The 72,089-nt window shown below is 37.9% G+C and overlaps 1 protein-coding gene across 5 annotated transcripts; it reads right to left on the reverse strand.

The window, feature by feature from the left end:
- Positions 1–5,663: 5,663 nt before the first annotated feature.
- Positions 5,664–58,690, reverse strand: LOC118026324 (COBW domain-containing protein 3). 5 transcript variants are annotated; one of them, XR_004683530.1, is made up of 15 exons: positions 58,436–58,690; positions 54,225–54,311; positions 52,177–52,273; positions 50,977–51,068; positions 34,539–34,598; positions 33,118–33,155; positions 28,301–28,347; positions 26,053–26,139; positions 23,659–23,703; positions 18,266–18,322; positions 14,455–14,506; positions 9,165–9,233; positions 9,002–9,067; positions 6,351–6,506; positions 5,664–5,981 (listed from the first exon to the last, which is right to left on the reverse strand). XR_004683530.1 is itself a non-coding variant. In XM_035029101.1 (15 exons), exons 1-15 carry the CDS (start codon positions 58,587–58,589, stop codon positions 5,875–5,877), a joined length of 1,188 nt encoding a protein of 395 aa, XP_034884992.1. In that variant the 5' UTR covers positions 58,590–58,688; the 3' UTR covers positions 5,664–5,874. The 5 variants fall into 5 exon arrangements, 4 of the variants coding, with proteins under 4 accessions (XP_034884992.1, XP_034884996.1, XP_034884994.1 ...); XM_035029101.1 differs by having other exon boundaries at positions 6,351–6,480; positions 58,436–58,688; XM_035029105.1 differs by having other exon boundaries at positions 6,351–6,480; positions 58,316–58,618.
- Between the last annotated feature and the right edge of the window lie 13,399 nt (positions 58,691–72,089).

Below are 72,089 nucleotides of genomic sequence, written 5' to 3' on the forward strand. Positions count from 1 at the left end.
GGATGGCACCCTAGAATAGAGAAAGGACACTAGGTAAAAACTGAGGATATCTGAATAAACTATGGACTTTGGTTAATAATAATATAACAATATCAGTTCACTAATTGTAAAAAATGTGCCATACTGTTGTAAGACATTAACTGAAGTGGGGGGGATATGGGTTCTTGTACTATCTGTATTTGTATCTTGTACTATCTGCTCAATTTTCCTGTAAATCTAAAACTGTTCTGAAAATTACATTCTATTAGTTTAAAAAATTAAACATGGGAAAAAAGGCCTAATAGCCAAAAAGAAACTTAAATGTCCATCAGCTGATGAATGGATAAACAAAATGTGGTACATAGTCTTTTGTTCAGCAATAAAAAGAAACTAAGTGTTGATACATGCTACAAGGGATGAATCTGGAAAACATGGTATGTGAAAGGAGTCAGAATAGGCCAACTGTAAAAACAGAAAGTAGATCAGTGGTTGTTGGGGCTGGGAGCTGGGGGAAATGGGGAGTAACTGCTGATGGATAGTTTCTCTGGGGAGTGATGAGAATGTTCTGGAATGACACAGTGGTGGTGGTGCTTGCCTCTACCTGTGTATTATACTAAAGCCATGAATTGTACACTTTAAAAAGGTAAAGTTTACTTGGGGCGCCTGGGTGGCTCAGTCGTTAAGCTTCTGCCTTCGGCTCAGGTCATGATCCCAGAGTCCTGGGATTGAGCCCCACGTTGGGCTCTCTGCTCAGCAGAGAGCCTGCTTCTCCCTCTCCCACTCCCCCTGCTTGTGTTCCCTCTCTCACTATGTCTCTCTCTGTCAAATAATAAATAAAATCTTTAAAAAAAAAAAAAAGGGTAAAGTTTACCATATGTGAATTGTATCTAAATAAAAGTGTTATACAAAATATGTCAATGTGAAAACAAAGAGCCTTATCAATGAAAACTAAGCAAGACCCCACTATGCCAAGTCACTCTACCAAAAAAAAAAAAAAAAAAAGGAAAAGAAAGGAACTCTTACTGTCCCCTCCCATCAATTCTTCAGTGTTGCCATAAGAATCAAAAGCCTTCCTTTGTAGCCCCTGCCATATTTAACCTGCGGCCCAGTGCATGGTGGGCACTCTGTAATACTTGGTGATTACTTCTTTCCTAACAATGAATAGGGTTTTTTTTTTCTGAACAAACCTATTGGGCTCATAAAATGCCATCCTAGTGTGAACACCAAACTTCCTACACTGATCTACAAAAACAATGACGTTGTCTGGTTTCTTTCCATTTCACTCTGAAAATTAAAGGCAATGTGGTCATCAACAGTTAAAGTTGATTCTAGTATTAAGACTAATTGACAAAGAAAAATCTAGCATATCTTTCTTTCTTATCGCAGTAGGAAGGGCAAGTTGCTAGTCTATGGAGGCAGAATTTCTTTCTTTCAACATCACTTCCACAATGCATTTCTAACACTGGAATAGTCTTTTCAAAGCAATCTAAAAATAGTTTTCTCACCTACACTAGTAATCCAAAGAAGACTATTACTCAATTTGTAGCAAGCAACCAAGCAACCAAGCTCCTAAGTGCTTAAAAGCTTCTTAGCATTATTTTGCCGATTAACTTTCTTCAAATGTCATGAGCTAATAATTATAGACTCTTTTAGTCACCTGGTCTTCCCTCACACACTGTGCTGACCCCTTCCTACAGCTTCCTTGCACTCAGAACCAGTGTTCTTGCCCCTTATATCAAAAGCTGGGAAAAGCCTAGAAAAGAACTATTTGCTTTAGGAAGGTATGCAGAAAGCTTGAATTTTTTTTAAATCAAATCTTGCTATAAAAAGAGAATTCACCTGTACTGAGACTCTGTATTCAGGGTGCTTTAAATTTCATCCCTGGAACAATAGAGAGAGATTTGCATTTTTTCTCCATCTTATGAATAAGGAGGCAAAGGCTCAGAGAGATTTAGTAATCTATCCTATATTACTCAGTAAACTACAGAATTTTAGATGAACTATGCCTAAACCTTGATCATCACCATCAATACCCTTCAAATTTTCTATAGTTGGCAGAGTAACAGCCCCCACTATTCAGTGATTTGCATTATAAAAAATATTCTTTCCAGGATATTTATGGCAAGTTCCCAAGTCCTCTGAAGTGCGGATTAAACCAATAATGATTCTGATCATGGAAAAATACTTCATTTGGGGAAAAATAAGAATGAAGAACAGGACAACACATCTTTAAAAGAACATATAAGCAACATAAAAATACAGTGTAAAATCTAAATTAAAACAGTGAAGGGGCACCTGGGTGGCTCAGTCAGTTAAGCATTTTGGCTCAGGTCATGATCTCAGGGTCTTGGGACAGAGCCCCACCTCGGGCTCTGCACTGAGCTTGGGAGTCTGCTTATCCCTCTCCCTCTGCTCCTCCCCCCACCAGGTGCACTCTCTCTCTCTGTAAAATAAATAAATAATTTTTTAAAAGCAAACTGCATTACAATATATAAGGAATATTTTTTTTAAAACACACATTATAGGGCGCCTGGGTGGCTCAGTTGGTTAAGCGACTGCCTTCGGCTCAGGTCATGATCCTGGAGTCCCGGGATCGAGTCCCACATCGGGCTCCCTGCTCAGCAAGGAGTCTGCTTCTCCCTCTGACCTTCTTCCCTCTCGTGCTATCTCTCATTCTCTCTCAAATAAATAAATAAAATCTTAAAATAAATAAATAAATAAAATAAAAACACACACATTATAAAAATAAAACCTTTCCGGGGCGCCTGGGTGGCTCAGTTGGTTAAGCGACTGCCTTCGGCTCAGGTCATGATCCTGGAGTCCCGGGATCGAGTCCTGCATCAGGCTCCCTGCTCAGCGGGGAGTCTGCTTCTCCCTCTGACCCTCCCCCCTCTCATGCTCTCTCTATCTCATGCTCTCTGTCAAATGAATAAATAAAATCTTTAAAAAAAATAAAAATAAAAATAAATAAAACCTTTCCTTGAGGATATTTATAACAAGCTTCTAAATCTCCTGAGGAAGCAGCTAAAATTATGGTTCTAATCACTGAAAAATAATTCACTTTGGGCGACAACATAAGCCACGTGTGTGAGTGAAGCTGACAACATTGCTTACCCCCAAGGAGTGACATGACAGAAGGAGAAAGGTCAGGGGAGACTGACTTCATCTGCAATGTTTGCATTTTTACAACACAAATGCATTCAGTCAATACTTATGTGATAAAAAATATTTAAAGATTAATATTTTATTTTATTTTTAAAGATTTTATTTATTTATTTGACAGAGAGATAGCGAGAGCAGGAACACAAGCAGGGGGAGTGGGAGAGGGAGAAGCAGGCTTCCCACTGAGCAGGGAGCCCGATGTGGGGCTCGATCCCAGGACCCTGGGATCATGACCTGAGCCGAAGGCAGACACTTAACGACTGAGCCACCCAGGCGCCCAAGATTAATTTTTTTTTTTTAAAGATTTTATTTATTTATTTGACAGAGAGAGACACAGTGAGAGAGGGAACACAAGCAGGAGGAGTGGGAGAGGGAGAAGCAGGCCTCCCGCTGAGCAGGGAGCCTGATGCGGGGCTCGATCCCAGGACCCTGGGATCATGACCTGAGCCGAAGGCAGACGCTTAACGACTGAGCCACCCAGGCGCCCCAAGATTAATACATTTTAGAGAAAAAACAAATATTTGTGAGTTTGATAAAGACAGACTTTTAAGAGTATGTATTAATATTACTTCAAACATTTCTCCCACAACAGGACAATTAATAAGTAAGCTCTTTCTCATGGCCTAGAATAGATATATCTAGATACTTACTGTTTGCCAAAGAACATTACGGAGTATGATTATGGCAACATTAACTATAAAATAAATCAAGTTTAAGTTATTAGGAACAAGAAAAATTTATCCAGGTTCTGCTGTGGGCCAGGAGCTGAGTTGGGTGCATTAGAAACCTATTCAATCCTCACAACCTTGAATGATTGATGTTATCACTATCCACGTGATCCTGGGGTCTTGGGATCGAGCCCCACATCCGGCTCCCTGCTCAGCGGAGAGCCTGTTTCTCCCTCTCCATCTGCCTGTCACTCTGCCTACTTGTGCTCTCTGTCAAATAAATAAATAAAATCTTCAAAAAAAAATAAAAACAGAAACCAATCTCAAGAAAATACTTTGCCCAAGATTACACAACCAAGAAGCAGAAGTGGAACTAAAGCCCAGATCAGACTCAAAAATCAGCTGAGTTTCTATTGGGCAATCTGCTGCCACCAAGCAAGCTTATTCTCTCAACCATGAATTTAAAAGAATGGATTCAGGAGGCAAACGGATAAATATAGAGAACTTTTATTTAAAAAGGGAAAGAATGCAGGGGAGGAGACAGGTAAGTTTTTTTTTAAGTATATTTATTCATTGACAGAGAGAGAGAGAGAGAGCACGAGTAGGGGGAAGGGCAGAGGGAGCAGGAGAGGGAGAAGCAGGCTCCCAGCTGAGCAGGGAGCCTGACCTGGGGCTCAATTCCAGGACTCTGGGATCATGACCTGAGTCCAAGGCAGACACTTAACTGACTGAGCCACCCAGGCGCCCCGAGAGACAGATAATCTAATCAACCGCCCTGCCTCCAAACACTGGAACCATTCAAGATACAGAGAGAGAACTCTTTTACTTAAAATTCTGGAAAAAAAAATTCCAAAGGGCATTTTGATAGCTTTCTGATATTTAATAATCATTAGTTTGGGAGAGCTCTTCTTTAAATCCCATCTAATGCTTTTTTCTCTTACAATCTGAATACAGTTATGCTGAGCTGGCCTTTAGTAAGAATAGGAGATAAGTAGGACACTGTGCACACCAACCACTGATATGAAGAGGGTTAAATTATTCTAAGTTATCTGCAATTACGTCTGAAGTTTTGCACCCTGTCACTTTTTTGCTTATATTGAAAATTAAAGAAGTTCAAGGAAATCATGATGAATTTAATACCAGTAGTAAATTCTACTTAAAATTAAAAGCTCCAAAATTGGAATCATCTAAATATATTATGAAGTAAAGGGAAGTTCCATTACTCTACAGGAAAGCTTAGAATTGACTAGGAGATGGCTTTAATTTTTTACTCAGATTTCTTCCACTCATAAGTCTCTAGCCACATCAAGATTTTTATTTCATTTAATAAAAATGATGATACTGTTTTTACTTTTATTTATTTATTCAACAGGGAGAGATAGTGAGAGGGAACGCAAGCACAGGGAAGCTGGAAAGGGAGAAGCAGGCTCCCTGCCAGGTGATACTGTTTTTAAATAATTTTTGTTAATAACCATAAAATTTTATTTAGGCAATCAGTGTAGTTCTAAGGGAAAAAAAGAACGTGAAAGTTAAGTTTTATCGTTATGATTATAAATAACTTCCATGGATAAAAAGTTCAGCATATGTTAATTTCAAAGCCAGTTCACAAAAGATACTTTTGTGAAACATCTATTTAAAAAAAAAAAAAAAACTGGACACCTGGGTGGCTCAGTGGTTGAGTGTCCAACTCTTTATTTCGGCTCAGGTCATGATCTCAGGGTCCTGGGATTGAGCCCCTGATTGGGCTCCATGCTGAGCGTGGAGACTGCTTAGGATTCTCTCTCTCCTTCTCCCTCTGCCCCTCCTCCACGTGCACACCTCCCATGCACTCGCTCTCAAAAAAACAAAAAACACTTTAGAGGACATTATGTTTTATTGTATGAATGTCAAATGTTTTAAGTACTTATTTACTACATTTTGTGTGTTCCATAAAATAAACACTATTTTAAAGTACGCCAGAATTCACAACAGAAGTAATGCAAAAAATAGATGCTTGAAATACACCCAGTAGGAAACTTAATCCCGATTTATCACCCAGTCCCTCGGATAAGAAATGTTTCCAGTGTTATGGACAAACTTGATCTTCTTTGAAATGTGTTGTCCACCGCTTTTCTGTTTCCATCACAGTAGCTATAAATAGTTGTGTGAGGATCTCCTTATCTAAATTCCTGCCTGCAAACAGAATACAGTGTGATTACATGATGCTTATTAAAACAAGTTTGCCTATCAATTCCAAATCATTAACAACTTGATAATCTTCAGAAATTTACAAAAACTAAGTAATCAGTGATCCCTTCCCTTAACTTCCTATTTCTAATTAAGTCCCTCAGAACCAAATTGGCATTTTAATTACTTTTCTACATTTGAAGAGGAGTAAAATGCCTTAACAAGTTCTTATGAATGTTATCACATCATGAAGACAAATACATTAACCACAAGCTTAGTTAGGTTGACAAAAGGGGCTGAGACTGGTTAAAACTGGTTAAATAGCATACTGTATCACTTTCAAATATATATTTTAGAAATTTATCTGTCACTTACCAATAAGAACCAATCGATTTGTTCTCTCGGTGTCATCATTCCAGCTCAGTGGAGTCTCCTCCAGATCGTAGAGCTCGTGGACACCCTGGACAATCACCTGTTTTGGTTTGTCTTTGATCGACACCAGCCCCTGCTCAGATGAGAGGGTTCAATCAGCTGCAGTTCAAATTTAAAGCAGAAACTGACCATCAATGTTTATGGATGAATTATTCCTATTCCATTTTAAATACACACGCATAAAGAAGATGCTGTTAAAATTACTTAAATCCATTTATTTGTGCATTCTAGAAATAGTTTCTAAAGTCTCCAATTTTTAAAAAAGGTTTATGTGCACAATGTTTTTTTTTAAATAATCCCTTTTTCTAACAATAAAATATATGTATTAGGATGTCCTTTCAGTGTTATGACAACCAAAAATTTAAACAACCAAATGATAAAACATGCATCGAATTCTACTGATGTTTCTACTTTAAGGATTTTACACCTGTTTCACAGTTTTAGTGGGAAAACTTGAGAGGTTTAAGTACTCGGGCGATAATTCTGACTGGGTTGCTGTGAATGGTGCAGGGAATGATGGAATAAAGGAAAGGAAACATTGTCTGGATAAAGTTCATTTTTTATTGATTTGCAAAAATGAGAAACAAGTTATCTGATAAACCGGCCCCTCCGGGGATAAAATAATTTCTCTGAAATAATGTTGTTATACTTGTTATAAAATTAATGCAGAACAGTAAGAGACAAACCACTCATAGTCACTCTTGCTACATTAGCTTTGTGTGTTTTGGCATATTTATGTATTTAAGTGTATGTTCTTCCTGTTTTCCTTTGCCCACTTCTGTTTTCTGTTTTTTTTCCCTAGTTTTACTGATAAAATTCACATACAGCATTGTATTAGTTTAAGGTGTACAACATGATTTGATTTCTGCTTTTCAAATCTGAATTTTAATACGTAGTAACTCCTTGGAAAGAATTATCTAAACATCAATTTTCTGTTACTTGTATAAAGAATTTGAAGTGTTAGCTGCTACCTGAGTGAACGTTGTATTTTATTTTATTTAAAAGATTTTATTTATTTATTTGACAGAGAGAGAGAGCACAAACAGGGGGAGCGGCAGGCAGAGGGAGAAGCAGACTCCCCACTGAGCAGAGTGGGGCTCCATCCCAGGACCCTGGGATCATGACCTGAGCCCAAGGCAGACACTTTACTGACTGAGCCACCCAGGCGCCTCCCTGAGTGAACATTTTAAACATGTTCATCATTATCACACTAACATTTTGTAGCCAGAAAAGAAGGAAGTCTATGAAGGTGAAGGCTGTGTTGCCCCAGATCTCGAAGTGTCGCTGTGCTGAGAGGAAGGCCAAGAGAAGAACCAAAGAGGACAGACAACTGCAGAAAAACCGTCCCGCACCTGAGGACAAAATCCACACTGGGCTGGTGCAGGATGCGCCCTGGAGCTGTGTGTGGAGGTCTCGGTGGCAGCAATAGTATACGTGCCCCAAGGTCTGCTTTGTAGGGACCACCCCGCATTCAGGAGCAGGGGACAAAAGCAGTCACAGAATGAAATACACCCTGTCAGTTAGGATCATGGAATGTAGATGGTGCTGCAGTCAGGAAAGCCCACGCTTACTTCCTCTGGGTGGGAATAACTGGGGAACAGACTGAGACTCACCCACGTTGCTCTGAAGCCAATCCCAGGTAGGGCCGCATGGGGAGTAAAGAAATCTAAACTTGAATGGTTTCTTGATTGCCTCTACCTTTGTCATTCTAGTGACCCCAGGAAGTCAGCTGCTAACTGGAAAACTTAGTTACTAACAGTAATAATACCAAATAGTAATAATAAAAACTTTATGCACACTTCTGGAAACACAGGAGTAGACAAATGACTGCTGATTGGTTAAGCACACAACTAGAACCACTGCCCCCTGGAAAAAACACCTTCCGTGACATAAATACCCAAATGCCACGTAACATGAATGGGTTTCCAAGTACAGAGCAAGAATTCTTCTCTAGTCTTCTGTAACTGTTGATAGTATAACTGTTTAGTGTCTGCTAAATCCGCCAAGCAACACAGGTTTAGCTGCAGCAAGATTTCTAATGTGATTTCTCTGTTAATGAAGCTCTCTTGGAAAATTAAACACAAAAAGATGCCTGGGTGGTCCAGTCGGTTAAGCGTCTGATGCTTGATTTCACTTCAGGGTTGTGAGATGGAGCCCCCATGTGGGGCTTGTGCTGGGCATTCTCTGTCTCTGTCTCCCTCTACCCCTCCCCACCATTCCCTTAAAAAAAAAAAAAAAAAGACATTCATTCAGTTTTCCCTAACTGAGCAAGCTGTGTGCCAAGGAAAGGAGAGTTCCAGCGAGTCAAGCTCATTAGCCAGGTTAACTGCTCAGAACACTTGGGAAGAGAGAACAAGGGATGATGTTTCAAAGCACACAGGTTGTTTTAGCTGCAAATGAAGCTATGCAAATAAATCACGCTTTACGCAGTGATTTCCAAAGCTTCTTTTCACAGCAATGGAAATGAGAAAAAAAAAATGAAATCAGACAAAAGTTATTTATACTAAAACCAGCGCTTGTGTTTAAAACCAAATAAGGTTTTCTGTCACAGTCAAGAAAGGAAAGGGTACTAAAGTGTAGACCCTACTCCGCACCTTTAGCCGTATGACCTCCATGTAGTCGTCATCCTTGTTTCGCACATTCTTCTCCCACAGGAGATTCTGTATCAAGTGACATATTCAGTAAGACCAACCATCACTGCCAGCAACAACCAAGTAACACAACAGGTGGTAAATCATTATCAAATACTGCATTCACCTGAATAAATACATTCAGACTTTCTTCCTTTGCATTTCCTCGTACTTCAAATGTCACCGTAATAATGCTCTATAAATCAAGACAGATAATCAATCATGATTTTCTTTACAGTAATGGTGTATTTTTAGAACGTCGGTATATTTTATAGTAATGTCAGTATATTTTAAGACAAAAAAAAATAAATGAACATGTATGCTGCCTGACAACTATATTGGGTCTATCTTTTTCACTATCTTGCTGAGTTCTGGTAGCAGCAATTCCATTTTCTGTATTCCACAGAGGTGATCAGTGGGCTAGTATTTAAACAGAGAAACTTTCATGAAAGGATACTCATGGTTTAATTCATCCTTTCCAGGACTCTCAGCACTGAGCGGGAAGGTAATCTCTACAGTGTACCAACTATGTACCAAGCCAGGTACTCTTGCCTGGGTCACTTCATTTCATCTTTTCAGTTACTCGTGACAACAATCCTGTGGAATAAAGAGAATTATTTCCCTTTTATAAATGGGGGGAATAAGGCTCAGAAAAAATAAACTACTCAGAGCCAGGAGTAAAACTCAAATGCAAAAGTGTAATTCTGTTCTCTGGGAAAAATATAAAGGAAAAATTCAGTTTATCTCTGACCGTGTATGTGCTAAAGGAGAAGAGTATCTGGAGATGAGAATGATAGTATAATGTCCCTCTTGGTTTGAGAAGGTTGACATCATTTAGAATGTTAACTCTGAGATTTATTTTTCCTCCTGCTCCTGATAAATCTCTCACTGTCCACTCTAAGGAACCAGAAGCTCAAGATTTCCTGTAGCTGGTCACATAACTAAAATCCAAAGCTCCATTTGCTCCTGTAACCAAAATTTCAACCTAATGATGAAAATACACAAGGGCTAAGCGTAAGATGATGAAAACACAAATCCCACCTTGGATAATTAGGATAAGATGCTCAAGCCAAGCTTTAAAACAGGAAGAAAAAAACATAGTAAAGCATGGCTTTGCATCATTTCCTGCAACTGCATTTATTAACAGCAATTTTATTCACCAATGGAAAAGCACACAGGCTTAGAGCAGAAAATATGAAAAGACCAAATTGTTTTTTATCCAAACAGAGGATCGCTAAAGGTAAGTACTAAAGACCAATCTAAGGACAAAATATACTGATATTTAGTCTCCACTGTTGCTGGTAATGGGAAAAGCATAAAGCACTTTCTTACTAAATATGAGACATGAAAGCCAACTAAAATTGACTTTAAAATGTCAGATTTTTAAAAGTACTTATTCTGTCACAACAGCCAAGAGATGAAACAACATAACACTAACAGATGAATGGACAAAGAAAATGTAGTATAATAGTATAGTATAAAAATGTGGTATGTTGATGAACCATTATTCACCTTTAAAAAAAAGGAAATGCTGCCACACGCCACAACACGGATGAGCCTTGAGGACATCATGCTAAGTGAAATAAGCTGGTCACAGAAGGACAAATACTGCATGATTCCACTTATATGAGGTATCTAAAAGTGGTCAAACTTACAGAAATAGAAAGCAGAGTAGTGGCTGCCTGGCTGGGAGGTGAGGGAAATGGGGAACTGCGGTTCAATGAATATAGTTTCAGTCATGCAAGATGAAAAAGGTCCAGAGACGTGCTGTACAATAGTACGCAGACAGTATCAGCTGGTGATACTGGACTATACACTTAAAAATGTGTCAAGAGGGTAGATCACATGTGTTTACCATAAATTTTTTAAAGTACTTATTTTTAAATCTAAATAAACACACTTTGAACTATTTGTTGTACTGCATTTAAACAGTTTTCTTAAAAAAAAAAAAAAAAAGCTTTCTTTTCCCCTTAAAGCAATCACTAGAAATAATACCTAAGAATCCATATCAAAATACATAGCAAAAAGGTTGCTAAATGAAACATAACTTGTCATTTTCAAAAGACAGTAGCAATTCAACCTTCAAAACTGCTTAAAATGTATTTTATTCAAGTTGGATAACTTGGCTTTTAATATTGGAAAGGCCTCAACATGGAACTCAATACTGTTTTATTCTAGCTTAAAGAATTTTTACTGGGAGTGACTGTTGCTTTCGGCAGGTTAGGGATATGACAATATTTTTAAGGGGTACAATTAACTCCAAAATGAGCTAAAAAGGGTTTTAAAAATTACGACAATGCATCAAGGGGCTCAAGGAGTGAGATAAACATTTTAGAACTAGATGTTTTTCTGTACCAATCAACTCTTCTCGCAGTAGACAATACCTTAAAGATGAAATCCGCAAATTCCCAGTGGAGAGGACAAGGGTCACAACTCATAATTCCTAATTTAATAAACTATTCAGACTGCCATTTGGGTTTTCTCGCCTTCTCACCTTCCAACCCTGGGTCCTCCTTATAGGGAGGTAACAAGGAATCCATGAAAGATAGCTGCCTTACAGATGATGCAGGGATAAAACTTTAATAACATACCTACTATGCCCTACGTATTACCTATGTATTTTTTTTTCCCAGTTTTTGTTTTGAATCTAAAATTAACTCTCCTTTTCCCAGACACAGAAAGCAGCAGAAAACTGAAGCAATCATTCAGAAAATGAAAGTAAAATAAGGTACTGCCCCTAAAATAAAATTTAGGAATAACTCCAAAATTTTAGTTTTCTGGTCTGTTTTTTTTGTCCACCTCCCAGGTTATTCCCCTGGGTGTTCTACTCTTTGGCAAACAATATCTAATAGCAATAACTTCTGCATGTTTTCTTCATCTGGAAAACTGAGCCCATTAACGTGCTCAACCCCAAATGTGAAGCTCCTCCCGAGTCATTTCTACTGGATATCCTGCCACCAAGTAAGAAGCTGAAAGTCCAGCATTCCTCTGCAAATCAGTGTTTCTTCCAGGTTTCTCTACGCCTAGGTCCCTCCAGTCAATCAGGTCTGTTTCCCATCAGTTCCCCTGTCTTACTGCCCCAGCATCAGTCAGTAAGGCTACTCCGGCAAGTCTCCCTGTGAATCAGCCCTCGATTTATCCCATTTCCATTCCCCCAACAACCCACACAGTCCAGGGCCTTGTCACAGGGTATCTTCCTGCTTGGTCTCCTGCTGTCAGCTACAACCCAGCGCACCTGACACTGTGGGACAGCACAGCGTGAGTTCTGCTTGCCCCCGCACATTGAAGCCCAACACCTTAGCTTAGGAGTCAAATACCAAGCATCCACCAAGATTTCTACACTTACAGTCTTCGTCTTCTAGAGCATTCTCACTTTCCCACTTTTAAACATCTGGACTGCTCTTTCCCTTACTTCTTCCAGTCAAACAAAAACCTCCTAGTTTAAGGCTACATTTTGATGTCTTACTCAGAATAGCAGTTGCATCTTTGCAAAGACTGTTGCTAACTGGAGAGAGACGCAAAGGAACTCTCTTAACGATTTTGGAAATCTTCTGTATCTGGATCTAAGAGAGGATTACAGAGCTATGTGTCCATATGTGCAGATGGACTGATACACAGGCACAAATATATGTAAAGACACATTGACTTGTATGCTAAAAACCTGTATGCTTTACTGTACATTAAAAAAAAGTATCTTTCATGAAGATAGACCCACTAAACCGAAGGAGACCATCATTCCCCTGAATCCCATAGCCCTTTGTCTGCAATATTATATTCTACCCTTTCTTATATACCTAAAGCAGGAAAGTGCATCAGAATCTCCTGTAGAGCCTTAAAAAAAAAAAAAAGACATGCCCTATTTACTGGTGAAATGACACACTGTCTGGGATTTCTGTTAATACACTCCAGCAAAGGTAATGGGCACTTGCAGTTTAATTATACTACTCTACTTTTATGTATTTTTGAAATTTTCTGTTTAAAAAATACTCCAGCAAAAGAAATATTGGGAACACAGAGGAAATAAAATCAGCAAAATGTTGACAGCCATTGCAACTGGGTTCCTTTTGCTATTCTCTGTACTTTTGTGTATCTTTGCAAATTTCCATAATAAAATGTTAAAAATGTACATACACATTAATTTGCACATACCCAAGCCCCACTCCTGGAGATATGAGGTGGGGGGACTACTGAGCATCCAATATTTTTTAGAAAGTTCCACAAGTGACTCTGATGTTCCCCATTTGGGAATCATAGCTTTCATTCTTTTAACAAATACTCACTGAGCAGCCACCACATACCATGCCCTGTGCAAAGCATTGAGGAATCTACACTTAAGGAGTATACAGACTACTACAAGGAAAAAGCATTTCAACCCAAATTATAAGGCATGATAAATGCCATGAGAGGGGTATGTGCAAGATACCATAGGTATAGATACTGGCCATTATAAAGGTTCTTGAAAGAGACTACTACATTCTTCATCTTTTACATGACTCCTAGGATGATAGTCCCTCACTTGGAAAGTCAGTAAGAATATGCTTCTGGTTCATCTTTAGTACTACTGAGTATTGTAAACAGTTGGTTTTTCCCAAAAATTCCACAGCCAGGGAATTGTATTTCTCTCATTCATTTTAAAAACATGCAAAGATGAATATTTTACAAAGTTTCCGAGAGGAAAGTGCCAGGAACACAGTTGTACAGGTCCCCATAAATGCGAGCCAAACTGAAGACAAACAAGTGGCCCCATCACAATGAGTATTGCTTCAAAAGAGTGAGTGATGGTTTTCAGACAGAGGAGGGAAGACAGTACATGGCTCACTCACATGCCCCCTTGCTCTCACCCTGTTTCAATGGAACAAAGAAGTTACCCGAAACCTCCACCATCTATGACTTGCTTAAAAGAAAGATGGGTACAGTTAAAACATGTTTTGTTTGTTCCTAGTATCGTCAATATTTACCTCAGGAATTAGAGTTATAGAGCACCTAAATGAAGGACACCTTAGGGAATTCAAATTTACAGTGCTATCTGCAAGTGAAACTCAAATTTTCATTTAAATAAGCCATAGATGCTTTTACCAGACTTTCCTTTAATCTATTAGTTCAACATAGCTAAAAACAGGCTGCGTATAGAACCCCCAGGCTGCTTTTAAGCAGTGATTCCCACCAGAAGAGTGACCTATTGAATGGAGAAGCTAGAAAGCATGATTTCTTAAGATTCTAAAGAAGTCTGGCTTAATGAATTCCTATTATGCATTAAGAAGCTAGATGAGATTACCTCAAAAGCATCCAAATTCTGAAAATTATCAACACACTTCAAAAATACTTTTTTTTTTAGCAAGACTCAAAGAAAACAGCCCTAAAAGAACCAATTTATTTTTTAAAAATCCTTAAAAAAAATTTTTAAAGATGTTTTTTACCTGATCAAGGTGAGGCTGTGTTGTTGGCACATGCTGAAGTTTTTTCTGCAAACTAATAACAACTGATTATAAATTCAGAGATCAATATACTTTCGATTTAACCTTATATGTTACTTAGAGATATGGAGCTAAGAAGGGAGTTTCCACAACTCAATCTATTACACAGTTCCAATTTTACATGCTATTTACACATTCTAATACAGAAAAGCTAGCAGACTGTTTAAAGATTTTTCCTAACCATGTGTACACATTCAACAAACAAGCAAACAGACTGGTGGTTGCCAGAGGGGAGGTGGATGGGGGAATAGGTGAAACAGGTGAAGGGGACTAAGAGGTACAAACTTCCAGTTACAAAATAAGTAAGTCATCACGGAACACTACATCAAAAACTAATGATGTACTGTATGGTGACGAACATAATAAATTAAAATTAAATAAAATGTTTTTAAAAAACAAATAAATAAGTCAAAGATGAAAAATACAGCACAGGGAATACAGTCAATAATACTGTAGTAATGTTGTATAGTGACACTTGGTGACCACACTTATTGAGGTGGGCACTGAGTGAGATACAGAATTCTCAACTTAGTATGCTGTACTCCTGAAAATAATAAAACATTGTATGTTATACTTCAGTTAAAAAATGTACACACATTCACATGTACACATATACACACAATACAGAAAAAAAACCCTAATCTTCAGCGACACTATTTTGTGTGGTTAAATATGTCAGCAGATTTCTTTTTAATTCCAACAGATCTATTACCAGCCCAGAAAAATACACGTAAGCATTTTACCACTGCTCCAAATTTCATCAACTTGTCCCATGCTTCCTTTTTTTTTTTAAAGATTTTATTTATTTATTTATTTGACAGAGTGAGAGACACAGTGAGAGCAGGAACACAAGCAGGGGGAGTGGGAGAGGGAGAAGCAGGCTTCCTGCTGAGCAGGGAACCCAATGCGGGGCTCGATCCCAGGACCCTGGGATCGTGACCTGAGCCGAAGGCAGACGCTTAACCGACGAGCCACCCAGGCGCCCTGTCCCATGCTTCCTAATGTGAAAATAAGGCTAGTACCTAAAGAAAGTTAGAAAGGTATATTTATTCCTTTATCAATGTTTTCCCTTAAACATATCTATTTCTTAAGAAATAAGTAATATTAAGAAATAAGTCTTCTATATAGTCAGTTGCCAGTGACTGAGAGAAACAAAAAATCTTAAAAATGTATTGTTCTGATACGAAAAAGAGCAAGAAGATCAATATGGCACAACCAATTATAACCTTAACAACTGTAGCATACATTTGGACACTGATGGGTTAGGCTGGGAGGAGGAAAAAGATTTAAAACCTTGCAGATGTTTTGCTTTGCAGAACAGTGAGGGGTAAATTAGTAACAGGGAGTTTAGAAAAGAGAAAAGGATTGTAGGAACTGTTGGAGGGAAATGAGCCTCACAGGATGGGGTCTTAGTACAGAAAGTGTCAAATTAAATCCTTCCCAGCTGGTTGCTCAGAAAAGGATTCTCCATTTTTGCAACTGAGCACAGTGAAAAGTTATGCACAGGCCTGAGCCACAGAGAGGGCATCACATTAAATAGCTACTTCTTTAAGTGTCACTAATGCATTATCACTGTTCTTAAACAAGTGTGGAATGAGATTACCTTACAAAATGTTTGAAAAATCACACGCTCTTTATGTTCAATATTTAATGTTGTTAAAAATAACTGCCAACAACTTGTGTAAGAAGGAAAAAGTTTTCCTCAACCCTCTTAGGTGCCTGGCTGGGCGTGAAAATTAGATTGACAAACACAGATTAACAGGAGAAAAGGGTACAAGTTTATTAATGTAAGTTTTTTTAAAAAAAGATTTATTTCTTTTAAAGAGAGAAAGAGTGTGTAGCGGGGAGGGGCAGAGGGAGAGGGAGCCTAACACAGGGCTCAATCCCAGGACCCTGAGATCAGGACCTGAGCAGAAACCACAAGTCAGACACTTGACCCACTGAGACAGTCAGACACCCCTATTTATGTAAGTTTTATGTGACACAAGAGCCTTCATAAAGAAATGAAGAACCAAAGAAATGGTTAAACCTGAGCGTTTTTATGCTATGTTTGATGAAGAGTAGAAGGTTGTGGAAAGAAACGATGGGACAGAGTATGAAACAAGTGTAGTAAACTGGAGGATACTCAGAGAGGCCTGTTTCGTGATTCCTCCGTGTGTACCTTAGTCTTCAGAGATAAGGATGCTCCTTTCCTCTGGGCACTGGGAGGGTACCTCTCACACGAGGCTTTTATGACTCAACTACTTGAGAAAATGGGAGAAAATATTTCCAAATCACATATCTGATGAGGCGATAATACCTAGAATATATTAAAAAACTCCTCCAGCTCAGCCACAAACAACAACAAACCATGGGATTAAAAAATGGACCGAGTATTTGAATAGACATTTCTCCAAAGATGATCTACAAATGGCCACTAAGCACATGAAAAGCTGGTCATGACCTCGAACTGCTGGAGAAATGCAGAGCACAAACACAAGAAACTGCCACCTCACACCCACGAAGACGGCTACTACCAAAACCAGGTGGAAATACCGAGTGTTGGCGAGTCCATGGAGAAAGCAGAACCCTGTGCACTGCTGGTGGGAAACGAAAATGGTGCAGTTGCTGGGCCGAACAGTATGGCATGCCTCAAAATAGTAAAAAGAAATGAAAGCAGGAATCGTGAAGAGACATTTGCACACCCATGGCGTAGCAGCATTGTTCACAACGGCCAAGAGATGGAAGCAACCCAAATGTTCATCAGTGGATGAATGGACAATATGACGGAATATTATTTAGCATTAAAAGGAAAGAAATCCTGTCACAAGCTACAACATGGACGAACCTTGAGGACTAAGTGAAATAAGCCAGTTAAAATAAGACAAATGCCATACATTTTCATTGGTATAAGGTATCTAAAGAAGTCAAATTCTTTTTTTTTTCAAGATTTTATTTATTTATTTGAGAGAGAGAGGGTGAGCATGAGTGGTGGGGAGGGGCAAAGTGAGAGGGAGAAGCAGACTCCCCAGCCAAGCAGGGAGCCTGAGGCAGGACTCAATCCCAGGACTCTGAGATCATGACCTAAGCTGAAGGCAGACGCTTAACCAACTGAGCCACCCAGGCGTCCCCTAAAGTAGGCAAATGCTTAAAAAAGAGATAATAGAATGGTGGTTGCTAGGGGCTGTGGGGAGGGGAACAGGGAGCGCCGTCATTCAACAGAGTTTCAGTTCTGCAAGATGAGAAAGTTCTGCAGATCAACTGCACAACAATGTGAATATACTTAACGCTACTGAACTGTACACTTAAAAATGGCTAAGATGATTTAAAAAAAAATGATACTGAAGAAAGATAAGTTTTTCTCCCTTATCAAAAAGATTCCCTCCAGGGAAAGAAACAGGAAAGTGATCCATCACTGAGGAGAAAGGAGGAGTGTGTAGCAATACCCCAAGCTAAAATTTTTTATGTATTTCATCCATTTTTCTCATAGAAAGAAAGTATTACACACAGTGGTTGGTGGAGAAGTATTAACGATGAATCCCTAAAGTTAACTACCATTTATACTAAAATTTCTATAGGAAAATGCATTGTGATTTCCAAACATCCAATTAATAAAACCTTCAAGAACAATATCATTAGGAATGATCTTGTACACCACAGGAATGACAAGAAGCTTAAATCAAGGGTGCAACTGTATAAATCATTCCTGTAACTTCTACAACTGTGGAGTAAGAAGTACATTACAATAAAAGTCAACAAAATACAGAAAACATACCTTATTCCAGAAAGACTGTCAAAGGCATGAAGATCTAATACATTAGAGAGATCAACTCTAAAAGGAAGAAATCCAATGTAAACAGTGGGAAATTCTGTGAAATATATTCCATTAATCAAGGAAAAAAAAAATCTCTAAGACTCTTTTGCCAAAAATGTAGACATAAAGTTTAATCAATACATCATACTATTTTGGGGAACACATAAAAATCACAAGCAAAGAAGAAAAAGCTTGTTGTAAAATTTTTTAATAGAATTTCTTCATAAAATTCAAAAAACAGTGACTAGTATAAATTCAAGGCAGAAAATTACTTGATTATTTCTTCAATAAACTATACATATTTTTATTTATACTTTCAATTGTCTTTTCAATCCTGGAATTTATGAGCTTGATTTCAAATACATCTTTACAGCCAAAAAAAAAAAAAAACCTCAGTTACAGAACTGGAACTTTTCAAAGCAGCAGTTTATTACTCAAAAGATGAAATGCGGGACGTGAAGCGCAGGCACTGGTGCAGTACAAAACGTTACCTTCAGGACGTCTGGATTTCATTTACTTCACTCCCCGCCTTCCACGATATAACAGGTAGTATTTTAAGAATACAAGGAATCAAACAACTACTCTAAGACCCTAATCTACATCCAAAGAATGGTTTATTTCCTTCAGACCAGGGTTGCATAGACTGAAACAACCCAGTTAGCGCTCTACCTGAATAAACATTATTTCCATGGGAATTATTTAGAGGTAATTGTGGCTTATCAGGAAAGCAGTGATTCAAACCGGCAGAGAATATCATATCACAGACAGCATTCATTTTGGTTTAAATACACATACAAAGGCTAGTGAATGAATTCCAATGTTTACGTGAGCCTGTAAAACAGTAGAGGACAGTGATTTCTCTATCATCAAAGCTATGATGAAGGAATGTTTCAGGAAAATGACAAGAGAATGAATTCCCAAATTAGAGTCCAGGAATTTGCCAAACATGTAAGTTCTCTTGCAAGGAAAACAAAACAGTCAAATTCAAGACTTTTTAAAATATGCCAACATGTAAACCAAACCACCTCTTCTAACTTAGGAGTGACGTGCACTGTCTGCTTTGCTGATTCTCAACAGTCGGCCAAATATTCATGCCTGTGGCAACAATACTGTTTGATCAGGAGTACTTATCTCGGCACAAGGCAGACAAACTCCCATCTTACTAAAAGAGTAATACTCCAAAGCTATATGCTCATAAACTATAACAACACTGGAAATTCTGGACATTCTAGATGAAAAGAATCAGGAAAATCATCAAAGAAGTAAATATTCCATAAAGAAATTTATAAATATCATCTTACGTAAGAGATCAAAGCCTTAACATTAAACACATGTCCATTTTCACCATGACAGTTGAGTAAATATTTGTACTAATACGTGACAAATGAATGAACTTCTCCCCCAAGTTTATCATCTTTACCTTAGGAAACAGCTAGTTTAAAAAGTACACCTGCCAATTGTCTGAATATCAAAACTCAGGCCAACTGTATGAATACCAAAAGTCAGCTTTGAAACACAAGTTTCTAAAGTAAACAGTTTCATTCTGACACTGTTCTTTTTTTTTTTTAAGATTTTATTTATTTATTCATGAGAGACAGAGAGAGGCAGAGGCAGAGGGAGAAGCAGGCTCCCCGCTGAGCAGGGAGCCCGATGCGGGGCTCAATCCCAGGACCCTGGGATTATGACCTGAGCTGAAGGCAGATACTTAACCGACTGAGCCACCCAGGCGTCCCTCTGACACTGTTTTTAAGAATCCATGTCACACATTTAGAAATAATTCTGCTTGATACGCAGAATCTTTTGATATTTCCAAAACACACAGGATCAACACTAGATCTGTACAGGTTAAAATCTACAGAGAATAGAGTCCCCACTGAGGCTGCCTCAATCCAGCCACTGCCCTTGCTCCTGCAGCAGAGCTGGGGGTCCTGCGGGTACCAGGGTGCCTGCCTCTCTTTTCTGGACATGTGTGGAGGGGAACGGAATAGGATTGGGGGAGCTCTGGTCTCCCACCTGGACCAGACTGGGGCTCTCCGCTACAGGGACCACTGAGGGGTGGGGACGCGCTACAGCAGTGTTGGAGGGGAGGGGGCAAAAAAAAAAATCTACAGTGAATAAAATAATACCAGTCTCTCACTGTATCTCACCAGATTCTCAGTGGACAGTAAAACAGGAAAAGTCTAAGGTTCCAGATTAGAGTTACCATGGACCTGCCCCAAATCTAGTACCCCCATGGAAAATAAATTCCTTCACTCATCCAATTAGAAAACTAATTTCCATGGCATAAAATATACCTACTTTCCTCCTTTAGAGATAATAACATCAGATATTTTCAAAACAGTAATACAAAATTAAAAATAAAAAGACTACCACCATTAGCTTTTACGTGGTGGGGAGGGGAATTCAGTGGCTACCCCGGGGTTAGTGTCTACTAGTCACCTTTCCAAAGTTCAATGAGTCTCCTAAACAGGAGCCACCAGCTAATCCCAGATCTACGAACTGTCAAACCCATCCAATGGCTAAGTCCTGAACTCCAGAACCAGATTTCTGAAGGCCTTCCCCAGTGGCACCTCAAACTCAGTATCTACAAAACTCAACTAAACACCTTTTACCAAATCCCTGCCATCACTACCTCACCCACAAGTTGCTCCTCCTTCTGGTATTTCCTTCCATGGAGAACTGCACCATATTCAATCCTTCTCCCAGGACTCATACTGCTTTTAAAACCTTTCACTGACTCCTTGCTGCCCACAGAAAAAAAATCCAAAATATATGTCATTGCATTCAAGACCCTTTGTGGAAAGTTCTCCACCTCTTCAGTCACACCTCTTTTTCTCTCTGCCACACACCATGTGCTCTAGCTGTTCTAAAATACTCACAGGTCCCTGGAGCACAAAATCTTCCTATGGCTAAAAAGCCATTCTACTCTTGTTCATCTGAAAAAATCCTATTCATTCTTTAAGAGGTCGATAATCACATTCTCAGTCAAAATTTCCTGAATCATCATCAAGAAGAGCTGAGTAGTTGTTCCTCTATGTTCCTGTTCCTACAGGACCCTACATAATTAATACTCCTGTTATACTGATAATATTTAATATATTGGGTTTTGCCTGTTTACTTCTGTCTCCCCCAAATGACTCATCACCTACTACAAAGGCAGAGTTTTTGCCTTATCCATTGCTTAAATCCTCAACAAGCCAAGAAATGCCTAGCAACTAATAGAATGGCCAACAGTTCGTTGAACTGATTAACTTATTATTGAACAACTGGATTTTGGTCTTCCTCTGTTCGGTCCTCTGAAATCTGTAAGATTAAAAAGGAGTCAGGAAGAAATAAGAATGGTTCTTCATCTGATCTTCCACCCCTACTTCTGAAGTCTACGTGGCCCATTAGAACTTCCATTTGCTTCAAAGTCAACTCAAGTCTTACCAGTAAGACAATGCTACACCTGATTCTTATTCCTCAACTTCAATACTCAAGGTAAGCCTTTTCTACATATGCTTACAGCAGTCTTATTATTGTCAGTTTTACTACCATCAGCGTTTGTCAACCACAAAATGCTCGAGGCATTAAAATTTAAAAACAAAAAAACAAATACAATAAAACAAAACTTCCATCAGTGATTTCAACCATTTTGTTAAAAACCAGATCTCTCGTTTCTAAACCGGGAAGCTCAAGTTGCTGTGCCTCAAGGAATTGGGGGAAATATTTAATGTAAGATTCATGACCATGGTAAGAATTCTACCATGGAGGTCTGATCTTCACTGAAAAAGATCCTAATCCAACTTCAGTCCTCACAGCAAGGAAGTACTATTTCAGAAAGTCCCTAGATTCTCAGATACAATGGCAAACACAAGACACTGAAGAAACCGGAAAAATAATTTAAAAAAAAAAAAGGAGATTTTATTCATTTGCTCATTCATCCATGTGAAGCAACTAAATTTAATCACTATATGTTTACTGTTCTATAAACATAACAGAACTGTTAGAAATGTCATATAACCATCAAAATTGTTACACAATAATCTCTTCAAGATAAAACCTTTACGCAGGACATAAAGGTCTAAAATGAAAACAGAAAGAAAAATTAAGCAAGGTAAATCCAGGGGCCTTAAAAACTGATCTGAGATGTTTGTAAATATGAACCAAATAAATGTTATTACAACGGAACCACAGCTATTGATGGATACAGTTTCTAAAAACTTATTTCAGCTTTCTGTGGTCGTCTGTGTGTCACTTTGTAATGAAGAGAAAATTTAGGGAGAAAGAAAATGGTAAAATGCAAGAGAAAGAAGACCAATAACTGAGGAATGGCTCTGGTATGAGTTAGGCGATCAGAGGTTTTCTACACTGGAATCTGAAATGCAGGGAGCACATTTGGGCGTTTGCTTGTGGAAGACTTATGCTAAGGGCATCCCTCTGCCACCTCCGCCCGCAGATGAGTGGCTTCTGAGAATGCACACCAAGTTAATTCCCCAGCCCTCCGCACGCACACAAGCAGCTGCCCCGCTACTGCCTACTGCCCAGGGCAGTCTGTCAGCACCTCTAACCTCCGCCGCACAGACGAGCCTCCGAGCAAAGCCCGCTGCTGCACTTCCAAGGAAAGAACCTCTGAATTAAGGACTGCGTTGGCACTGGACTGCCAGCCCTGAACCCCACAGCTGCTGGCTGCATGTTGCTAAGTCTCTCAGCTGCTGAACCAATCTTGCTAAAAAATGAGCTTAACAACATATCCCTGTAAGAAATTTTCTGAAATCATAATAGCATTCATTGGAAAACAGAATTCAATCCAAAGAAATACAATTCACAGATGTTTCAAGAATACGTCTATTTTATAAAGTACTGCACATCTGTATGAACAGAATAAAAAGACAGAAGAACCTACAGGAAATGGACATAAAGATAAACTTAAAGGTAAAGGTTCCTCTCTTTTTACATGACAGATTATTTTTGCAGCTATACAAAAAACTTAGAAGTTTTTAGAAAATATTAGAATGCCATTTAAGTACCTCAAGCTAAGATGATTCCTAATAATATACTCTTAGAGATTTCCATACTAGTTACTTTTCTGAGTGGATGAAAAGTCCTGTGTTTTCTTCCTCATGAAACAAAAGCACAGCTACCCAGTCTTACCATGGCTCTACTGTAGTTTTGCTACAACAAGAAGCAAACATATTAACCAAATATGCCAACTAATTTATAAAGAACATTCAAAATATTTTGGGGCCCCGTTTTTTAAAAAGGCACATGTATCTTTGTTATAAAAGAATCAAGCATTAATTAACCAATTAGTTAATAATTATTATTAACTAAAATTATTTACTGTCAATATTAGTAATGGCTTTTAAAAGTACCTTGATCTTTGTGTTTCTAAAATTTTTCCCAGTCCATTTATGGATCTGAAATAAACATAAAAATGAAGAAGAAAGGGTAAAAAAAAGTAAATGTTAAACTTTTTAAAGATCGTAAAGCATATTATTTCTAAAACAGGAAATAAGCATATACAAGTATATCTGGAGAAAAAAACAGAAAAACAAAACTTACATTTTTTATAGCTTATTATTTTTTTTCTAATCATAAATCAGGTATATTCCACTTAGGTATTAAAACGTGACAGGCAAAAATCTACTGCACAACTGACTAACTAGGGGACACTCTGTGCATTATAAAGAGACCCTTCACGTTAGAAAAAAATGATTCATAGCCAGTAATTCTAATGTTCTCAAATGAGTAGATAAATCAAGATTTTTAACTCAATTTTCCACAAGCACACATCGTGGAAATGCCTATACACAGGCTAGAAATAAAAACCTAGTTGTGAGTGGCTTTCACCCAGCCTGTCCTCAGTTTCACAGTAACAGTTAAGTCAGGCATCCAGGTTGTTCCACAAAATAACCTCTTCATTCCCTAACTAGAATCTCTACCTACTCTGCCAGTCCTTCCCTTTCTGATATTACTAAGATAATGAAACAGGACTCCCTCTTTATGGCACTAAAAATACTTGTTAAATTCTTTTCAACATACTATACACCTCATCTATTTATCTTTATACCATCAATTCCATTGCCTTCAGCGTTCCTTGCTGAATATATGTGCCTTTTGTTCAAGCTTATTCTCGTGGGTAAGGTTTCCCATCCACAATGATTCTAAGGCAAGTCTCTCTACCATTTCACAAAGTTCTTAATCTTTTCTACTTGAATATACTATATAACCTGATGGCCACTTCCTCTCAGATATGTTCACCTTCTTCCAACTCCCCAAATCTAATGCCCAGTCAGTTGCAAGTCTGATGTACAATGGAGGGTCAAAATCCAAAGGGTCTATAATTTATCAATGCACTGTGTCCACATTCTTTCCTGGTATTGCTGTACAGAGCAAGCTGGCCAACAAAATTTAGGAGACCAGAGTCAAAAGGGGTAAAAGAAGTAAGTTCCATTCACTGCTTTCATCTTTCTAGACTTTTCAAAAATATCAACCATTTTTCTATTTCTTTCCTATTTTTATTCGTTGTAGCTTGAAATTACTATGTAAACCAGGAAAAAAAATTACACTCTAATAATGGTAACAGTAGCTAACAGAGCACATCTGTTTTCTGCACATTATTTTACTGTTAATATCCAACACTGTCTCATGAACACTTAAACCAAACTTAATGAAGTAGGCATTATTTCCTGTTTTAGAGATGAGAATTAAAAAGAACACAGCAAGAAACAGACCAAGGAGTAGAACCCAACCAGACTAACAACCAGATTCTAAAGTCCAGCGTCTTAAGCACTATGCAGCACACTACCTGCACTACATGTGCAGAAAAATATGCATTTCTTTCCTCTTCAATCATTCATCACTGCAGCCAATCTTCTCATGAGCCTTACACCTTTATTGATTCAATTTATAACATACTATATGAACTGGTACTGACAGAATCAAAATCTGATGTCAGCAGATTACACCCATTAAAGATGACTAATAATAAAAGCTATTGGGTGTCTCTTTGTAGATGGCATTTATTGTCTTAAAAAATAATTCAAAGTCCCTGAACCCTAATCTCATTTGAAAAGTCCAAGTGACTGTGGATCATGTAGCATATATTTGAGTACCATTCATACTAACATACATATGTTGACCAACCTTGGCCATGGACACTGAAGACACTGAAGCAAGCTGGGAGACAGGCACGTTTAGTTGACAGTCAAGGAAGACAAAGTCAGTGAGGGTTCAGGGAAAGGAGACCACCTGAGACAGGGGAGATTTCACAGAGGAGCGAGGGAGAAAAGGAGGTGACGGGACGACTCTACAGAACGGATAAAATGGCTTAAAAAAAAAAAAAGGAAGCAAATTAAAACAGAGACAATGAAGGAATTCAAGGATTGGCAGAGTGAGAGTGAGAACACGTCAGAGTAAAGAAAGGATATTATGGCAAGACACATCCATGGGAAAATAAGTCATCCTGAGTAAAGTTAGAGAACTTCCTGTAGGCAAAGAGTCAAAGAGAGACAGGAAAAGGAGGATGGAGTCAGAAGACCCTGAGTATCAGTCTATGAATTCTAACTACATTCTGTAAGAAATGGGGAATGATTTTATATATTTATTTTTACATAAGCGTCAATTAGGCATCAACAATAAATGATTCCAGAATGGTATTGAAGCAGGTCAACCTTGAACCTTAAATTTCTACAGGGTAATACAGGAAAAACCTTTTATATAGTACACTTTGGATTTGTAGGCAGTTAACACTTAAAACTTCATACCTAATGGTTGTTCTTAATTTGCTTAAATCCTCTTCTGAAATCAAGTCAGTTTTATTAATGATGATGATATCTGCCAAAGCAACTTGCCTAAATTAGCAAAGAAAGAACAGATGTCAAAAGAGAAATGTTAAGAAATTAAAAATAGAAACATCTCCTTCAGATCAAATAGCATTAAGAACTATATAGTACTCTATATGGTAATTGATTTTACTCCTATTTATCATTCTTCAAACAGTAAGAATAAACTGCATCCATCACTATATAAATTCAGATTTCATATGTATTCATTCAAAAAATATTTACTAAGTGCTCTCACTTGCTACTCTGAAACTACAAAGATAAAGCCCCAAAAGTTTATAATCAAGGATCATTTTCAACTCAAAATTTTCTTTGTAAAGAAACGCATAAAATTCAGATATTCAATATGGTAAAAATATGGACAGTCCACTGACTAAAATATTCCATGTTATCACATGGAATTTTTAAAGAAATAAATAAATTAACATTAACACTAAACAGTTTTTTTTAAACCACATTCAGAAGATACATCAGGATCCTGAACAAATATCTTCTTCATCACTATAAATAGGTTTTTCTCTGTAAAATAGATACACAGACATTCAAGTTAAAGAATGCTATTCTGTCCCATTGACAGAATGCTAGATAACAAAATAGCTTACTATAAACAGAAGTTCTATTTTCTATTAACAGGAGAAGTAGAGCTGAGGATTCTTTAAATTTTCAATTCTTCAGGAAATTTTAATCACTAGGCTATTTATTCCTAATTCCAGTTTTATGCTACCTGAAGATATAGCCAATTATGTCAAAGGACAAAGCCAAATTCTCAAAAATAATTTATTGAAAAAGCAAGTTTCAACAGTATGTACATCATAATCCCATTTCTGTTTAAGTAAGCGTTCTATGAATAAAGATTTAATGTGGATGGGGCATCTGGGTGGCTCAGTTGATTAAGCGACTGCCTTAGGCTTAAGTCATGGTCCCAGGATCCTGGGATTGAGCCCCACATTGGGCTTCCTGCTCAGTGGGAAGCCTGCTTCTCCCTCTCCCACTCCCCCTGCTTGTGTTCTCTCTCTCACTGTGTCTCTCTGTGTCAAATAAACAAAATCTTAAAAAAAAAAAAAAAGATTTAATGTGGACATCTCAAAATATAAACAGTTACTATCTTTAAATTGGAAGCCTTTTACATTTACTTTTATTTATTTATTTTTTTTTTTAAGATTTATCTGAGAGAGAGCGAGTGAGTAGGGCAAGGGATAGAGGGACAGGGTGAGAGAGAAGCAGACTCCCTCCTGAATGAGGAGCCTGACATGGGGCTGGATCTCACACCCAGAGAACATGACCTGAGCCGAAATCAAGTCACTTAACCAAACGAGCCACCCAGGTGCCCCATCTTTATTGTGGCTTTTATGACACTTCACTACTTTCTATTTGGCTTATTTACATTTTCTATAAAAAATATATTTTAATAAGGAAAAAAATTATAAAAATGTTTAAGTTCAGTCTAATCTGAATCATACCTATATACCCAATGCAGTGTTCAGGCAGGATTACAGCACCACAGAGCACCATAGTCCAGAATGAGAGGGAGCCAACTGCTTGTTTGCAGTCTATTATTTATGTCTGGATCACACTTAGCAAATCGCAGGGAGACTCTCCCTTAACCCCAGCAGCAGACTTAGCAACTGTGGTATATCCCAAAGCCTTTTTCCTCCATTAGCAAGAATCTGCTTAGGGTAGGCAAACTGATTTAACATTTCTAAGTCTAAAGACAACCCAATTAGGAACATAAAGGTGTTTAAACAAAAAAATTTTCTAAATGCCAATTAAAATTATTTCCGTATTTCTTTTGTTCTGAGTAACAGTGAATACGTGCATCAAATGAATTACTGCTGAAGAAGGCAGTAAGTGAACCAACTCTTTTCTTTATAATCCTCTTGAATCCCAATGAAATCATAAAAGAACAAAAAACCAGTTTTAAATGTTCACTGCTCCCAAGCTCCTCTCAAAGAACTGCTGTGCCCAACACTCATTTTATGCTATATATAAAAGTTTTAAATAAAATTTTAGTTATCAGACCACTACAAGTAGCAATAATTCAATTACAGGGGAAAAAGACAACGAATTTTCCTTGACTATGTTTTTATATTTCTCACTTTGGTTTTGGTTTTCATAATAATTTTCTCTTTCCAATTAGCCAGTAATCAATATATACTTTAAATATGAATACCTAGAAGCTTCATTGATAAGGCCATCCAGTTTTTCTTCTTCTAAATGCTAAACAAAAACAAAGTTTGAAAAAAGTTACTGTGGGAAAACACAAACACTAATGTCAACACAAAGAATTTTACTTTGGAGACTCCTTTCTTGCTTCTAATATACATTTCAACAAGTTCTATTACTGAACACACAAATGCAGAACTAATTTTTCTAACTGAAAGCATTTTATTCCCCATTTGTAATTGTTTTCCTATAGTGAATCTATTGGGGGTGTTTGGGGGAGGGGGCAGGACTTAAATACTGTCCCCCTGACATCTCCTTTTCCTTAAAAGGAAAACCCTCCAGATATAAATAATGTCAATAAAAACAAAGGGCATTACAGTTCAAATTACAGGCCTTTTCCTTTTTCACAAAAAAGTTTTTGTTCTAAATATTCATTATTACTTATATATAAAAGAGATAACCACCAAAATAGACTTTCTTAAATCTAATACACTTCCATCCATTCCAGTCCCAGACCCCACCTCCCACCCCAGCATCATCACACACAATATGGACTCAGTGCTGAGCCCTTTCTATTCCCTTAAAACAAGCTGTGGGAAGGCCACAGCCCCAATTCTAGCCTAAAAGCAGTTGACCATTTAGAGAAACCCACACTTGAGTGACCTGGCCCCTCAGTGCAACTATTTCCTTTGCTGACCTCTCCAGAGTCAAGCTAGCTCCAAAAAAATATTGTGACACTGATATTGGGGCCCACAAGGTAGCTGTCATCTCTCTGGAAGCAGTTATTATTTTTCCATAATTCTGTTTAAATCCCTAAAGGCATCAATGCCGAAAGGTTTGTCTCTGCAAAACATTCCACCTTCATTACTTTAACCTTTAATAGATGCTCCCTGTCACAAGAAAAAGCTGCCTACTGAGGTTAGAGGCAATTTGATTATATTAATATTCTTTGTATTTGAAATCAAACTTCACAAATTCTTAAATCATTTTACATACATTATCTCATTTAGCCTTCCTAAGAATTAGAGGGAATGGTTATTCTCATTTTATAAAGGAAGAAACTAAATTTAATACTGTCACTGTCACAGGATACTCTTTTATAGGGGTATTTTTCAAAAATTGAAAACGTGCTATAGAAGTAAAATGATCATAATTTTAAAAACTTATGAATGAAAGCTTTTTATGTCACATAGACTCAATCTTCGATACAGATGTTACATAAATATTAACAATCACGCAAGAGTATACTCAGAGAGACTACCTAAAAATTACATTCAAAATTACTATATTATTATTATTAGTGTATCAAAAACTGTTCCTTGCCAAAAGACAAAGTTTACTATTTTTGCTAATTATTCTTGGCCTGAGGCTACTGCAAATCCTATTATTATGTCCTGTAGAGAACAAGGCTGTTACCATCCTGGAAATAGTACCTGGCACCAGGCTCAAAAAATATTTATTGAATGAATTCTAGTTAACACCCCTATTTGTTGACAAAGATAAGTAGATGTTGTTATTTGAAATATTCTATACAATGTGCAGCAACAAATCCCCTTCTCTTCAGCAGTATACCTATTTAATAAAGATGTATTTTTAACAAGGTACCTGTTTCTGAAAGATCCTGGAATATTCCAGGATTTGAAAAATTTTTCAAAATACTGTATTGTTGACCTTTTGGAAGCTTTATTTACATATGAATTTGGAGCTATGTGGCTGTGAGTTGGTGGGGTATAAAAAAAGATATGGCAGGAAAATTAGATATTTTATTTTTGAATTTCCATATCTAAATGGAACAGTAGTTTTACAAAGTAACCCACGTTTTTAACACATTTACTTCTCCAGAAGATTAGAAATCTACACTCAAAGCTAACTGGGAAAAACCAACATTTTACTACCTTCAGGCAATCAAGAAGTACCAAATATAAAAACACGTTAAAATCCCCAAAATAAAAATGGGCCAATATGTACAATTCTATTATGGATAAGGCATGTAATAATCACATATAATTATAGAAAAAGAGATAAAAGCCCTGTTCTATGCATTTTTGAAGGCCATATAAACATAAAGAAATAATAAATGCACACTAACATTTATTTTCTCTGGGTATCAGCCCAATATTTATTTTTCTCATGCAACTTCCTTCCTCCCCAAGTCAAACTTTGCAAAAAGACTAAAACCAGTGTCTTTTATTCAAAGGGACATTCTCCAATATTGGTTACTCAGTCGGATAAATTCCATTTATAAAGTTAAAAAAATGGCAATTTTTATATTCTATGCTACCTGCACAGGCAAGGAAGGAAAACATCTGCAAATTCTTTTTCAAAAATTTTAGAGTGTGTGTGTGTGTGTGTGTGTGCGTGTGTGTGTGTGAATGTATAGATATGCCCATAGGATTCCTCATGTCTGCTGAGAGACTATGGCTTTTGCTTATATATTAAAAAAGACAAAAATGGTTTTGGTACTAATTAACCCAACACTTCCCAAAAGTCAAGGTTCAACCTCCAACTCAGCACACAGTAAGAAAGAAAGAAACCCTTTGAAATAACACCACCGTAGACCCGACTTCAATAAGGGCTAGCGGGTGTCCTCTTCTGCAGAAACAGAAACAAGCTGGACCAAAAAGAAGAGAGCAAGATAGGGGGAAAACACTGCTGTTGACCAAAATGGAAGAAATCTAGTGTCAAAGATGTCAGACGACATTTAAAAAGAGCAGCAGCTCTCTCCTCTCAACGGACTGGTTATAGATCTGACGCTATTTCAGCTGTTAGAAAACGATTATTGCATAATGTCAGTCTATTTATTTTTCCAGTCTTTTCCAAGCCAAACTGTTTTCTGACTGAATTGTTTCAACAGCTAGTGCAATATAACAGAAGAGCCAAAAAGAAACCTCTCACTTGACCTTTCCTGTGTAACTTCATCCATTGATTCTATTGCATTAAATGCTGTCACGTTTGTAGAACTGAAAAGAACAATGTTGGCAGCCTGGGTGTCAAGTCCTGAGAATAGAGAGCTGTCATCTGAAGTTGTCCAATTCTTTGCCCGTGATTAAAAAATGAATATTTCAGATCAATGGGTGACAATCCCATTAGAGTGACAGCCCATGATATCAATTACCACTTCAGTTTCAATCTGGCTGCCTGGCCACAGGGTACCATTTCTCAGCCTTCCTTGGGATGGGCTGGCTCCTTGAAGCATGACACCCTTAAATTGCTGCCCATTATCCAAGTGTCATTACTTGTACTGCCTCAGAATTCTCTGAATCACAAGCAGCTACTGGGGTCAAGCTTTGCAACCAGAGGAATTGGACAAGCGGGCAAATTCTTTATATAAAGGAAAAGTTATTTATCTGGCATCTGACTTAAAAAATCTAAAGTTTCCATTATCCTGACAGTATGTCAGTTTTGTGTAGGTATATTGATTTAGTAATTTAAGAGGTTTTATCAAGGTGGCAGGAGGTTAAACGTTTACTGTGTTTGCATTATTCAGAATGTTGCTTTGTTTATTTGGCCTCAATTACACTGATAATAGATTCTATTTAACTTCTCTGCAAATCTAAATATACATATAAAATTATTCCTGTAATCATAAATACATAAAGAGTTTAACTCTGGGTATGATATCTTAAGTCTATCAAGAAGACAAATAAAATATCTTAACTGCTATCTCTTCTGTAGGTATCCCAAATTTGGTAATAAATGTATGTAAGAGATGAATTCAGACATGCCTATAATAAACATTCAGAATGAAGAATTTATTTTGCTTCCTCCATAAATATTTTGTTAGAAATATCATGATTTCAGAACAGTCGGAATTTTTCTGAGCAAAATTGTAGTATCTGGAATCTTTCTTTGATTCTTAAGATGACTAATAAATTTGGACTCTAAATCTACAGAGAAATTATTTTCCAAACATCTCAAATTAGGCAGCTCTATTCCTGAGGGAGACAAAGGGCCAGTGAAGGGATAGTGGTAACCACTTAACAAGCATGCTCCACCAACTGAACCAGCAAGGTGCCCCGGAAGTAACACTTTTTCAAATTAACAAATTGAGATATATTGTGGAGTAGAATACAAAATGGACGTGCATTTTTAAATATTAAATTTAAACTTCTAAGAAATGATCACTGAGGGGGCTATCCACATCCCAGAGTGGGACCGGGAGACGGAGGATAATTTCATTCTCTTTTCCCTTTAGTAGTATTTCACTTGGAAAGTGAGAAATATTGTTTTATTTTATGCAACAACAGGTTTTTAAAAATCTTACTAAGTGCATTTTATGAATTGAAGTCCATTTAAATGCATTTGAAGAACTTGGTAGTTATGAAAACATTCACAGGAGGATACCATTTAAAGGAGAGTTTCTCCTCACTACACTTATGTATAAACCCTGATTTCTCAAAATAAGGTAAAGCGATTCTTTTTTAACACAATTATTTCTCCAGTTTGTGTCTGGTAGCAGTTTAACAAGAGAAAAAGGTTCTCATATGCTTTCTCAAGCTCAATTTCTTCTATCAAATAGAAAAACTCATCAACAATGGGGTTGAGTCCCAGTAAGGAGTTACACATACCCAAACTTTATCCTGTAATATCATCATTACAAAATATTACACTTCCAACTATCATATCAAGACAGAGTAACAGAAAATACTTAATTTTAAAACACAATAATTAAAAGACACACAAATTTCATCTATTGTTCACAATAGTTTAAAAAAAAACTTGTTAAAATATTCAAACAAAACTGCAGAAAAAAAATTATAATCAATCCCCACAAACCCAGCTTTTAACAAATAATTAGCAACTCACAGCAATCTTTCAACTTACTTTTAGTCCATATTTTGAATCCACAACAGTTATGATACCTACAAAGGAATATATCTTTTAATCACCTCTATGCTTGAGAATGAAAATCACAACTAACCTATTTCAGTTCACAAATGTTACTCAATAAAATATTGTTTTTTTCTCTTGCCAAAGCTGCAATTTAATTCAATTCCACGAACAAGCAGACACATTTTAAATGTGTACTGAGTGCCTTAGCACCATTTTAACCCATTAGGGAGGTTATAAAATAATTTTTTAAATTAAATAAAGAAGTAAATAAGAAAATAAGATTTTTCTGGCCTTTAAAAAGCTTTAAATCCAAAATATGATGAGACAAATTCCGTAATATAAACTGGAATGTGATAAATTACACAAGACAGGTTATTTCCAGTTTATATATTCACATTATCAAAATCAAGACTTTTCTTAACATTTAAATTACTGCTTAACAAATCTGAGATGCCTTAAGATATCTTATTCCTAATAATTTGCACCAAATCTAACTCACACAAGTATTTTCCGTAACATGTACCTAAGTTTCCAAATGGTCAGTTTGTCAATCTCTGAATTTATATGCCAAATAATTTTTTCAAATGATAACAGCAGAATGAGTCTGATGATACCTAGGGAATTCAACCAGCTCCATGCTACATATACTAGAGCCAAATGACTGGGCACAGTCTTAAATTTCACTCTTGAGTCTGTGGAAGACCTGGTTTAAAGAAAGGTAAAGGGTGGGAGGGGCATAGTTACTTCATTCATAAAGTTTCTATATGTCTTAAATGAAGTCTATGAATACAATTGCCCAAAAGTGTTATGGCAAAAAAAGTAAGGAGTGGGGGCTTTGCTTAATTCTTATCTTCAAGGGAAAATGAAAGCAGAAATATGATCCTCATACTGTATATTTTATTTTCATTTTATTTTTATTTTTTTTAAGATTTTGTTTATTTATTTGACGGAGAGATAGAGAGCACAAGTAGGCAGAGAGGCAGGCAGAGGGAGAGGGAGAAGCAGGCCGCCCGCGGAGCAGGGAGCCCGATGCGGGACTCGATCCCAGGACCCCGGGATCACGACCCGAGCCGAAGGCAGCCGATTAACCAACTGAGCCACCCAGGCACCCCTCATACTGTATATTTTAAATAAAATAAAAAACTCTCTAACATACTAAGTACATAAATCAAATAGAGGATGTAAGAAACTGACATAGCATTTTAAAAGGAAAACCTTAGTGGAAGCACTAAATTGGGAGCTGACATTAAGACCCGACATCTAGTTCTACCACTCTCTGGGGCTTTGGAATCTTACTTCATCATCAAACTAAACAAGTTTAAAAAGATTAAAATTATAATGTGAGCGGGAAAAAAAAATCTTAACCATAACATTTTCCTTGAAAACAAAAGAATATTTGCTTTTTAACTTACCATCAAGATAAATATCAACCCCTAATTCAGCATCAACCCAAAACATAGAAGCTACAGCACCTGAAAAATATGTACAATATTGATCAAATAAAAATATTTATTCAAACTGAGAAACACTATTCTACCCAGGCTGTTTTAATGTGTCCTAAAAGAATTAGCAGGCGAACACATACACAAATTATGTATGGCTTTCCAAACTTCTTTATGGGAATTACAATGACAGAATCTTTTACTATTTATACTCATTTCTTCCCCTCTCCCTTTTCTGCCCCCCCACAAAAAAAAGAAAGAAAGAAAAAGAAAAACAGATCAGCTCTTATCACATACAAACCCAACACCAAGCTTCTATCAATGCCATAGTAATCTGCCAATAGATACTACCAAATAATTTGGGCACTATGGATATGTGCACACGGGACTTATTTTTATGTTTTCTCTTCCAAATTTAATAATCATGCAGTTAACAAATAATGAATTCTCTCTCTAAGGGGAAGCAAAACACAATATAGATAATTCGGAAGCCACTTGACTGAAAAAGAGAAAAACCTGTAAGTTTTATAGAAGGAAAAGAACAGAAGGCAAAATTATACACTCTATAAGAGCATTACTAGTAAAACCTTATACTATTTGTTTAATACGGATATAAAGTTTGGATCTGAGGAAAAAACTTCTAAGTAAGAAATTAAAACTTGTTTTTGACAGACACTGGTTCAGTAGCAAAGCACACGCCCTGATCAGTTTGCTATTACACAAGAAAAAGAAAACCGGCCGTAAAAGAAGTATTTGATTTTTCAAAGCATCACAGGTCCAGTTAGTGACAGGGCTGTCCAAAAGAATGAGTACTGGGGAAAAACAAGGATAACTGAACTCATCCCCGTGTCTGAAGCTGTCCACTTACACTGAGGAGATGTGGCCCCCCAGCATCACTGTGTCAACAGCGAAATACCTGTCAGCTGTCTACAGTGATTACTCATGCAAGATATAGCAAGGGCCACAAGATCTAATGGTTTCCTGATACCTATTGATTTTTTCCCCAAAGCTTAATAGTTTTCCAATTTGACTGAAATAGGATTTGTGAGTAACAGGGGCGAATCAATGCCTGTTCTTTTCAAGGAAATTACTTTACCATGACAATTATTTAGCTTAGAACTGGAGAGTGCCAGTCTCCTAAACGGTAAACAACTGAATTGCCAATAAGAATTTTCTTCACTTACTTGGCTAAACCATGATTTTAATTAATGAGGGAGAAAAAAGTAAATCTACTGTGAGTATCATTACCCCTAACAATAAGTCATTTAAAAAAGTCTTAATTTTTTTCACTCAGTAAAATTCCACATTGTTCATAAACCTTTTTTTTTAATTCATGGATTACTATTCAGATAGCTTCTAAGTCCTATACAGTTAACATTCATGTAGTATTAAGTTGAATTGCAAGAATATATTAGAGCTTTTTTTTCTAAATCTGATGTGTATCTTTGGTAATACTTACCAGGCTACTTAAGAAAACTATTTAAAATTTAGATGCAGGTGTTTAGCAAGAGGAGTAAGATGAGAGATTAAGTTAATCAATAGTTCCAAACCCAGGGTGATTTTTCTCCCCAGGGAATATTTGGCAAAGTCTAAAGATATTTTTAATTGTCTCAACTAGGGGAATGCTACCGGCATTTAGTGGGTAGAAGCCAGGGATGCTGTTAAACATCCCACAAGGCAAAAAACAATAAAACAGGGCGCCTGGGTGGCTCAGATGGTTAAGCGTCTGCCTTCGGCTCAGGTCGTGATCCCAGGGTCCTGGGATCAAGTCCCACATGGGGCTCCCTGCTCCTTGGGAGCCTGCTTCTCCCTCTGCCTCTCTCTCTCTCTCTCTCTCTCTCTCTGTCTCTCATGAATAAATAAATAAAATCTTAAAAAAAATTAAAAAAACAAAAACATCCCACAATTCACAAGACAATCCCCTACAAAAAAGAACTATCCAACCCAAAATATCAGTTGTGCCAAGGTTAAGAAACCCTGACCTAAATTACAGAACCTCCCTTATTCAAAACCGATTACAACAAACATTTAAATAAAATTTTAAAAGCCAAGTTTTATTAGCAACAACCCAATATACAACCTCCTGCAACAAATTTTGAAGAGTGATACTCTAAATAAGAAACAGAAAGTCCTATGTGACTTCTGATAATTCTTATTTCTACCCTAATAAGTGGTTGTGGGGGAAAAGTTTACAAAATCCAAATACTTATCAGAAACAGCTTTCAAAATGGCAAGAAGGGGAACTGAGCAAAGAATAAGTAATACAGGGAAAAGTCAACCAAGGGTAAAAGTTTCTAACCATTTCCCCATTTTTGGAGGAGGGGGTCACTTTCTAGGGCTCAGAGCAAAATGAACTAAAAGGTCTGAAGCTTAAGGATGTACCTGCACAAGGTATTAATATATTTTCATGAGTAGTTGGAGGAAATTCAGGAGGGGAACACTGGGTACTTTAAGAGAACAAAACCTAAAAGTCATATTGCCCATCTGGCTCTCAGTCACCCCTTTTCCTTTGCTTCCCCTTCCCTGCTCTCAGCAAGACCCAGCATTCAAATTGAGGTCCAGGAGAAAAACAAGTTTAGGTTAAGATAGATAAGATATTAAAAATAATCCATCAACACCATATGTAAGTAGACTGATGTTCTCTACATCAATCACCAACATGCTGAAAAAACAATGCACATGTTTTTTCAAAGAAATGGAACATATCCTAAAATTTGTATGGAACCGGAAAAGACCCTGAATAGCCAGAGGAATGTTGAAAAAGAAAAGCAAAGCTGGCTGCATCACAATTCCAGACTTCAAGTTCTATTACAAAGCTGTAATCATCAAAATAGTATGGTACTGGCACAAAAAACACACACAGATCAATGGAACAGAATAAAGAGCCCAGAAATGGACCCTCAACTCTATGGTCAACTAATCTTCGACAAAGCAGGAAAGAATGTCCAGTGGAAAGACAGTCTCTTCAACAAATGGTGTTGGGAAAATTGGACAGCCACATACAGAAGAATGAAACTGGACCATTTCCTTACATTGCACACAAAAATAGACGCAAAATGGATCAAAGACCTAAAAGTGAGACAGGAATCCATCAAAATCCTTGAGAACACAGGCAGCAACCTCTTCGACCTCAGCCGAAGCAACTTCTTCCTAGAAACATCGCCAAAGGCAAGGGAAGCAAGGGCAAAAATGAACTATTGGGACTTCATCAAGATAAAAAGCTTTTGCACAGCAAAGGAAACAGACAAAACCAAAAGATAACCGACAGAATGGGAGAAGATATTTGCAAATATCTTATCAGATAAAAGGGTTAGTATCCAAAATCTATAAAGAACTTATCAAACTTGGGGCACCTGGGTGGCTCAGTCGTTAAGTGTCTGCCTTCGTTCGGCTCAGGTTATGATCCCAAGGTCCTGGGATCGAGCCCCGCATCGGGCTCCCTGCTCGGTGGGAAGCCTGCTTCTCCCTCTCCCACTCCCCTTGCTTGTGTTCCCTCTCCTGCTGGGTCTCCTCTGTCAAATAAATAAATAAAATTAAAAAAAAAAAAAAAAGAACTTATCAAACTCAACACCCAAAGAACAACTAATCCAATCAAGAAACGGGCAGAAGACATGAACAGACATTTCTGCAAAGAAGACATCCAAATGGCCAACAGACACATGAAAAAGTGCTCAACATCACTCGGCATCAGGGAAATGCAAATCAAAACCTCAGTGAGGTCGCCTGGGTGGCTCAGTCATTTAAGCGTCTGCCTTCAGCTCAGGTCATGATCCCAGGGTCCTGGGATCGAGCCCCACATCGGGCTCCCTGCTCAGCGGGAAGCCTGCTTCTCCCTCTCCCACTCCCCCTACTTGTGTTCCCTCTCTCGCTGTCTCTCTCTCTCTGTGGAAAAATAAATAAAATCTCTTAAAAAAAAAAACCTCAATGAGATACCACCTCACACCAGTCAGAATGGCTAAAATTAACAAGTCAGGAAACAACAGATGTTGGCGAGGATGCGGAGATAAGGGAACCCTCCTACGCTGTTGGTGGGAATGCAAGCTGGTGCAGCCACTCTGGAAAACAGTATGGAGGTTCCTCAAAAGTTGAAAATAGAGCTACCCTACGACCCAGCAATTGCACTACTGGGTATTTACCCCAAAGACACAAATGTAGTGATCCGAAGGGGCACGTGCACCCCAATGTTTATAACAGCAATATCCACAATGGCCAAACTATGAAAGAGCCTAGATATCCATCAACAGATGAATGGATAAAGAAGATGTGGTGTGTGTGTGTGTGTGTATACACACACACACACACAATGGAATATTATGCAGCCATCAAAAAATGAAATCTTGCCATTTGCAATGACATGCATAGAACTAGAGGGTATTATGCCAAGTGAAATAAGTCAATCAGAGAAAGACAATTATCATATGACCTCACAGATATGAGGAATTTGAGAAATAAGACCAAGGATCATAGGGGAAGGGAAGGAAAAATGAAACAAGATGAAACCAGAGAGGGAGACAAACTGTAAGAGACAAACTGAGGGTTGCAGAAGTGGAGTGGGGTGGAAGGGATGGGGTGGCTGGGTGATGGACACTGGGGAGGGTATGTGCTATGGTAGCGCTGTGAATTGTGTAAGACTGATGAATCACACACCTGTACCCCTGAAACAAATAATACATTTTACATTAAATGAATAAATAAATAAATAGGAAAAAAAAACAATGCACATATATCACAGCTTAGAAGAAACAAAAAAGAAGATAAAGGCAAGGAAAAAAACTGAAGAAATGAATAAGGCATATAAATGGCAAAGAACCCATTTTGGAAGGAAACATAACCCAAGAAGCCAAAGAAAATTCTCAAAGGCCTATTCATGATAAGGAACTTAAAAACAACAAAATCAATTAAAAACAAACTCTAAAAGGCAAGATAAAGCAGAATAATATGAAATGGAAGTTTGTGTAAAGAAATAAACATACAACCAATAAACATATCATTACTTAACGAATTCTTTTAAAACATCATGGAACAGAACAGATACTGTTGGAAACAGAATTACTGACAGAAAGGAACACGTAAGATGACTGAAGTAAATGCAGAAGCAAAAGACAAAACAATTAGAAGATAAAACATATGGAGAACATAAGAAAATTCAATATAAGGAAAATTGGTGTCATCAAGTGGAGGACCCAATAACTGGACAAAAAAATCTTCATGGTAATAAGGTAAATGCTCCTAAATGAAGAAATAAACCTACAGATTACAGATTATACTGTAATCCAAGGAAAAAGGATTATGAATGACATGTAGACGTACCCTGGTTACATTACTGACCTTCAAAAATAAAGGAAAAAATTGTCAGGCAGTTTGGATGCTTTAGAAAGCAAGTCACTTTCAAGGAGGCAGAAAAAAATTAGACTTTTCTACACTAACATTCATTGCCCCAATATAATAAAATAATGACCACAAAGTTCTAATGAAAGTGTTCCTGAGGATATTACCTCCTGCCAAGTTGTTTTTCAACAATGAAAACACCAGGTGGACAGACTCAAAACATTAAAGGAAACAACAGCATTAAAACTCAAAAAATATATCGCTCACAAATCTTGATGATAAAAAAAGGAAATCCAGGCAATCAAAAAATACTAAGAGATCAAGAAGCAATATTTGTTAAGTTCTGAGGGAAGGAAATCGTGATCTGGAAATTTTATACCCAGTAAAATAATCCTTCAGGTATAAAAACAAAAGACAAGCACTCTCAAGCAAGTATGTAAGAACTTAAGGAAGGAGGGGCGCCTGGGTGGTTCAGGCAGTTGAGCCTCTGACTCTTGGTTTCAGCTCAGGTCATGATCTCAGGGTCATGAGATTGAGCCCTCCGTGGGGCTCTGCGATCAGCACGGAGTCCTCTTGGGACTTTTCTTTCCCTCTCCCTTAGCCCCTGCTCCCGACTCTCTCTCTCACTCAAATAAGTAAATATTAAAAAAAAAAAAAAAATGCAAAGGAACACAGCATCTATAGCTTGAAAGGATTACCTGACCATGAAATTCAGTCAATAAAGAGATTCATCAACTCAGGAATGGAGAAGCCACAGTACTGAGGTAATGAGGACTAAAATTGTTTAAGATAGAACCAAACAAGTATGAGAGAATGTAGATGTTAGGAATCTTAACACAGCACAGGATAAATCAATCAAAACCAGGAGATGGGACTAAGTAGAAGTGTTCATTTCCTACTCCTTTATGTCCAGCAGTCAAGAAATAACTCTGAACTGATACATATAGTTCAAAAACTAACTCGTCCCATTTGTTTATGTTCTTTATAACCTTTTTTCCCCCCTGAACTCATATCCCTTCCAGTGAAAAGGCATTTTTCTGATATTCAGGATTCCTTCATTTCTTTCAAGTTCTATTTCAATTACATAGTATTTTTTTTTGCTTCTGCCCACCTTTTGAGGAATTTATTAATTAATTTTAATGATATCAATAGTTGATTTGTGGAGTATCTAATATGTGTTGGCTTACATATATATGTGTGGTTTACATATAGAATATACAAATTTTAATTGAGGTAAAATGGTATGTGACCTTGTATTAGTTTCAGGTGTATGGCGTAATGATTCAGTATTTGTATACATTACAAAGAGATCACCACAGTAAATCTAGTTACCATCCAACACCATACAAGTGACCCCCTTCATTCATTTCAACCCTTTAAACCCCTTTCCCCCTGATAACCATCAATCTGTTCCCCGTATCTGAGTTTTGTTTTGTTTCTTAGGTTTCACAGATCAATGAAATCTAACTTATTTCCCAGAGCATAATACCCTCAAGGCCCATCCCCATTGTTGCAAAAGGCAGGTCTGTTGTATATATATAGCATATCATCTTTATCCATTTATCCATCGACAGACGCTTGGCTGAAGGAATCCTAGCTTGGCTACTGTAAATAATGCTGCAATGAACATAGGGGTGCACATATCTTTTCAAATTAGTGTTTTCATTTTCTTCAGAAAAATACCCAAAAGTTAAATAGCTGATCACATGAAAGCTCTATTTTTAATGTTTTGAGGAGCCACCATACTGTTTTCCACAGTGGCTGCACCAATTTGCATTCCCACCACCAGTGTATGAGGGTTCCCTTTTCTCCGCATCCTTGCCAACACTTATTTCTTGTCAATTTGACTCTAATAGGTGTGAGGTGGTATCACGTTGTGGTTTTGATTTGCATTTCCCTGATAATTAGTGAAGTTGAGCATCTTTTCATGTGCCTGTGGGCCACCTGTATATGTTCTTTGGAAACATGTCTATTTAAGATCCTCTGCTCTCTTTTCAAATTGTTTTTTTGCACCTGAGTTCTTTACACATTTTGGATATTAACCCCTTATCAGACACCTGATTTGCAAATATTTTCTCCCAGTCAGTAGATTGCCTTTTCATTTTATTGATTGCTTCCTTTGCTGTGCAGATGCCTTTTAGTTTGATATAGTCCCACTTGCTGATTTTAGCTTTTGTTGCCTTTGCTTTTGGAGTCAGATCCAAAAATTCAACCAAGACTGATGTCAAGGAGCAAACTACCTGTTTTCTTCTAGGCATTTTATGGTTTCAGGTTTTACATTCAAATCTTTCATCCATTATGAGCTAACTTTTGTATATTGTGTAACATAGTAGCCTAGTTTCATTCTTTTCATGTAGCTGGTCCAGTTTTCCCATCACCATTTATTTGAAGGGACCATCTTTTCTTCATTGTATATTCTTGCCTCCTTTGCCATAGATTAATTGGCTAGAAAAGCCTGGGTTTATGTCTGGGTTCTCTATTCTGTTTCATTGATTTCTGTCTTTTTTATGCCAATACCATATTGTTTTCATATTACAGCTTTGTAGTACAGTTTGAAGTCTGGGACAGTGACATCTCCCATTTGCTCTTCTTTCTCAAGACTGCTTTGGCTATGGGGGGCCTGAGTGGCTCAGGCAGTAAGCATCTGCCTTCGGCTCAGGCTTTAGTTTTTTATTTATTTATCCCAGGGTCCAGGGATTGAGCCCCACATCGGGCTCTCTGCTCAGCAGGGAGCCTGCTTCTCCCTCCCCATCTGCCTGCAGCCCCCCTCACCCCCCGCCGCCCTTGCTTGTGCTCTTGTCAAATAAATAAAATCTTAAAATTTAAAAAAAAAGACTGCTTTGGCTATTCAGGGTCTTCTGTGATACCACATAAACCTTAGAATTAATTATTTGTTCTGGGGCACCTGGCTGCCTCAGTCAGTCGAGCATGTGACTCTTGAACTCAGAGTTGTGCATTCAAGCCCCATGTTGGGTGTAGAGATTACTTTAAAAAAATCTTTAAAAAAAAATTGTCCTAGTTTTGTGAAAAATGGCATTAAAATTCTGATAGAGGGGCACTTGGGTGGCTCAGTAAGTTGAGCGTCTGCCTTCCCTTTGGGTCATGATCCCAGGGTCCTGGGATTGAGCCCCGTGTCAGGCTCCCTGCTCAGCGAGGAGTCTGCTTCTCCCTCTCCCTCTGCTGCTCCCCCTACTTGTGCGCATGCTCGCTGTCAAATAAATCTTTTAAAAAATTTTTAAAAATACAAATAAATAAAATTCTGAGTTTGCAATGAATATGTATATTGCTTTGGGTAGTATGGACATTTTAACAGTATTAGTTCTTCCAAACATGAGCATGGAATAACTTTCCATTTAGTTCTGACTTAATTTCTTTCATCAATGTCCTAGTTTTCAATCTACAGTCTTTCACCTCCTTGGTTAGATTGATTCCTAGGCATTTTATTCATTTTGATGCAAATTGTTTTGTTAGGCTTTTTGCAAGGATTGTTTCCTTAATTTCTCTGACAGTTCATTATTTGTGTCTAGAAACACAACAGGTAAGTGTACACCGATTTTGTATACAGCAACATGACTGAGTTCATTTACTGTTTTTTGGTGGAGTCTTTAGGGTTTTCTACATATAGTATCATGTCATCTGGAAATAGTGATAGATTGATTTCTTCCTTTCCAATTTGGATGCTTTTAGCTTTTTCTTGTGTTATTGCTGTGGGTAAGACTTCCTTGGATAAAACAGGCAAGAGTGGGCATCCTTATTTTGTTCCTGATCTTAGAGGAAAAGCTTTCAGCTTTACACCATTGAGTATGAGTTTGTCATGTATGGCCTTTATTATACTTAAGTATTCCCTCTATACCCACTTTAAGAGTTTTTATCATAAATGGACGCTGGAATTTATCAAAGGCTTTTTCTCCATTTATTGAGGCGATCACATGACTGCTACCCTTCATTTTGTTATGTGGTGTATCACACTGATTTGCAGATGTTAAACCATCCTTGCATTCCTGGAATAAATTCCATTGATCATGGTGTATGATCCTTTTAATATTGTCGAATTCAGTTTGCTAATATTTTGTTGAGGAATTTTACATCTATGTTCATCAGGGATATAAGCCTGTTAATTTTCTTTTTTTTTTTGGTGGTGTCCTTCTCTGGTTTTGGTATCAGGGTAATGTTGGTCTTATAAAATGAGTTTGGAAGCTTTTCCACCTCTTTTAATATTTTGGAAGAGTTTGAGAAGAATAGATATTACATCTTTTTTCTATGTTTGGTAGAATTCCCCATGAAGGCACCTAATCCTGGACTTGTTTGCTGGGTGGTTTTTTATTACAGATTCAATCTCCTTACTAATAATGCATCTATTCAGGTTTTCTATTTCTTCATGGAAGACTGGAAGTCTTGAGAGATTGTATGTTACTAGGAATTAACCCATTTCATTCATAGTAGTCTCTTTTGATCCTTGATTTCTGTGGTATGTTAACTTCTCTTTCATTTCTGATTTTCTTTTTCAAATAACCAGCTCTTACTTTCATTGATCTTTTCTATTGTTTTTTTTTTAGTTTTTTATTTATTTCTGCTCTGAATCTTTATTATTTCTTTCCTTCTACTAACTATGGGATTTATCTGTTCTTTTTTTAGTTCCTTTAGTTTCTAGTTCCTTTCTCTAGTTCCTCTAGAGCTATCTTTTTATGAACCTTGCTCTTAGAACTGCTTTTGCTGCATCCTGTAGATTTTGGACTGTTCTATTTCCATTTTCATTTGTGTCAAGTTATTTTTTATTTCTCCTCTGATTTCTTCATTGACCCATTGATTATAACAGTTGCATGTTATTTAATTTCCACATATTTATGATTTGTCCAGTTTTCTTTCTGTAATTGACTTTGTTTTATACCATATCATTAAAGAAGATATCTGACATGATTTCAATCTTCTTAAATGTACTGAGACTTGTTTTGTAGTCTAATATGTGACCTATTCTGAGAACATTCCATATGTAGAGAAGAATGTGTATTCTGCTGCTTTTGGATGCTTTGTATACAATTAACCCTTGAACAATGCAGGAGTTGGGGCACTGACCTTCCATACACTCAAAAATCCACATATAACTTTTTTAAAAAAAGATTATTTGAGAGAGAGAGAGCGTGCACGCTCACACAAGCAGGGGGAGCGGGAGAGGGAGAAGCAGGCTTCCCGCTGAGCAGAGAGCCTATGTGGGGCTTGATCCGAGGACCCTGGGATCATGACCTGAGCCGAAGGCAGATGCTTAACAGACTGAGCCACCCAGGGACCCCCACATATAACTTCTGATTCCCTAAAAACTTAACTACTAATAGCTTACTGCTGACCAAGAGCCATACTGATAATATAAACAGTCGATTAACATATTTTGTAGGTTGTATTATACATCGTATTCTTACAATAAACTAGAAAAAAAAATGTTATTCAGAAAATTGTAAGGAACAGAAAATACATTTATAGTATTTATTTTTATTTAAAGATTTTACTTATTTATTTGACAGAGAGAGACAGCGCGAGAGAACATAAGCAGGGGGAGTGGGAGAGGGAGAAGCAGGCTTCCCACTGAGCAGGGAGCCCGATGCGGGGCTCGATCCCAGAACCCTGGGATCATGACCCGAGCCGAAGGCAGACACTTAACAACTGAGCCACCCAGGCACCCCCATTTATAGTATTATACTGTAAAAAAATCTGCATGTAAGTGGACCCACACAGTCAAACCCATGCTGTTCAAGGGTTAACTGTATACCTATTAAGTCCATCTGGTCTCATATGTTGTTTAAGGCTGACCATTTTCTTATTGGTTTTCTGTCTAGGTAACCTATCCATTAATGTAAATGGAGTACTAAAGTCTTCTACTATTATTGTATTGCTGTCCATTTCTCCCTTTAAGTCTGTTAATACTTGTTTTATATATTTAGGAATTCCTGTTGAGTGAATAAAAATTTTCCAATGTTATATCCTCTTATTGGATTGACCCTTTGTCATTGTACAGTGTCCTTTATCTCTTATTAGACTTTGTTTTAAAGACTATTTCGTTTGATGTAAGTATAGCCACATCAGCTTTCTTTCATTTACATTTGCATGGAATATCTTTTTCCACCCCTTCACTTTCAGTCTGCACGTCATTAGATCCAAAGTGAATCTCTCATAGGCAATATATAGATGAGTCTTCTTTTTTAAATCTATTCAACTACTGTATACATCTTTTGACTGTATCTATTTACATTTAAAGTAATTATTGATAGGTATGTACTTTTTGCCATTTTGTTAATTATTTTCTGGCTGTTTTTATAGTTCCTCTCTATTCTTTTTTTCTCTTGCTCACTTCCCTTGCAGCCTATTTGTACACACACATACACACACACACATATATATATACACATATACACACACACATATATACACACATACACAGCTTACACATATATATTTATATACTTGTTTATATACTTATGTTTGTACATTCATATGCTTGTTTATACTTATATATTTGTTTATATTTACATATATATACTTACATATAAATAAAAGCCTATTTCAAGTTGATAGCAACTTAAATTTGAATGTATTATAAAAACTCTACATTTCTGCTCTCTTCTCCACATTTTGTTTTTACATTTTCTTACTTTGTGTATCTCTTAATTATTGTAACTATACGTAAGTTCGCTACTTTTGTCTTTTAACCTTCATAGTAGCTTTATAAGTGGTTAATTCACTACCTTTACTATATATTTGCCCTTACGAGTAAGATCTTTACTTTCCCATGTTTTCTAGTACCTTTCCTTTTCAGCTTAAAGAAGTCCCTTTAACATTTCTTATAAGGCCAGTTTAGTGGTGAACTCCTTTAACTTTTGCTTGTCTAGAAAACTCTCCTCCAATTCTGAATGATAACCGTGGCAGGTAGAATATTCTTGGTTGGAAGTTTTTTCCTTTCAGCACTTCGAATCTATCATGCCACTCCCTTCTGGCCTGCAAAGCTTCATCTGAAATATCAGCTGATAGTGATTTGGGGATTCCCTTGTACTTAACAAGTTGTTTTTCTCTTGCTGCTTTTAAGATTCTCTTTAATTTTTGACATTGTAATTATAATGTCTCTTGATCTGGATGTCTTTGAGTTCATCTTATTTGGAACTCTCTATGCTTCTGGGACTTCGATGTCTGTTTCCCTCTCTGGGTTAGGGAAGTTTTCTGCCTCTTTCACTTTTTTTCCTTCTGGGATCCCTATAATGTGAATGTTACTCCACTTGACGTTGTCCCAGAGGTTCCTTAAGTTATCTTCATTAATTTTCTTGTTGTTGTTGCTTTGTTTGGCTGAGTTCCACTGCCCTGTCTTCCAGGTCACTGATCCATTCTTCTTCATTTATTCTGATGCTGAACCCTTCTTGTGTATTTTTCGGTTCAGTTACTGTATTCTTCAGCTCTGTGACTTGCATTTGGTACTTCCTTATATTTCCTATCTCTTTGTTGAAGTCTTACTGTGTTCAAACATTCTTCTGACTCTGGTAAACATCTTTATAACCATTACCTTGAACTCTTTATCAGGTAGATTAGTTATCTCCACTTGATTAAGATCTTTTTTCTGAGATTTTGTCTCCTCCTTTTGTTTGGAAAATATTCCTGTCTCCTCATTTTACTTGACTCTTGGTTTCTATTTATTAAGCAAAACAGTTACTTCTCCCAGTCTTGAAGGAGTGGCCTTGTATAGGAGATAAGCCTTATTATTCAACCTTGCCCTAGCTCTTGGTTGTCTCTCTGAAACTCTGTGATTACCTAATTAGCCTGAATTATTCTTGATAGATCCCACAGTTGTTGAGAGTGTGTCAAGACCTGCCAGTGTTGGGCGCCTGGGTGGCTCAGATGATTAAGCGTCTGCCTTCGGCTCAGGTCATGATCCCAGAGTCCTGGGATCGAGTCCTGCATCGGGCTCCCTGCTCCTTGGGAGCCTGCTTCTCCCTCTGTCTCTCTCTCTCATGAATAAATAAATAAAATCTTTAAAAAAAAAAAAAAAATAGACCTGCCAGTGTTCCAAAGGGAGTGATCTCAGCACCTAGTTTCAGACTGACTGGAAGACAGATCCACAGGAAGGAGCTTTTGGAGTATACAAATATATAGCCCTGTGGCACCACAACTATAAACCCTGCTGATCTCCAGCCCAAGAGATCTGGAGGTGTCTCCTGAACTCAAGCCACAATAATCAAGGCTTCAGACAAGCACATAAACTTTTTGGAGGTACCAGCAAGCTCTGTTGAGGCTGAGGGAGAGATCAAAGATGGTGTCTCCCTACCTACACTTTGAGAGCACCTTTGAAGCCTGTCCCTTAGGCTGAAGCTCCAGGACAAGTGGATGGGCCTTTTTCATAGGCAGACTAGACTAGTAGTGTGTTTCAGCTTGCTGTCTATGCAGTGCCTTGGGTATGACAGCCCTCCCCAAACTACCTTCCTATTACAGTCCCATAGGGTATAGAAATTCAAGCTCCTCTGGCCACCAGGGACAGGTGATCAACAGACATTCCTTCTGTGGACTGCAATCAAAGGCATGTTTTAGCAAGGCTGAAAGAGTACTGAGGGTGATGCACATCCATGGCTTCAGGGATGCAGGAGGAGAACAATGTAGGCAGGATACACCCAAGGCTTTAGTGAGGCAGGGACACGTCTGGGGATGGGGGCACACCCACGGCTTTAGGGAGGCTGTCTGTGTCCACAGTGCCTGACTGCACTAGCAAAGTGGAAGGAAAGTGCAAAAATGGTGCTCACAAGCACCTCTGGACCCAAAGAAAGTCCCAACTGGTCCCAGCTACTCCAGTAAACACTTTAGAATTAGCAAATCAATCTCCTTCACATATAATTTAGTCACTTTTCAAACTGTTGCCTTTGCACTGGGTCCCAAAATGAGTGTGCTTGTTTGTGAGCCCCTCAAAAGGAGTACCTCAGATTCCCCACAGCCCCCCAGGTTCACTGTACACAAGCCCCTTTGGTTTCCAAACCCATTTGGGAGGGCCTCGTCTCTCCAGTGCAGGTTCCAAGGGTTGGCATACCCAAAGTGGGGTATAAACCCATCCCTCCTCAGGTAAAGACTCCAGACCTGTGAAACCCCTCCCTACTATGAGTTGCTGCACCGGGGTGAAGTTTTTGGCAAAACCACATCTCCACCTCCTCTATTCATTTCAGTGTAGCCCTTATATTCCTTATTGTAGACAGAGCTGTTCAGCCTGTTTTTAGTTCTTTCTGAGCAGGAATTATTCCATAAGTAGCTGCAGATCTGGTGTGTCTATGAAAAGAGATAGTTCAGGGTGTTCCTAAGCTGCCATCTTGAACTGCCTCCAAGTTCTCTTCTTGTAGATTCAAGTAAAACTAAATTAATACTTACTAAGAATAGCACAAAGAATGCAATCACATTTTTGTAAAATTATTTATCTGTTTATACAGCTTTCATATGCACATAGAGCAGGGGTTCCCAAATTTATGAATGTGTAAGAATCCCCTGGAGGGCTTATTAAAACAGATTGCCGGGCTCACACCCTTACAGATTCTGATTCAGTAGATCTGGGATGGGGCCCAAGAATCTGCATTTTTCACAAGCTTCAGAGAATGATGCTGTCATTCAGCAAGTAGCACTGGCACAGAAAAATCCCTGAAATAAAATTTACCTACTTGTATTTCATTGTAGTGAGATACAGTGTGATTTAACTTTCTTCTTCACATTTTCTTAGATATTGGGTAAATTTTTTTTTAATGAATGTTCCATTTGTACCCAAACAATAAAATCATTATTCTAAAGAAAGTTAGAAGAAACATTAACCTGTTCATACCTACAATTTGTACAAAAGCTTTCTGAGATCTTTATTTAACTTTTCCTTCTCCCTCTGAAAAGCTGAACCATGTTTTACTAAACTCACCTACTCTCAAAGTTATGAGTTTTTCTCTATAAAGTGGCTACCATGAAAGAAACTGATATTTGCTATTTCAAAAAGGAGGCATATATTTTCCCATCCTACCAGATTTAATATTTAATATCAATGTAATAGTCCGAGTCCTATCATCAGTCAAATCTATTGGAAATGTATGAAAATGTACATAATATGGTCTACTACAGGACCAAAACAGCCCAACTCAACACTAATTTGAAAACAGAAGGACAATGTTATTATGCAGTATTTGGAAGCACAATAACCACTGATTACATTTGGACCTTCAGTATACTTCAGTATCTGTTTTAAACAGTTATGACCCCTAATAAATTATTACTAAACAGTACTTCTATATAGTCTTTTATATAGTTTTATGGCCCAATGCCATTAACTCAAATAAAAAAAAAGGTATGGTCAGACTTACAGAAGGAACACTAAATGTTCTGCAAACTAAGAATAAAGGTGTAACCTAAAAGACATTTGGGTAAGAAGGAAACAGAAATCGATTGCTAAAACACTTCAACTTTGTGTAGCTTTCAATAGAGAGGTTTAAATGTAATTCTACTCAGAGATAAAAATTTCATGGATAATCATTAATTCCACACCAGGAAAAGGCCCAGTAGGCTTAATTTAACTCTGTACCTAATGACAGTATTTACCAATAAAACTATTTCAACTTTAGTAGTAGAAAAACAAAATGCTAATGCTAACAATTAATTGAAAAAGAGTAAGCAATACTGAAATTAGAGTCCAAAAGCCCTTAAGAATCTTTAAATGACCCTCCAAGAAACCTGGATTAGAAAGTAATCAGAAATAAGATCTCTGTAGACTATAATCAATCAAATATAGGAGTAGAACTTATAAGTAGAATGTCTTTATTTTTCCTAAATTTCCATACTTTAACTACTTGTGTTCCTACCAATAATCTTAAATAGATCAATTGAATTTCAATCCTATTATCAAGTTAAAATTATCAAGTACTCCGATTATGATTTATCTGCAAAAGAAACATGACAATCCAGTATTTTTCCTGTTTTAAGCAACAACAAAAAATATTTAGTCTGGAGTACAGGTTTAATGCTTACTTTACATATTTCTCTAATACATTTAAAAATGTTTAAGAACTATATTCTGGTTATTAATAATGTCATCTCTTACCCGGATCTGCTAACCCAGTGGTCTCTAAGAGTATGTAATCAAATTTCCCCTTCTTCTGCATCAAATTCTCAATAGCTCTAAGGCCATTGTCCCTGTAGAATACCAAAATATAAAATACAGTTTATTACCTTAATATTTTAAAGTGATCATTATAAATGTTTTAAAATATATTTAGCAACCTGAGACAAAAATATCTTTAGGCATGTGAAAATTTAACTCCTTCCCAAACTTCTAACACAACATCCATCAATATTTACCAATGGTGGGGAAAAATAGAGGCATATATACTGATAGCAAAATAAATCAGCTACATGAGGAGTTAATACTTTAATAAAATTAAAAGTAGAGGAAACTTTAATACCCTGACTGAAGTCAAAAGCTGCTATTTTTATAGCATAATGAAAGAAAAAACTCAACATCCAAAACAATGATAAAATTTATGAATTACAGTGATTTAATATAACATCTAAAGGGACACGATCATTACTTTTCAATCTGTTCTAAATAAGGGTACCAGACAGTGCAAGAAAATACTGGATTTCATTTTGGTTGTTCAAGAAAATGTCATGATTTTAGCTTTGTTAATATATTTGACTCAAAGTCAAATACTTAAGTTGTAAATGATGTAGAAAAAATTTAATTCACTAGAATATACAAAGTCAACAGTACAGGTATTAATTTTCCTAATTTACTCAACAAATATCTGAGTGAATAGATATGTCAGGTCCTTTTCTAAGATCGATGGTATATTAGTGAAAAAAACAGACACTGTCCTTGGAAGCAACTATCACTGGTGGAACACAGCGGGAGCCTATTCACCTTTTTGATGGTCATTTACTTTTGTTTTTAGGAGGTGAATCCTTGGAAATAAGACCAATGACTCACTCAATGTAAAATAGTAATTTTTACACATGAAATGTGACTTTCACGTACCACAGAAATCACTAATTAAACCCTAACATCAAAGACAATAAAAACAAACTCAATAGAAGAACCAAAGCATTAGAGCAGACAGAAAAATAAACAGGGCAGCAAGAAACACTCTAAGAAAATACATTCTAGTAAGTTATTTTCTATGTGAAAATACAATGAAGCAGACTGTATGAATTTAGTTACATTACACTAGAAAATCAAAGCTGGAAATATAATCAATAAACATTTATAATAAACCAACAAGCACACAATAAACACATTCCTCACTTTACTGAACAGCAGAGGCAACCGTTTCTAAGTTCCAGCCATTCTTCATAGAGCTCTCCACCTTGGCTGACAGCTAAGGATTTCTCCACTGCACTTCCTGAAATAATTAACAAGAAGCACTCTTAAGATTATGTTCACTAGCCAACCAAAAACAAAGATGAGGATATCAACAACACAGATTTCAAAACATTTTATACAAAAACCTTTTATAACTTTTATTCTTTCATTCTGTTTGTGCAGCCTCAGTGTTCTAAACTATACTACTCTAGATTATTTAAGTTTTTATTTTTTAAAGAGGATTTAAGTCCCTAAAAAGGCAAATCCAGGGGCGCCTGGGTGGCTCAGATGGTTAAGCGTCTGCCTTCGGCTCAGGTCATGATCCCAGCGTCCTGGGATCGAGTCCCACATCGGGCTCCCTGCTCCTTGGGAGCCTGCTTCTCCCTCTGCCTCTCTCTCTGTCTCTCATGAATAAATAAATAAAATCTTTAAAAAAAAAAAAAAAAGGCAAATCCAAAATTAATGACTCATACCTACTTCTTTGGCCCTCTCACTTGCCCATTAATAAAAGTAGCTATTTCAAAAGCACTCTTTGTCCATGGCCAACTAGTATGTTTAATGTATTGGTTTTTATATGCCCTTAACCCTCTTAAAAGACTGCCTTATCTATTTTTTTCTTTTCATTCTTCTTCTAAATTGTTTTTGTTTCTACTAGACAGACTACTCAATATTCCCGGTATGAGTAAAAACCCAAGTTCATTTTGAGGAAGTTTGCTTGGCCAGGGTATCAGTGTGCTCATTTAAAAATTAAATTTTTAAACTAAAGTTTCCTAGCAATGCTAACTTAAGAAAGAATAATATATATGTGAAATTCTGAGATGCTTGTTATCATACTTACTTTTCCTCCAATAAAGAAATATACCAAAGCCAAGGGAGTATTCTAAATATCCAGTAAAGCAAATGGCCACAAAAGAAAATGGAGTAATTTTTCATGTATATATTTTTTGTTTATATTTCACTTAGGCAAGGATAAAGAGCTCTAAAAGGGACTGCTACAGAATTCAGGGTTATATATAAAATGAGGTTATAAATAAAATGCAAAGGAAAGTATTGCAAATAAATGGTTTATATAAATTATATAAACAATCCAGAAAGAATGAAGAAAAATAGCAACTAATAATAAATGTGATCACAGTGTCCAACAGATCAGTTAATAAGAAGCTAGAGTACAAGATTAGGATTTTAAAAATCTTAGCATTTTAATTTTTTCTAACAGGACTTTTCACTTTAGTTTATTAAAATGAGAAATCAAGTTTAACAGGTCTTCCTTCTTGTTCATAAAACCTAGCTCCTTTATGCATTTACAACTGAGAAAATAGTATAAGAAATAGCTCAACATAAGACATATTTTTTGGCTAAAAGTGAGCTGTGGTTAAAATTCACACTTAAGAAAAACTTCTAAAAGTAATCAAAGAATTGTGTGTAACACTGCTGTACAGGTTTTTTTTAAGCATAGTTCAATATTAAAAACAAAAAAAATTGGAATTTTAAATGCATGTATTTCCACAGACAACTGCAGATGCTTGAGATGGAAACCATATATTTAACTTATTTTTTAAATCTTCAGTTTTAAATGCTTTGCAAACAATAAACATCCAACAAGATAAACTTACAAAAACTGAAGCATTTTAAAGAATTTTTCAAAAGTTACAAGTGAACAGTATAGTCAGTACAAAAGTACATAGAAAGTCTGAAAGAACTTTCTTTCATATGTTTAGATTTTTACTTCTGGAGTTATTTCATGTAAAAACCTAATTTAATTCTATGAATTTCAAATGTATATAAAATTTTATGAAAACTAGTAATTTCAGTATCTCAAATCTGTACAAAATAAAGCTTGAAAGAAATTAATTTTCCCAGAACAATCCGCATCAATATGTTCACATCATAATACCCTGTATTTTCATTTTTAAATATGGAATATCAATTCACCAGGGGACTAAGCTATCCTATAAATTCTTACAGCATGGCATTCACTGAACTTTACTTACCTTCCCCAAATTCGTTTAAAATAACTGCTACTCTTTTACTATGTTGCTCTGTCAAAATATAGTTCAGAAGTGTTGTCTTCCCAGCACCTATAAAACATATTTGTTTTAAATAACAATATTCAAAGGCTAATTTTAAAGGCACACACAAAAAAAGAGTCCCAATGTTTTTAAAAATTTGTGTGCTATTTTTAGAATATTATTTTTAACTATGGTATAGAAGATTCTAGAGGGAAAGATTAAAGTATCCTTTGCAACTATTAAAAAGCTTTATGTTGACATAAAATCTTATAAATATTTACAAATATGCCTACAACATGGATCACAGCTTGCTGCACCCTCATTTAACAAAAATATGCCTTCTATACAATTTATAATTAATATAAAGACATCTAAATTTTCTATTAAGGAATTATTGAAATAATGGTTTCCAGGGAATAAAGTACTCATGTACTTTATTTACTTTATTTAAATTACTCATGTACTTTAAAATATTTAGACACTTTCACATGATGACAATGTTTCTTAGCCAAGAATACACAGTTTACGTCTCTAAAATTTACATAAAGCCCTTTTATTTCAACATCCATCATTAACCAGACACAAATTCAAACTGACTACAGGGCTATTTTCGTACTCAAAGTAACCTATAAGAAAATAAGTATATATACAGTTGACCCTCGAACAACTAACTGTGTGGGTCGCAGGTCCACTTATATGTGGACTTTTTTCTGTAAATATAGTACAGTACTGTATTTTCTCCCCCTTATGATTTTCTTCATAACATTTTCTTTTCTCTAGCTTACTTTTTTGTAAGAATACAGTATGTAATACATGTAACATACAAAATATGTGTTAATCGACTATATCACCAGTAAAGCTTCTGCCGACCAGTTTAACCAGGGACTGGTTTTGGCTCCCGAGTTCAAAGGAGCTGGGGTGCACCCCGTCCCGCCCGGCCAACGGGAGCAGCCGCGCTTAACCCTTTCCTGGTTGTGCCTGGGGCAACGTCCCACCAGTAAAGCTTCTGGTCAACAGTAGGCTATTAGTAGTTGAGTTTTGGGGGAGTCCAAAGTTACTATGCAGGAAGGTGGCACCCCTAACCCCCACATTGTTCAAGTGTCAACCGTATCGGTCTACCAATCTATAAAACACACACACAAAATAGGAGAATGGATGTAGAAAATGTTAACAATATACACAACATTCAGTACTTAGAAAGATAAATTCATAAAGCTACACTAACTTTATCCAGTAGGTGGCAGGTTAAACCTAGTATGTTCCGCTCAAGTAGAAGAAAAGCATTTATCTTATGAACAACTATACACACCAAAGTTCAAAGAGGAAAAAAAACAAACTGCACATTAGTGTAGTTCAACTGTATCATTTATTTACTTTTCTGTTGGTGGGCATTTGGGTTATCTCCAGTGTTTTATTTTCCCAAACAGTGCTGCTAAGACCTTTCACATGTAAGCTTGCACACAACTTCTGAAGTACATTTACGAGATTTCTAGCCTTTAACTAGGAGAGATTTAATGATCATTAGGGTATTAATATCTTCCACATTTTTAGGTCATATTCCTTTTTTTTTTTTTTAAGATTTTATTATTTGCCAGAGAGCGCGAGAGAGAGGCACAAGCAGGGGGAGCTGCAGGCAGAGGGAGAAGCAGACTCCCTGCCTAGCAGGGAGCCTGATGTGGGACTCGATCCCAGGACCCTGGGTTCATGACCAGAGCCAAAGACAGACGCTTAACCGACTGAGCCACCCAGGCATCCCTCTAGGTCATATTCCTTTAAAGGCTGTTGAAGGGATGAAAGGCTTGTGTTTAGAGTGCTTTAAAAAGCTCAACATCACAAAAGTGTGAAGTATAGAATGAAAGGGACAGAGCTTAAGGAGGCGGGGCAATGAGGAAATTCTTAGAACCAGTCCAAGCGTGAGAAAGAGACCCTGAACAGGAGGGCAGCACTAGGCAGTGGCAGTGAAAATGGAAAGGCAGAGGTGGACGTAAGAGACCCTCTAATAAAATTACTAGGACTTAGTAATTAACCATATTATGAAGCAGAAGACTTTAAGGCACAGTTTATTCGTTCAAAAGTCTACTATGGGCCAGATTTCATGCTGGGCCTTAGCAAAAAGTGCACAAAACAGAGACAAACTGTCTCTACTTTCACAATGCTTACAAAGACTAAGAGTGGGAGATGGAAGGTAATTCAGACCGTAAAGAAGCAATGATGTCACAGGATTACAGAGTGGACAGAACATGTACAAGATGTTAGGGAGCACCAAAAAGAAAGGTCTAGGCAGAGGAGTAACAAAAAGGAAAAGTATTCTAGGGACTAAAATACTTGGCACCTTTAAAAAAAATTTTTTTTTAAGATTTTATTTATTTGACAGAGAGACACAGCGAGAGAGGAACACAAGTAGGGGGAGTGGGAGAGGGAGAAGCAGGCCTCCCGCCGAGCAGGGAGCCCGATGCGGGGCTCGATCCCAGGACCCCAGGATCATGACCTGAGCCGAAGGCAGACGCTTAACCGACGAGCCACCCAGGCGCCCCTATAATTTTTTTTTTTTTTAAAGATTTTATTTATTTGACAGAGAGACACAGCGAGAGAGGAACACAAGTAGGGGGAGTGGGAGAGGGAGAAGCAGGCTTTCCGCCGAGCAGGGAGCCCGATGCGGGGGCTCGATCCCAGGACCCCGGGATCATGACCTGAGCCGAAGGCAGCCGCTTAACGACTGAGCCACCCAGGGCCCCTACTTGGCACCTTTTAAACGTAAAAGTAATTCAATGTGGCTGGACCACAGTTTTGAAGGCTACAAAGACAGTCAAGAGCCAGATCATATAGGACCTTTTGATTCATGTTTAGGAATTTGAACTGCAACCCAAATGGAAACACTGAAGGGTGTGACACAGTTGACACTTACAAAGATCATTAGGGCTAAAATACAGAGAATATATTAAAGGGAAGCATGACACAAGACTAGTTAGAAAACTTTTGAGTATTCCAGGTGGTTGGAATCACAGGAGCAGGAGGATTGGAGGGTAAGGTAACATATGAGGTTTTGGACCTGCCGAGTTCGAGATGTCTGTGGGACATCAAAATAGAAACTATCTGAGTGTCAACTTAAAAGGATGGACAGAGGTTGGAGAAAATTTTAAAAAGAAAAGCCAGAGAATGGGGACACGACAAAAATAAATTCCCTTATAAAACCAGTCCGGAGGAAAAAGGAGAATAAACTCAAGACTACAAAGCTAAAAAGGAAAACACCAGAGATTTAATTCTTATTTTTATGTAAAAGGCCCTCACGTGCACCAAGTTTGTACTCGTCTCTGGCATCATCTAGGAATGGTATCATTAACCCCAAATCGTTTCACTTTGTTTACATTTAATTTTCCCCACACTTTTAATATGGTCCTGTATCTATTCTAGCCCTTCTAGTAAAATGTAAGGCCTTAAAATACTCCTCCTCGGATTTTTCCAAGAAAGTCCCTCTAGTGTTAGCCCGAAAACTGTCCTTCAGGAAATTGCACGCTTACACACCTATGAATTGAAGTGTCCATGTGCATTCCTGAACGTCCTCGGCTTGAGAAATAGTCTGGGAGGGTAGGGATTTTATTCCTACTTTCTCCTAGAGTGCTTTGCAAACAAACCTCAAAAAAAGGTTTGAGATAGGAGTCCTCTCCCCGAATAGCTGGAAGAGGCTGGCTCGCGGGGAAGGGGAAGCTACTAAAGAATGCCCCTTGCGGGTCGGGCACAGACAGGGCACCCTTTAAAGGTAACAGACATAAAGGTAGGTGTTTCCTGCCCCATTTAGCAGGTAAGAGAACAAACTCAAACAGGCGACCGATACTACCTGCACTTTCCAGTAAGGCTCACGAGCTTCAGAAAGGTAAGGTAACTTGTTAGAGGCCACAGGGATAATTAGGGGGCGGGTCCAAGCCTCCAGGCGCAAAGCCAAAACCAGCTCCAAAATGCGAGGTTAACTTTCAGTCTCCCTCGATAAATGAGAATCTAACGCCAAGGGGTCTGGGCATCCTTGAGCCCCGAGATGAAAAGCAACCCAGGCGGGAAGCGCGTGACCCAGCCCCTACCTCAGAGACATGTGCTGTCGCCCAGAAGGCCCAGATGCCTAAGGTGATGAGGCACCGGCAGCCCCCAAAATCCCAGGATACCAGCGTTCACGGCATTTTCTGACCGGGATGGTTAGTTACCTAAATACCCGGTGATAATTGTGACTGGGATCTTAGCGCCGGGCCCAGACTTTTCCTCCTCCTCTCTTAGCTTCGTCTCAATGGGGACCAATTCAGGACAGTCCTCCTCCGCCGGCTCCTCTTCCTCATCCACAGCACCCATAGCCGCTAACATGCCGGCCAAGGGCACAGCACGCCTCACCCTCGGCTCGGGAGACCGAACCAAAACGCCGAGACGCAGCTGCGCACGCCGAAAGCGCCACGCCGGGCGCGTTCTTGACGTCATCACGCTGCGACGTGTGGCGCCTCCCGGTCCCGCCCGGCTTACCTGGGCCGAGGCTGAGAACGACCTCGTCTCTTAGCCACGCCCCCACAGGAGCTGGGCCCACCCCCGGGGCGTGTTCTCCGAACCTGAGCGGAGCTGGGCGGAGCTGTTAAGGCTGCAGCCGCGATGCTGTCACTGTGTTTGCCTATTGAGACCTGGGTGGTGGGAGCCAGGAGTGGGTAGCCTGACCTAAACAGCCCCCGTAGAGAACAGACTTCATCAATCTGACAATTTTTTAGTGTCATTAGAAACTTTTTTTAATTCATAGGGGAAAGAATGGGAAGCTGTAACATTACTGTATTAATTGTACTTTTTCTCCCTGAAGGAATAACGAGTGAAAAATTTTTTCTTTTTTATAACTACATATTTTACATGTATATCCAAATTTTTACAATGTACATGCACTACTCTCATTTATTTTTCTTTCTCATTTCTTATTTGGACTCAGGTAACCTGTGTTCATTTATCATATTCTTTGGTTCATGGCACTCCCATCATTAATCCATGGGTAGCCCTCCTTTCTATTTATGTTTATAATGAACTCCTTTGACTTCATCCCTAGCCCAAGAACATTACCAATAAGTATACCTATCTATGTGGAGTCAGTACCCTGTTCCAACCTTCTGCCTCTGCCTCTCCCTTAAGATAGTAACAATTACCCTGAATTGATTTCGGGTGACTGATCATTCCCTCCTTTCTTTTTGGTGTTATCAAATATATATGTGCATAGACAATTTATTGTTTAATTTTGTCTTTGATTTACATAAAAAGAGTATCATACAGTATGTAATCTCCTGGGGTTATCTATATTTTCAACTCTTCTGTTTTATTATATTCTTTTTTAAAATTTATTTTATTATGTTAGTTAATCACCATACATTACGTCATTAGTTTTTAATGTAGTGTTCCATGATTCATTGTTTGCGTATAACACCCAGTGCTCCATTCAATATGTGCCCTCTTTAATACCTATCACCAGGCTAACCCATCCCCCCACCCCTTTCCCCTCTAGAACCCTCAGTTTGTTTCTCAGAGTCCATAGTCTCTCATGGTTCATCTCCTCCCCCAATTTCCCCCCTTCATTTTTCCCTTCCTAATATCTTCTTTTTTTTTTTTTTAACAGAAAATGTATTCTTTGTTTCAGAGGTACAGGTAGTGTTTTATTATATTCTGTTATATGACTATACAGCAATTTCTTCATTCATTTTCTGTCAATCATTTCCAGGTTTTGCTCTATGGACAGCATTCAGTGACCCCTCAGCACTGTATTACTGCCTGAACAGAAGTTGTTACAGCCCTGACCACTTTCTCCTACACATTGCTCAGACACGTTCTTGCAGATACCCTTACGTGGTTCTGACAGAATGTTATACTAACATCTCTTATCTCACCAAGAGCAACCTGTGCCCAATAAGGCCAGCTCGGTCAAGATGACTGACAAATATTGCTGTAACAGTGTATAGCCTTGGTCAGAGCAAATAGAGTTTTACACATCACAGCAGTCAAAAGACAAAGGCACTCCAAATGTTCATCACCTGATGGATGAATAAACAAAATGTGGTACATCCATACAATGAAAATTATCTCACAACAAACAGGAATGAAGTACCTGCTATAAGATGGCTGAACCTCAAAAGCATTATGCTAAGTGAAAGAAGGCATTCACAAAACACCACATATTGTATGATTCCATTTACATGAAATGTACTAGAGTAGGCAAATCTTATAGAACCAGAAAGCAGATTAGTTGTTACCAGGGACTGGGGGCTGAGAGGAGTGACTGCTCATGTGTACCTTTTGGGGGTGTCATCAATGTTCTAAATCAATGTTCTAAAACCGATTGTGGTAATGGTAGCACAACTGTGTGAAAATACAAAAAACCACTGAATTGGATGCTTTATTTTTTTAAAGATTTATTTATTTATTTGAGAGAGAGAAAGAGCATGGCGAGGAGGGGCAGAGGGAGAGAATCTTCAAGCAGACTCCTTGCTGAGTGCAGAGCCCCACCCAGGGCTCCATCCCACCACCCATGAGATCATGACCTGACCGAAACCAAGAGTCAGACGCTCAGCCAACTGAGCCACCCAGGTGCCCCCGTATACTTTAAATAGGTGTATAATATGGTATATGGGGGCGCCTGGGTGGCTCAGTTGTTAAGCGTCTGCCTTCGGCTCAGGTCATGATTCCAGGGTCCTGGGATCGAGTCCCACATCGGGCTCCCTGCTCGGCGGGAAGCCTGCTTCTCCCTCTCCCATTCCCCCTGCTTGTGTTCCTGCTCTCGCTATGTCTCTCTCTGTCAAATAAATAAATAAAATCTTAAAAAATATATATATATGGTATATGAATTTTATTCCAACAGAGCTGCTATTTTTTTTAAAGATTTATTTATTTATGTATTTGAGAGAGACAGAGAGGGAGAAGGAGAAGCAGACTCCCTGCTGAGCAGAGAGCCCGACATGGGGCTCAATTCCAGGACCCTGAGATCATGACCTGAGCTGAAGGCAGACACTTAACCGATTGAGCCACCCGGGCGCCCCCAGAGCTGCTATTTTTTTAAAAGTGTTAAAGTTTTCACTGTGCATTAAAAGTGGGGGGTTGCCAGTGTGAATTTGCAGGGAAGCACTGCCTTCAAGGTCTTCCTCCAGCCATTTCAAGCCCTGGCCTTCTGAGCAGTTAAGTCTGAACCTATTTGTGGTGATTTCTCAGCTGAGCCACACATAGGCATGACTACAAAGATTGCAGCTTAATAAGTTTCTTTTGTCTGTTTCTGTAAGACTCTTCAGCAATATATCTATCCAGGAATTCTGTGGAGTTCCGCCATTTTCTTTTCTGACTTTTATTAACTTTTTTCAAAATTTAGTATCCATGTGTCTGAAGAGGGGAGGGTTTTGATATATTCAGATACATGGCTTGCAACCTCAGCTCTCCCTACATGTGTGACTGTTTTCACTTCTATCTTAACATAGGACTAACCACTTTTATCCATTCTATTTTGAGGGAGGTTTTGTTGTTGTTGTTTAATCCCAAATGCCATTTAAAATAAGTAAAAAAAAAATCCTAATCATAATATTGTAGAGTCTATTGCATTTTCTAAGGTAACTTTAAAATTTCCTCAGTTTGGGGGCACCTGGGTGGCGCAGTCGTTAAACGTCTGCCTTCGGCTCAGGTCATGATCTCAGGGTCCTGGGATCGAGCCCCACGTCGGGCTCCCTGCTCTGCAGGAAGCCTGCTTACTCTCTCTCCCACTCCCCCTGCTTGTGTTCCCTCTCTCGATGTATCTCTTTCTGTCAAATAAATAAATAAAAATCTTTAAAAAAATAAAAAAAATAAAATTTCCTCAGTTTTGCCATTTTGTTTAGTTTCAGTAGCTTTGTGGCAAAGCAATAACTATGTGTGGATCCCTTACCATGTGATAGGCATTGTGTTACGCACATCAAATGCATTATCTCCTTTAACTTGGCAAGATAAATATTATTCGTATGCCCATTTTATAGACAGGGAAACTAAGCCTTGAAAAGTTAAATATCTTGCTCAAGGTCATACAATTAGTAAATGGCAGCCCCGGGGCTCATTCCAGATTTACCTGACACTCGATCCCACGTTCTTCCAAACCAGGGATCTTCAAACTTATTCTGTAAAGGGCCAGGTAGTAAATATTTTACGTTTTACAGGTCAACAGCCAAATTCAAGAATATTATGTAGGTACTTTCATCATAAGAGAGAACAAATTTCTGCAAATTTTGAAAATTGATTAGATTTGAAATTGAATTTGATATAATTTTCATATGTCATGGAACACTGTTCTTTTCATTCTGCTTGCAGGCAGTAGAAAAAGAGGCGATAAGCCATAGTCCACCAACTGCAGATCTAAGCTAACAGGCGCTGCCTTGTTAAGCTGTATTAAATGATATTTTGCAAAAACAGATCGTCTTTGCTATTTTTTTTTTATTTTCGGCTATTATTTAATAGCATCCTTGCTATTTTCAGCTTAGTTTGTAAATCCTTACCATTGCAACAACCCCTTGCCCTCAAAGGGTTGGGCACCACGATTACCACCATATGAATATTCAGAGGAAGGTCTGAAGCTGAGAAGCTTAAACTATTTCTCCAAGGAAACTGATACCTGGTCTCGGAGGGACCGGATTTAGGCGGCACCTGAGTCTTCCTAATGGGAGGAGCCTTCCTGCATTGGAGCAGAGCAGATAAGCCCTCTGGCCGTCTGGATTCCTGCCGCCCAGCTTCACGACAATAACCTTGCCTTAAGATCTTTGGCACAATTCCCTGCTCCTCCCCTTTGCCTCATTTTACTCCTTTAAAAGTTAGGAGAGTTGCCAGGGGAAAAACTAAGGACTGTCGCTATATCCAAATCAGAGGAAAGCTAAAAATAGTGCTGGCTTGGTTTTGCTTTTTTTGTTTTGTTTTGTTTTTCTTCTCTCGTTTTGTGACTTCCTACAGAGGAAAGAACACATCAGTGTCCTGCAACAGCTATTGGTTTAGAGGAAAGGAAGCAGGGTTTCAGAATTAACCCAGTTCCTCTACCTAGCTGTGGTTGGTAAACAAGCAACAAACAAATAAAGCATCTCATAGTTGAGGAGACTGTCTAAATAGCATCCTCTTCTCTTGACAATGGACATTTAAAAGTGACATTTGTGGCTTTAAGTTTTACTTTCTAACTTTTTTTTTTTTTTAAGATTTATTATTTATTTATTTGACAGAGAGAGACACAGCGAGAGAGGGAACACAAGCAGGGGGAGTAGAAGAGGGAGAAGCAGGCTCCCCGCAGACCAGGGAGCCCGATGCGGGGCTCGATCCCAGGACGCGGGGATCATGACCTGAGCCGAAGGCAGTCACTTAACCGACTGAGCCACCCAGGCGCCCTACTTTCTAACTTTTATACTTTTAGAAAAATGGCAAAATCTACAGGCACCTACGTGTGATTTCTTCAATGTAAGTAAAAGACACAGAAACAAAAATAAAATACCTTCACTCTTCATTCTTCTTCCTATTCATTCATATTCTTACAAAGAGTGTTTAGTTGCACTTAACACAAAAATATTGTGCGATCAGCAAAAACCAGGTCTTTCCAGTTTCAAGCGAGTGTCTTCTGAGTCCCATAGCTCTGTCTCTCCGTGAGGACCGTGGTTTCACTACGAAGGAAAGATTCATGAATCCTTTTCAGATCGATTGACTTTCCTCTTATGATTTTCCTGTTTCTGTTCTGGCCTGGAGTCCCGGTGTTGACTACTCCGAGTACACGGCAATACCTCTTCTCAAAGCCACCAAGCCACTTCCATACCTACATCTCGACCACATAATCTTTTTTTTTTTTTAAGATTTTATTTATTTATTTGACAGAGAGGCACAGTGAGAGAAGGAACACAAGCAGGGGGAGTGGGAGAGGGAGAAGCAGGCTTCCCACGGAGCAGGGAGTCCGATGTGGGGCTCGATCCCAGGACCCTGGGATCATGACCTGAGCCGAAGGCAGACGCTTAACCGACTGAGCCACCCACCCAGGCGCCCCTCGACCACATAATCTTTTTAGGGAACTTCCTTCAAATCAACATCCTTCGGCACACTTACTCCTTCTACAGGCTACCTTGATTTTAGTGACCCCTCCAAACTTACCTGTATAAGAATCTGAACTTCCCTGAATTAGGTATGTGTATTACCCAACACCCTTTCCACCCCCTGCTTTAATAACAGCAGAATCCCGATTTTTTTAAAAAAGGTTTTATTTATCTGACACACACACAGAGCACAAGCAGGAGGAGCGGCAGGCAGAGGGAGAGGGAGAAGCAGGCTCCAGGCCGAGCAGGGAGCCTGATGTGGGGCTCGATCCCAGAACCCTGGGATCAGGACCTGAGCCGAAGGCAGACATTTAAGTGACTGAGCCACCCAGGTGCCCCTCAGATAAAATATTTTAAACCTAAAATTTTGATTCTGCTTTACTTAATATAAAAGACAGGTATGGGTCACAATGATATTTCATGCAAAACTTGGCAAGACAGAATCTTATGGACCCCAAAGTTTTTAGAAGTCAAAGTACTGCTCTGGTTATTATGTTGCTCAGTAAAGATAATAAAGTGAATGTTTACGTTCCGGTGACCACAGAAGCACAATGGCCGGGTAGGGCAAAGGTCTGAGTATGCTCTGTTGCTGTTGTATTAATTTTTCTTGTCAATGTTTACTAAAAAAGAGCAAGTAGCTCTCCAGGTGAGTCAACTGTTAACTTCAAAGTTATTTAATCTCCCAAATGTAACCTTTAACTTTAAAGCATGTCATGACCTTATCAACATGTTTGTTGAAGGAAATCTTTTTTTTTTTTAAAGATTTTATTTATTTATTTGAGACAGAATGAGAGACAGAGAGCATGAGAGGGAGGAGGGTCAGGGGAGAAGCAGACTCCCCGCCGAGCAGGGAGTCCGATGCGGGACTCGATCCCGGGACTCCAGGATCATGACCTGAGCCGAAGGCAGTCGCTTAAACAACTGAGCCACCCAGGCGCCCCCTGTTGAAGGAAATCTTAATTGTTTAATTGATCTATGCGATATAGAGATTACAGGGAAATAAATGTTTTCAATTAAGCTGTATATGAATTTACCACACTTGTGATTAATAAAAAATCCACCATCTTTTAGTGTAGATTCTCTTATTAATCAGAATGCTCCATTCACTCTTTTTTGTCCAACTTTTTCTTGGAGGCTATTCAAAATAAAGGTGTTTCTAGCAGTTTCATATGTAAATAAAATGCAAAGCCTTATCTGACCATAGTATTCCAACATATGAATGAGCCAAATTTATTTAGCTATACCCCTACAGGTGGATAGTTAGGGTGTTTCCAACATCTTACCTTTAGAACAATTCCTTTCAGCAGAATTTCTAGGTCAAAGGCATGTGCAATTAATATTTTGATAGATATTTTATAATTTGTCTTTCATAAAAAGGTTGTTGATATAAATCTTATTTATTTTAAAAAGTTTAACTTTCAGGGGCGCCTGGGTGGTTCAGTCAGTTAAGCATCTGACTTAGGCTCAGGTCATGATTTTGGGTTTTAAAGATTTTAAAATTAAAAAAATACTATCTTTGACAAATACAAGAGTCATTAAAAGGATGTGTTGTTAAATAGAAAAAAAAATACAGAATACTATGTATAGTACTGCTCTATAAGGAGGGGAGGAACAAGAAGGAGAGAATAGTTAATATAATAATATTTATTTTTAGTACTTCATTTAAAAACATCTCTACATTGACTTATTTTCTTACTTATTGCTTTCTTAGCATTAGAATTTGGTAGAATTTGGCTCATCACGTCACCATTCATTTCTTATCAATCCACTGCCATTTTCCAAGCTGAAAGGTAAAACTTCATTTTAACTTTTTAACATTTCATTTAAAAATATTTCTAAATAACTTAAGAAGTTACAGAAACAGGAGTACCTCAGTGGCTCAGTTGGTTAAGCACCTACCTTCAGCTCAGGTCCTGATCCCGGGGTCCTGGGATTGAGCCCTGCATCAGGCTCCCTGCTCAGTGCGAGTCTGCTTCTCCTTCTCCCTCTGTCCCTCCCCCCTCCACTCAGGCTCTCTCTCGCTATCGCCATCTCTCTGTCAAATAAATAAATAAATAAAATCTTTTTAAAAATCTAAAAAAACCCCTCTCTCAAATAAATGAATAAAATCTTAAAAAAAAATAATGCAGAGATTCTCATAAACTCTTCATTCTGCTTCCCCTAATTCTAATATCTCACACAATCATAGTGCAATTATCAAAAGCAGGAGAACACAGTACTATTAACCAATCTGCAGACATTATGCAAATTTTGCTGGTTGTCCCACTAACATCCATTTTCTGGACCAGGATCCAATATAGGATCTTACATTACACTTAGTTATCACATCTCTTTAATCTACTTATTCTGGGGCATTGCTCAGTGTCTTTCATGACTGCCACACTTTGAAATAGTACTTGGTCAGTTATTTTGTAGAATGTCCCTCAACTCAGGTTTGTTTTATGCTTACTCAGGATTAAATTCAGGTTATGCATTTTGGGCTGGAATATCACAAGTTGATATTATATCCTCTGTGCATCACTTCAGAAGGTATATGATATCCATACATCCCTTTACTGGTGATATTATCTTTGATCACTTGGTTAAAATGGTGTCGGCCAGGTTTCTCCACCATAAAGTTACTATTTTCCCCATTATAGTTAATAAGTATCTAGGGAGGAGATACTTTGAGACCATGTAAATATCTTCTTTCTCATCATATTTTAGCCCACTAATTTTATCATCCATTATTCTTTTTTAAAGTTATGGCTGGGGCACCTGGGTGGCTCAGTTGGTTAAGCGTCTGCCTTCAGCTCAGGTCATCATCCCGGGGTCCTGGGATAGAGTCCCACATCGGGCTCTCTGCTTAGTGGGGAGTCTGCCTCTCTCTCTCCCTCTGCTCCTTCCCCAGCTTGAAATAAATAAAATCTCTCTGAAATAAATAAAATCTAAAAAAATAAAATAAAATTACAGCTTTATTAAAGCATAATTGACCCAGCATAAAATTCACCCATTTTAAGTGTATAATTAAAGAGTTTTAATTCATTTATACAGTAGTGCAACAGTGATTACAATCTAGTTTTAGAACACTTCCATCATCCCCCAAAACGGTCTGTGGACAATCAATCTTCTCTCTACCTTGGGCCCCAGGCAACCATTGATCTACTTTCTGTCTTTATTTATACAATACTGTAATTTTTCTCATTTATTTGCTTGACTCTTTACCCTTGTTCATGTGCACGTTAACAGATGTAGACATGAGAAGACTTAAATCTAACACATTGGTATTTGACACAGGACACTGATAAGCCTGGAAGTCAAGAGAAATGCTGAGTCATTCATTGACATCAGACTAAAAATGGACTTTGAATATTCTGTATATTAGCAGGATCTGAGTGATCCAGTTGCTTTAGATCTTCAGTTAATTTGTAGGAGTTATCCCAATTAAATTATCTCTCTGAATATGTGAAGTCAACGCCAAGATCTTTGATATTTTATAAGCACTAAGCAATTCCAATTTTATCACATCAGCATGCCTTGGAAAAATATTAAGGTCCAGAGGTTTTTGTTTCTTTGTTTTGTTTTGCTCTGACTTGTTAGTTTTATAACAACAAGTACCTTGGCTTGCTATTGAAAATTACTTTCATCCAGGGGCACCTGGGTGGCTCAGTTGTTAAGCGTCTGCCTTTGGCTCAGGTCATGATCCCAGGGTCCTGGGATCGAGCCCCACATCGGGCTCCCTGCTCAGCGGAAAGCCTCCTTCTCTCTCTCCCACTCCCCCTGCTTGTGTTCCCTCTCTTGCTGTGTCTCTCTCTCTCTGTCAAATAAATAAATAAAATCTTTAAAAAATAATAAAAGTAAGTAAAAATAAAAAATAAAATTACTTTCATCCAGAGCCAACTTTACTAACCCAATGCAATATAATCTCAGAGATACTGGGTCTCTCCCACACCCTGCAGAGAGGATGAAAAAGCTTCATCACTATAACCAGCAGCGGATAGGCCAACTATAGCTCCCAGCTATGTATTTTCATAAAGCAGTGTTTTAAAAATCAGGACATTTTCATTTGTAAAAACTTACATATATGGCTTCTCTCAAAAAGTCCTTACATTTTGTGTTACATGTTTTTATAACGGGAGCTTAATAGGGGTAGCCCACTCGTAGAACAGAGCATGTCTTCTTTGGTTTATTGTGTCCACACCAATACCCTATCACATCTTACCAAGACTGTAAGACTGCTTCACCTAGTTAAGTTCCTTGTCCAGCCCCACTGGGCATTTGTGTTTGCGATCTTAGGTTGAAACCTGAGCAACAGTTGTTGGTGTTTTTTGTTTTTTTTTTTAATTGAGCCATAACCAACAGATAAAGATTACCAATCTTAAGTGTGCAGATTAAAGATTTTTTTTTTGACATAACCACAGATTTGTGCACAAGAAAATGTAACTCTCTCTCTCATTTCTCACCTACACATACACCCAGTACCCACCACTATTTCTGTCTCCCTATACTTCCAACGTGTGTGTTTGTCTTGGTTAGATTAATATTTATTTTAACATTATTGGGACTGTGGAAATGATATTGACAGTTGAGCCTCAGGGTGTCCTGTATTTTTTTCCTACTCAACTTTTCATTTACCCTGAAATTAATATTTTTCTTTTTTTTTTTGTTTTTATAGTTTTGCTTGCTTACTATTGTGTACTTATCACTAATTCATCTCAAACTCGTATACACTCGTCTAAAATGTCCTTTTCGTATGTTCAAATGGATCAGGTGATCCTTGAGTTTCACGTTCTCAAGAAAAAATTCTGTTCTGGGGTCTATAACACCTTGATTGTGAACTTCCAGCCTTTAAAACCAAGATGACAGATTTCTGTTATTTTAACCCTGCACTCTGTTATTTTGCATAGCAGCCCCAGCAAACAAATGCAGAGTGTTTGGAAATGGCACAATTACCGTGTCTTGGAGTGGGTCTAATTTCATCTAGTATCTGGACACTTAGTAGCTCTTCCAATCTGTAAACTCCTGTCCTCTCCTTGCATTTTCTGGAATTATTTTGTTAATGATTTCCTTCCTTTGGTTTTGTCTGTCTCTCTTTGTGGAGCTCCTCTTATGCAGCTATTAAACTTCTTATTCTGGTCCTCTAATTCTCCTTTCTTTTTTTCAACTCCTATTTTCCATCTTTCTTTTTGATTTACTTTCTGGGAGATTTGCTCAACTCAATTATATACACTGTCTCTGAATTTTTTATTCTATCATATATCTTTTTTAATTTCCCAAAGCCCCCTTTAATTCCTTGAATAGTCCTTTTAAATTTACCAAATATCCTTATTTCATGGGTACAATATCACCTCTTATCTTTCTGTGTATATTAATAATAGTTTTCTGATCCCATTATAGTTTTGCTTTCTTCCAAGTTGCTTTTTATGTTCATTTGGTCTGGACTCTACCTTTTGATGAGAGGGGGAAAAAACCTCTCTAAAGGTCTGGTATATAAGGGAAAGCATTTTAGATTTCTTTCTGAGTCAGTAGGACTGTACATAAACGTTGTTTAAGCCAAAAGCCTGGTTTACAGCCCCCCAAGCATACATTGCTGGTCTGCCTTACAAAGGAGTAGCCTGAAGGAAAATCATCTTGTCCTTAAGATATTGATCAGTACTCCCTGTATTCCTTGACGATAACACTTGTGATTCCTGCCTTTCTGTTAATCTATAATCTGTTGAGTGTAGAAACGTATCTAACCCTGTAAAACCGTTCATTCTCCAGACCTCTTTCTTCCCTGTGAAGAGCATGTTTCCTGCACAGCTGTCCTAACTTGACCTCGAATAAAACTTTCTTTTTAGAGATTCTAAAAGATGTGTTCGTTTTGCGTCAACACTTTTGTGTTGGTTTTTTTCCTTAAATGTCTGATAATTTTTGGTTATCTACTCGAGTTTAGGAGTGAGGTACTAGAAAAGTTGGAGGGGGGCTTGGGGGGGTGAGGGGAAGCCTCATTGACTGATGGCTTCAGTTTCTGGTACTCTCGCTGGGCCATTTAACTGGGGCATTTAAAAAATTTTTGTGTTTTATTTAAATTCAATTAATTAACATACAGTGTATTATTAGTTTCAGAGGTAGAATTTAGTGATTCATCAGTTGCATACAGCACCCAGTGCTCATTATATCACCCAGCTACCCTATCCCCCCACCCCCACCCCTCTCCAGCAACCCTCAGTTTGTTTCCTATGGTTAAGAGTCCCTTATGGTTTGTCTCCCTCTCTGATTTCGTCTTATTTTATTTTTCCCTCCCTTCCCCTAGAAGAAATAATTGGGGTACTCTTGATGTCAGTATCTTTATGTCTTCCCTCTCCACTTGGTCAGATATCCCAGACATTCCAATCTTCAGTGTTCTGGAATCAGAATCAAGGTAAAAGATCTCTGCTTTTATTCGGTTACCGATGTTTCCATAATTGTTCACGGAAACCTCCCTCTGTTCACTGTATTGAATCCCATCCCCAAAACGTGCCAAGCATTCCCCAGAATGTGATTCTCTCTATTTATTTACCTTATCTAGCCTCTGCCAGGCTGGGAGAGGGCAGTAATCTGGCTCTATATACTAGCAGGGCATCTAAAGAGATCTAACTGCTCCTTAAACAGATTTATAAACCAATCCCCCTGTTTTTAGTCCTACTTGATCCCCATTTCCAGAGGTATTGATATTCCCACACCTTTTGGGAGGTCTGCAATGCAATCAGGCCTTCCCTAGCTTTCTTGAGGAGAGTTTCAGGATCACCTTTCTCAGATGTAATAAATAAGATATCGTTTGTCTGTGTGGCGTCTAAATTCCTAAAGTTTGCTTCATCTTCCCTCCTAATCTCATTTGCACTGTGGGTTTCTGCCTTAAAATAACAATTCCTTTACTGTCATTTTACTAGGTTTCAGAAGAAAACCAAAGTAAATGCAAATATCCAAACGATCACCCTACTCAGAAGTCCATTTTGCATTTTCACAAGGGAACTACAAGCTAGCTCAGGAGTGTTTGAAAACAAACAGATCTGCTTTATAATTTTGCTGCTGGCCATCCCTACACTCAGCATGTCTGGTAAACAACTGGGTCCCTGGAACATAAATTACAACTCTGACTGGTGCTTTTATCCAAGCAACCACAAGTTCATTCACAATTATGGTTCACTTGTCAATTGAAAAGGAAACTAATTGCTAGTAGCTTTAACTCTAGCCAAAGGGATCTGGTAAAACTCTTTTTATCTTCCGGGCTTTGGTCTTTGAATACTAATCCTCTCCCCAACTCCTGATTTTCTTCCAAAATAACAAAGCCTCTAATTTTTGAGCGCTCAGTATGTACTAGGACCTGGGCTAGGGCTTTTACATGCATTATCCCACTGAATCCTCCCTACAACCCTATAATGTCCACATTGTTGTCCCCATTTTACACAATGGGGAAACTGAGGCTCTGACAGTTAAAGGATCTGTTCAATCTCACACATCTGTCAGGCGGTGAAGCTAGGGTTTGAATCAAAGTTGGCCTGACTCCTGACCCATTTTTACTTTACTATGCTGTCTTAAAGATTATTTCTTTCTGGGCTTTTTGAATCTTTATTTTCAGGTCCTCAACTCATTTAATTATGTTCCCCTCTCCTTTTCCAATCCAATTTTTATACTATACGCCCTATGTCAGGTAATGGCATCCAGTTGCTTCAGCCTTTGTGAATGTCTACATCACTCTCCTCTCTAACCTGTATCTCGCTAACCACCCTAGGTATCACTTGCTTGGGGAAAGATTCCATGACCATCCAAGGATGGATTCGGT

Source organism: Mirounga leonina, unplaced genomic scaffold (genome assembly GCF_011800145.1).
Source record: "Mirounga leonina isolate KUSES-001 unplaced genomic scaffold, KU_Mleo_1.0 Mir_224, whole genome shotgun sequence".
Taxonomy (NCBI): domain Eukaryota; kingdom Metazoa; phylum Chordata; class Mammalia; order Carnivora; family Phocidae; genus Mirounga; species Mirounga leonina.

Coding starts and splice junctions, on each gene's coding strand:
- LOC118026324 (XM_035029101.1), bottom strand. CDS start 58,589: ATGTTAGCGGCTATGGGTGCTGTGGATGAGGAAGAGGAGCCGGCGGAG. Junction 18,323..23,658: donor TTAGAAACACAAAGATCAAG/GTACTTTTAAAA, acceptor TCTTCCTTTTAG/AGTTGATCTCTCTAATGTAT. Junction 5,982..6,350: donor AAATCGATTGGTTCTTATTG/GTAAGTGACAGA, acceptor TTCTGTTTGCAG/GCAGGAATTTAGATAAGGAG.